Genomic DNA, 70,474 nt, shown 5'->3' with positions numbered 1-70,474 from the left:
AAAGAAAGGAAGAGCGTGGAAAGTGGAGGGATCGATGGGGAGCGGGCAGGGCATGGGGGGAGAGGGAGAGAGAACAGCAGGGCAGGAGCCGAGTCTCCCGGCAAGTGAGCCCGAGCGGTGGTCCCGTAAGAGGTTAGAAGGTCTTGGACCCAAAGAAGTAAGAACAATGACCCTGACCTTCCCGAAAGTACAGCACCCCTCACCCCACCCCAGAAGAGAGGCAGTCCTAAGAGCCCCACCTCTGCTTCTTACCAGCCACAGGGCCTTGGGCAAGGCACTTAACTACCCAGCCTCAGCCCCCTCCTCATGTCCTCACTGCAGGGTTGTCAGGTAGGCACGGATACTACGGTCTCGCCTCCTGGATTCTCCCCAGCTCTGGACATTCGGTCTCCTCATCAGGACTTGCAATCTCATCCTGGGTTCAGAAACTCCAGACCCGTCTGTCCCTTCCCAGCCAGATACAAACGTTAGAGGTGGACCTAGCCCAGCATCCTCTCGGGTACCGTCAGCATCCCTAGGTTCCTTTTGAGCCCACTGCCCCTCCCCCCCCCAAGCCAAGAGGACCCCAAGACCTGGAACTTTTTTCTTCCTCTTCTACTTTCCACCCCCAAACCTAACCTTCCCTACTTAAAACTGTTCCAGGCTCTACCCCTTCCCTGAGAGCCCAATAATCTATTAGGTGGTACCAGACACCAAGGAGTTAATCGGGAAACGAATCAGTTCTAAGGGGGGGGGTCTACCATGCCATTGTGCCCCGTCCCCATTGCAGTCACCCACGTGGAGAGAAGAATAGCCACCCAAGTGGTCACCATAAGAACCTTGATTTCACTGGAATTCTTACAAGGCCGTAGGTCGCTCAGACCGCATCCCCCCGCCACCCCACCCCCCGCCAACATACCCCCTCGATTTAGTGAGAAGGAAACGGAGGCATTGAAGAGTAAAAGGATGTGGGCAAGCAGCACAGTTGGGGTCTGTGGTCTTTCTGATCTGCAGCCCCTAGGAGACCAGACACAGAGCGGTCCCTCCCCGCCACCCAGCCTCTCCAGCGCACAGCAAGCTCCTATTCCCCAGGCCAGCCAGGGCAGGGGTCTGGTCATCAGAGGCCCCTTGACAGGGAGGAGGGAGCAAAGCAAAGCCTCTGGCATCCGATTCTCATACCAGCTTCACCATTTACCTCCTGTGTAACATCAACAGTACCCTCTCCTCCCCAGCCTCAGTTTCCCCATCTGAAAACGGGCGCAATGTGGTCCTAACAACTTTCCTAAAGCTGTTGGGAGAATTCCATTCAATGAGATCATGGATGGAGGAGCTCTCTGTGACCGCAAAGTGATAGGAAAAAAATACCTCTTTTTTGTATTGGCTCGCTTAATGATTCTAACTGGGAAATTAACACACAACAAGGGCCGCATCTTGGTGGTGACCAGACATGAAAGCCTCCAGCCTAGACATCGGTCTTTGGGGATGGTAAAGATAGACACGCTTCCCACAACAATCAATCACTGGAATAATCCCCTCTCAAGGCGTGGGTGCCAGCTTTGACCTCTGAAGGGTAATTTTTTCCCCCGAGATGTAGGAGTTAACTGCCCTGACACATGAGAACAGAAGTCACTTGCTTTGGCTGCAGGGTGAGGGGAGCGGCATTGCTGCACCTATGTGCTCCAATAGCATGTGGTCTCCGACAAGTCCCCGCTATGCCCCTTTTTGACCACAGTTCCTTCCAGGAAAGGAGGTTTCAACTACCAAACTTCGCAGGTACATACCAACTCCTGATTGGCCGGTCTAGCCCAGTGCCTGGCACAGAATAGGTCAAAAACGTTTGTGGAGTCAATGCAAGAATAGCGAATTTGGGGTCTTCCCACACCTTTGACTCATAAGTTTTCAATCTACCCAAAAGCCCCTGCATTGCAGAGATATGCCTGGGGCCAACGAGTCCCGCTATGGGAAAAGTGCTGGTCAAGGGCAAAGGTAAGGGCGCGCTTTCAGACTTGCTGTCCTGGGAGAGTCCCGGGCAGTAAACAGATGACCCTGACCTCCAACGCCCACCCCCGCCCCACACAAGCACCCGGTCAGAGCCGTCCAGCTCTGACGCGGGCTCCTTTGCAAATAGATGCCGTTTCCATGGGAACTGAAACCCCTGGGGTTTTTTTCCCTCTAAGACACTGTAATTTCCAGCACAGTCTATGCAATATCGTAACCTCGTGGCGAGCTGCTCCTCCGTGTGTGTGTGTATCCCGAGCAGGGCAGCTGAGCTGACCCGGAGAGGTCACGACAAGCCTCCCCCCTCCACCACACAAGAAGGGCCTCCGGTGGCCCTGGTCCCCAGCCCCCGCTCACCTCCCCAAGAGGCTCACAGAGCAGGCAAAGCCAGAGATGAGTCCTTGAACCTTCCCGAGGGAGGCCTGGCCGTGGTGGGGGGTTGGGGGGGGGGAGCGCTGAGGGGGACTCATTTCCAGTAAAAAGTGGGAGGGAAGCAAAAGGTCTCAGTCTGGCAGCCTGGGCCCCAGCAATGGGTAACAGATGATTTCTGGCTGCAGGGGGAGGGGAGGTTGTGCTCTCAGCGGTTGGATCATCAGCTTCTATTGTCTGAGCCTCTGAGGAAACAGCACGGAAGCAAAAGCAGAGCGGAGAGGGGGACTTGGGGCGCTGGGGGGGCGGGAGTGATTGGTGGACGAAGGGGTGGTGAACTTAAAACGCAGGATGAGAAGAGGGTGAAGGGGCTGCCCTTCCCGGAAGACCCTCTGCTCTCTGTCCCTTATCCCATTCAGGCTCAGGGCCTGGGGAGGCAGGTCCTTCCCCAGTCGAGCCCTGAGAACACAGCCTTGGCCGCAGCCTGCGGGAGGCCCAGAGCCAAAGGACCCCGCTGAGCCTGCTCGGATTCCCCTGGCGGCCGTGGCCCTGTCTTCTTACATCCGCAAGGGCAACAGGGAAAGATCTCTCTTCGGGCCCCCGGGGTAGAAGGGCCCAGGCCCTCGGGGGCCCCAGGAAGGGAGTGTGAGCCGGGGTTGGAGTCTAGATGCCTTTGAACTAGGCTCTTGACCTCACTCTCACTCAGGGCACCGTCGTCAGCAAATGGGGCACGACAATAACGCTCACTCTCTCCTCTTCCAAGGCTGTGTTGTGGGCGAGGTGAGGAAACCGGTGTGAAAGTGCTCGGCGCCCGGAGCCCTTGTTCCTGTTGTTATTATTACCTGTGCGGAGAGTTCCACCCCACCCGGTTTAACCCCAGGCTCCACACTGCCAACCCCTTCCTGCGGAGCCCCCAGCCCCAAGCCAGGGCGCTCAGGCCCTGTTCCCCAATTACGCGACAGGGTCCACCAGGGAGGCTTCAGACCCGGCCAGCAGGAGCGGGAGAGGAACGCTGCAAGGGAAACAGGGTGCGGCTGGCCATGTCCTGTCCTCAGATTGGCGGCTGCTTTCGGGGGACCCCGTGGCTGGGGAGCCAAGCGGTGGGGGGCCTGGTGGCCCCTGACCCCAGCCCTCACCCTCCTGCCCTCGGCCATCAGCACTTGCTGAGGCCGTGCCAGCTCAGGCCACCTCCCCCCTGCACCGTGCAGCCAGCAACAGCAGTCAAACCACTGACCTGATTTTCTGCAAAAGGGAAAAGATAATAGGGCACTTCCACGTGGGCGGCACACACACACACACACACACACACACACACACAGTGGAAACTTTCTCTGTCCCCTTGACAGGAACCCAGCCCTGAGAGAGAGAGAGAGGCTGAGGCATCCGTGCTGGGAGCTTCCTGGGGTACAAAGCTAGGTGTTTACCTGCGGTGGGAGGCCTGAGTTTCCGGAGCCCTCCTGCCAGGGGACAGTGCCTCTAAAGCGATCTGAGTCTCTGTGAGGCATCTGCTTTCCCACAAGGGTGATAAGCTCCCGCAGGGTAGGGCCGTGGACCAGGCCCCTGCAGACCCCCCAGCTCTGGCACTGCACTGGGCACCCACAGAGGGATTCATAAGAGCTTCAACCCCCCTCCCCAAAGGACCAGAGAGGTCCTGGGTGGAAATGTTTGCTAAATAAACAAATGTCTCTCATTCCTGCACTTTCTCTAAACCCCGGGGTCCCACGGGCCTCAAAAATATCTTGGGGCCAGATTCCGCCATCTGTAAGGGTTGAGGTCTCCTCACAGTAAGTTCTCACGGATGGGTAACTGTCTTATTATCAATCACCCACAAAGGCAGCCACCTTCCTCTGGGCCTGGGACAGCACCCAGAGGAGCAGCGGAGGGGATGAACTCAGCACTGGCCACCCACCAACACGTGGTGTTAGAGACGCACAGCATCAGAGCAGCAGGGACACCGGAGGTCACAGGCCAGCTCCTTAGGGACATGCCTAAGGCCTGGAGAGTCCTTAGCCCCCACTCCCAGTTACCCACCCTCACTACTCAAGCTGCTGGTCCTGAACCAGCAGCGCCAGCCGCAGCCGGGAGCTTATAAGAAATGCAGATGCTCAGGCCCCAGAGCTTCAGACTCAGGATCTGCCTTTTGACAAGATCCCTAGCTGATTCCTCAGCTCAGGCCTAGGCCTCCTAGGAGCTACGTTCTGCCCAGAGCTGCAGAGCCGTGGCCAAGAGAGGCTGAGGCCAGCCCACCTGAGTCACCACTGCTTTCCTCTCCCAACCAAGAGAGTCAGATGAGGCTGACGTGGTTATAACCTCAGAGGGTCCCAGCTGCCCGTGTGAAAGGTGGGCAGGATGCAACAGCCCCCTCCTGGGCGTGGAGAAGCTGCAGGCCCTCTCCTGCCTCTCACCCCACCTCCTTCCACCTTCTAGACTTTGCCCTTCTTAAATCAAAGGGCAGTGGTGGGCAGTGGGCCACATGCAAGGTCTCATCTGGTCTGACCTAGACTTTTAAGGCCTTCTAGCTCACCCACTCTCTAGCAGCTGATGGTCACAAAGGTTCCAGTTCTGCCTGCCCGTGACCCTTGGCTTGTGTCCCTTGGTTAGCCCTATTCCAGACCCCAGATTAGAGCCCAAACTTGGGCCTCCGCTCCCGGCAGGCAATCAGCACTCCAGCTGAGCCCTAGCCGGCTTCAGGGAGGAGAGCTGTGTTGGTAAGAAGGCAGTTTGGCTGAACCGGAAAGCCATTAACAGCTATCAACACCTCTAGCGTGTGAATATCATTGATTCATTTATTGCTATAACATCCTAGTGCAAATTAACTGCTGGCTCTTTTTCAATTGGCTGGCAGAGAGTGGGATGGGACATCTGGACTGTCAAGTTTTGATAGAGGAAGCTGGCCTCAGGAAGGAGAAAGCACAGGTCCAGCTCGTTTCCACCCCTCCCGTCCTACTCCAGCTGGCCCCTTGGCTTGTCTCAGTCCCACTCCGTCCTAGGGCAATGATGCAGGAGGAGTCTCCACCCCAGAGGTCTGCACCTGTGGGTGAAATTACCAGTTTCCTGTTTTCTCCAGTCTCCTGGCCTGGGATTCTGAGGGTTCTGTGGAAAGGGGGGTTGCCTCCATCTACCTATGGGTCACCCGTCTTTTTGAGGGGCTCAATATGTGTCAGTCATATGCTAACTGCGTAACCATTAGGTCATTCAGTTCATTAGGTCAACTCACAACACTGTGAGTTGGTACTGTTATTATTCCCATTTTACAGTCAATGAAACTGAGACCGGAAGAGGTTAATAATGTGCCCAAGGTCACCCAGCTAATAAGCGGCTGAGCCACAATTAGAACCAAGATCTGTCCATCTCTCCCACCAGCTGCCAGGTCCAGAGAGGTGAGGCCGTGAGTCTGTCTGCTCTTCCTCCGAGACCAGAGGAAGGAGGCGGGGGCTCTAACACCTCCCTCCTCGTGGACTCTGGACGAACACTGGCAAAATGAGCTTTCATCCTGAAGGCTCCCTCCTACCGTCTCTCCTCCTGGAGAAAGTTAACAGAGGGAAAGGGAGATGGCAAGCCAGACTGTGTAGCACGGGCTGGTGACCTGGATTCCTGGCCCTTTTCTGGACCCAGTGGCTGTGCCAGCATTGGCCTGGGGCCCAAGGATGCCTGAGCCCCCTGCATTCTCATTCTCGGCCTGTCACTCCGTCTAGGATGGTCACTCCCCGGGGCCCACATGCCTCTGGCGCTCCCTCGGGCCTGATGTGACACTGGCCAGCGTGGCACAGACCCCGGGGCAGGTGGAGGAGCCAGCTGGGCCTAGGAAGGGGCCAGGGCTCCCCCCAACCAGGGTGGGCACAGGACGAGAAGGAACAGGGGCGACCTCTCCAGACTGAGCTGTCAGCACCACCAAATAGCTGATCCTCTCCCCCTCCCCTGACCTGTGCCAATCCCAATATTTAAGAAACTAATATTTACTGGATGTGTGGTTATCACAGTTGACCATGAGTGGTAGGTGCTGTTATTCCACATCACTTCGAGGAAACTGAGGCCCAGAGAGGTTTACCCACGCACTCAAAGTCCCGCAGCGGGGTTGTGGGGCGGTTACTGGAGCTAAGGGGCAAGCCCAGGCCTCTCTGCTCCCCCCCTCCCTCTGGCCTGATACCAGGACCACAGTCCTTTAAAAGTGAGCCTGACTTGATTCCAGAGATCAGAAGCAGATTCTCCGTGCTCCCAAGTCCTCCGGACCCTTGACTGTGGTCAGTGTCACCCTGAAGGCTGGAGGATCTCATCGCAGGGCAAGGGCAGCTGGGAAGTTGTGTCCCACATAAAAAGCAGGCTGCCAGCTACCTTAGTATCCTTCCTCTGCTCAAAAACTTCTCAAGGCTGCCCACCGTCTGCTCAATGACACACACTTCCCATACAAGCCCTCCTCCATCCATTGACCCCCCAATTACCTACCCAGTCTCAGCGCCCCCGCGGCTTCCTACCACTCCTCTTGTTTCAGCTAAACTGGACAGTTCTGTGTTGCCCCGATGAGACCTGTGTTTCCCTCTCCCTCCACCTTTGCACGTGCCCTTTCTTCCCCCTGAAGCCCCCCTCCCAGACATTGTCACCTGTTTAGAATCCCATGTCTCCTTTGTGACCCATTACAGATGCCGCTTCCTCCCAGTACCCTTTTCATTTGAACTTGTCCCCTTCACAGGGTTTATAGTTCTCTAAAGAACATCTCATTCCCCCAGTCGACTATGAGCTCCTGAGTGCAGAGTCCTGTCTTGTTCCTCCGTGTGTCTCTCATGGCGCCGGCTCGGGGCAGGTGGCTAGCAGGCCTGCTGGAACGGAATCACCAGAGCATCTCTCTGAGACAGGTCTTGCACCTAGAGCGCTGGGGTGGCTCAAAAGAGCCTCGGATTTCCTGGGGTGTGGGGTTTTCTTAAGCAAGGCTCTACCCATCTCCCGAGCTGCTTAGAGGTACCAGCTCTGTCACCAGGAATCAGGAGAAATCTGGGAATAGTGAGCAAAGCCAAGGAATGTCCCACCCATGGCATCTGGAGCCACTTCCTTCCTGGAAGGAGAAGAAAGGAGAAAGGGGAGACCCAACCTTGCCCTCCAGGGAGGGTGTGAAAAGCTGGGCTCCAGGTGGGCAGACCTGTGGGAAAGGAGGCTGCCTGGTGACAATCAGGGGCCCTGGGGGACCCCTTCTCCCCTTCTCCTCTGCTCCTTCCAGCCTCTCCTCTGTGAGCCCCAGACTTCTGTCGCCCACCCCTTTTCTCTCTCCTTCCTCTCCTCCTCCTCCCCCATCTCTCACTCCTTTACCACCATGAGCAACACTCCCCTGGACTCCACTGCAGAAAGACCACGCGTGACGCTGAATTTCTGCCCCTTATCTTGCCATTCCAGGCCTTCCTAGTGGGTGTCAATGCCTCTCCACCCCTTCCTGCCGCCGACTCTCCCTCTCCCTGAGCTTCCCCACTTCTTGACTCTGTTCCTGTGATTCCCTCAGCCCACAATGACCTTCCTGCCCTGCTCTCTCCATCTCACCCTGTACAAGTCCTGCCTCTCTTCCAAGGCACTGCCCGACCCACCCCACCCCCCCAGTCAGAATACATCCCTCCCTTTCCTAGGCTCCCACCACGCTTTCACCTCCCAGCCAGCGCTTACTATACTCTGCCCTGGATAGAAATAGTATTATTACAATAAAAGTAATAAAAGTCTTTGTTTACCACGTCCTCTTCCCCTTCCATAGTATAGAGTTGACCCTGGGAAGTGGATCCCCACTGGGGGAATTTCTTTCCCAGCCTCCATGGCACTAAGATGGGGCCATGCGATGAGTTCTCACCAATAGAATGTGAGCAGAAGAGGCACTTAAGAAGCTGGTGAGCCTTCTCCACTCTCTCGTCCCCATCCACTGCTTGGATGCCAATGGCCAAAACGATCCTGGAAGCCACATATTAAAAAGGGCAAAGCTGTCAGCAGCCTGGTCTCTGGATGAGCACCACTGCCAATCCGGCATTTCCTAAGACCATTACAAGAACAAGAAACAAATTTCTATCATCTCTAACCCATTATACATTCTGGGCTATTTGTTACACCAGTTAGCGTATCCTGACCAATACAAGTAGCTGCCAATTTACTGAGCACTTACAATATGCCAGGAAAAATATTAAGTGCTTTTACATCCATTATCTCAGTTAATACTCACAGCACTTCTAGGAGGGAGATACTGTTAAGTTCCCATTTTATAGATGAGAAAACTGAGGCTTAGAAAGGTTAAGGAACTTGACCAAAGTTCTCCAGTCAATAAGCTGCATTGTCACTGGAACCAGAGTGCAGAGCCACCGATGGTGAGTTTGGTACACGTCTGATATCCTGCCCTCGATTACTGTCACTGGGAAGGTCCAAGTGGTGTTATGGTCACACCTTTTCCCCCTGCAGAGACAAGGATCTGACCCACACCAGATATTTTTTAATGTGATTGCTTTGTAGCTCCCATCTTCTGAAACTGCTAGGTCCTACAGAGAGTGGAGGGCATGTCACAGATGTCACTCGGATCATCCCAGAAGCCCCGCCGGGTGGGTATTTTGCTGATCTGGAAACAGACTGTGGGAAGCTAAGGGACCTGCCCAAGTAGCCCAGGGAAGAAGGAGCGAGGTCTGTTGAGCCCTCACCTCCGTCCTCCATCCCAGGCCTCCGCCTTGTTGGGTCCTTTCTGACCGGAAAGGCAGCGGCGGCGTGGGGTTGGGGGCTTCCAGCGGGACTGCCGTGAGGGTGCAGAAGCGCATGCGTGCAGTGCGTGCATCAATGTTCCTCCGCTTTCCATCGCTCAGTCTGGTTTTCACTTCTTCAGGGAAGGACGTGGAGTATGACAGAAGAGTGGCAGGAGAGAGAATTCCTCAGGCTGAGGGAATAAAAGATCAGAAAACATCAGAGTCCATAGGAACTATAGGTGTCATAGCCAACCCACTGGCTTCACCCAGGAGGAAAGGGGCCCAAAGAAACAAACTTGCTCAGTGAGTTGGGGTTAAAACCTGCACTTCTAAAGCCCCCACCAGTGCTCTTTGCACCAACCCCTCTGCCCCAAATCAGGGAAGAGCCAGAGCACCCACTGTTACATGGCTCAGCTCAGGGGTCACCTCCTCCAGGCAGCATTCCTTGGCATCTCTGCAACTCCCCTGCACCTCAGTGGTTTACTCACCCACTAGACTGGGAGAGGGCAGAAACGATTCTGCCTTTGGCACTGGTGCCTTCCCTGACCTCAGGAGACCTGGCACATGGTAGGCACTCGATAAATATCTGTGGAACTCAATATCCAAATGAGTGCATGGATAAACCACATGATTATACACAATAATGGCCTCACACCCTCACAGTGCTTTCATTTATCAAGCCATATAGTCTCAGTGGAACCCCGTAAGACCCCTATGACAAGAAGAGTAGCATCAAGTATACGCACACATGTGCACGTACACACACACAAACCAGCACGTGCAGCTCCAACCTGTGTATGTGTGTAAGTGTATAGAGACTCACAGACCCATCCCCTTCCTGGCCAGCAAGGAGGATGCCGTGACATGCCATTTCCTGTTTTATCTACAGAGACAGAGGCCTCCCCGACCCCGAGACACACACACACACACACACACACACACACACACACACACCTGGTCCTTCGCAAGTGTAGGGCCAGTTTTCCTTTTTAGCTGGGGGTTAGCAAAAGAAAGCCAGCTGTCCACAAGGGGGCATCCAGAGACCATCGACTCCTTGTACTACTTACTTGGCCTCAGAGAGAAGAGAAGATCCACAGGAAAAACAGAGGAGCCTGGCTGGGGTCTCGTGCAGGAGCCCAGAAGAGATGGTCAACCACTGGAGTAACAGGACGGAGAGATGGAAACAGAGGCTCAGTCACTAAATAATAGAAACGCTGATAATGGTTGCTCTTTTTTTTAATTTTTTTTATTATTTATTATTTATTTTTGGCTGTGTTGGGTCTTCGTTTCTGTGCGAGGGCTTTCTCCAGTTGCGGCAAGTGGGGGCCACTCTTCATCGCGGTGCGCGGGCCTCTCACTATCGCGGCCTCTCCTGTTGTGGAGCACAGGCTCCAGACGCGCAGGCTCAGTAGTTGTGGCTCACGGGCCCAGTCGCTCCGTGGCATGTGGGATCTTCCCAGACCAGGGCTCGAACCTGTGTCCCCTGCATTGGCAGGCAGATTCTCAACCACTGCACCACCAGGGAAGCCCATAATGGTTGCTCTTAATACTTATTCAAGGTTTGCCGGATCAATGTTTGCACTGTCCCATGTGCTGTAATCACTTAACCTGTAATAACTCATTTCATCTGCATCTCACCTCACAAGGTGCAATATTACTATAGTTCCTGTTTTATAGATGATAAAAACAAATGACTCAGAAAGATTAAGTAACAAAGTCAGAATTCGAACTCAGGACCTGTTGGCCATCACGGACTCTGATAACCGCTCTCTCTGCTCCCTTGGCACTGGCAGGACTTCAGACTTCCTACTTCTAACCCAGTACTCCTCACTGGACCCCTCTCTCTGAGCTCTTTCTGGTAGTTTTCGAAGGGCCTGGAAGCTGATTTCATAGGCATGAATAACTTGTTGCCCTGAAGCTACCCCCTCATACGCTCTAAACTGTCGATGTTGAGTTGGCATAGCTCCTTTGAAAGAAATAAAGCAATTCCTAGCAACACTCATAAAGCCGTTCCTCCCCCTTGGACCCAATCATCTCATTCCTGGGAATTTATTCCAAGGAAATAATTCAAACGGAAGCCAAGTGTTATCTGCATAAATACATGCACTGGAGTCTTTCTTTAAAGGTCAAAAACTGGGAACCAGACTGGGGAAGTGGTTTAGTAAACTGGGACGTCCACACAATGGGCAATCAGGCCTGGAAAACCGCAGCTGTATGACTGTGATGGGAACGGGGAAAAGGCTTTTACTATACAATGCGTCACGATCGTGCTACCCCCCGAACTAGCTAATTCAACAAATCATGCTTATCGGAGAGGGAGAGAGAGGGAGAAATCTCTGTTCCTGTTCAAAATAGATTCTTAGCCTCCACTGCCCCCAGAGAAACGGAAGAGAAGCTGAAATACAACACCAACATCAAATTAAACAGTTCTTGGCTTTGGAGTTTCCAAGGCCCCAGCTCCTGACAATCTACAGGATTTTTCTGAGGGCAATTTTCATGATTGGTTATTGGTGACTTTCACCTTTCACACTGTACTGTGATGCAATTCTTCATATTAAATTCTGTAAAGATAACTGATGTGGGTTTTGTTTTCTGACGGGACACTGATGGACACATACACAGTCCGTGGACCCTGAAGGATGATATCTCTCCCACATTGATAAGGAAAAAAGAGAACTTCAAAATTAGAGCGCACACCGTGATTTCAACCTATGTGAATATATGTATTAGGATCTTGACAGGTATGGCTGGCCTTTTCCAAATTAAACTAAGTGTTCGTTACCTATTGCTGCAAACTATCCTGCAGCTTAAGTGCTGAAGATCAGGAATCCAGGTGCAGCTTAGCCGAGTCCTCTATTTCAGGGTCCCTCGCAGGCGACAATCAAGGTGCTGTCCGGGGTTGCAGTCATCTCAAGGCTCCACTGGGGAGGGGTCCACTTCCAAACTCATCCACGTGGCTGTTGGCAGGATCCAGTTCCTGGTGGGTTGCTGGACTGAAGGCCTCGATTTCCTTGCAGCCTGTTGGCCGGAAGCCGCCCTCAGTTCCTTGGCACACGGGCCTCTCCGTTGAGCAGCACCATCGTGGCAGCTGGCTTCGTCAAAGCAAATGAGAGAGTCGTGAGAGTGAGTGTGAGCAAGATGGAAGGCACAGTCTTCAGTGGCCCAATCTCAAGACTGTCATCCTCTCACTTTTGCCATATTCTATGCATTAATAACAAGTCCCTGGGTCCAACCCACCCTCAGAAGGAGGGGACCATACAGGACATGTGGTATGCCTACCACATACTTCAACATTTATAGCATTTTCTCAATAACAAAAACAGTATTTTCGGGCTTCCCTGGTGGTGCAGTAGTTAAGAATCCGCCTGCCAACGCAGGGGACACGGGTTCGAGCCCTGGCCCGGGAAGATCCCACATGCTGCGGAGCAACTAAGCCCGTGCACCACACAACTACTGAGCCTGCGCTCTAGAGCCCGTGAGCCACAGCTACTGAAGCCCGCATGCTTAGAGCCCGTGCTTTGCAACAAGAGAAGCCACCGCAGTGAGAGGCCCGCTCACCGCAACGAAGAGTAGCCCCCGCTCTCCGCAACTAGAGAAAACCCGCGCACAGCAATGAAGAAACAATGCAGCCAAAAATAAATAAATAAAATAAATAAATTTTTAAAAAAACCAAACAGTATTTTCAAACATTACTTGTCTGATATGGAGATTTTCTAAATCTGTCTGTGAACTCCCATCTCTCGCCAGCCACAGTCCCCCTGTCCCCTGCCTCCATGGAAGGAATATCCACGGCCTCAGACTTAGCAGAAAGCCCCCCCCCAACCCCCGCAGAGTGACCTTGGAGGAAAGAGGGCAGCTGTGGGAAGACAGGGGCAACTAAGCACTTCCAGAAGCCAGAGGAGTCAAAGGAGGGCAGCAACCCAGGGCTCCACCTTCGAAAAAGGCTCAGATGGTCCCTGCCCCGAGCGCATTCTCAGTGCTTTTATTTTCCATTCTCACTACTTTTTTTTTTTTTTCATTCTCATTGTTTTTTTTCTTAACCAGCCCAACAAGGCTTGGCCAGAAGTGACCTCATCTACTCTCTCCAGGCTCAACTCACCTCTTTCTTCCCAGCTCTCAACACTCCAAGCACACCAGCCTCTTCTCTGGTCTCGGGCCAGACTCTCCCCCTCCTCACTGCCTTTGCTTGTGTTCTTTCCTCTCCAGCCTCCCCATCCTGCCCCCAAACCTCACCTGCTTAACTCCTACTGAGCCTTCAGCCTCAGCTGGACATACCTCCTCTCAGAGGCCTTGCCTGAGTCTCCAGACTAGGCCACTTCCCCTCCCTGGAGATTTCTGATTCAGACCAGGGATAGTATTTACAAGCCCCGGGCAATTTTTTAAATAATGCACTTTGGGAGACCCTGCCCACCCCTGTCACAGGCTCTCGCCGAGCTCTTCCTCCTCCAGTCTCACTCGGCACACCTGGAACGGGTTAGTTAGTTCCTTAGGGCCAGGTACACATCTGTCTTGTTGGAGCTCAGAGGGGCTGAGTAGTGAAGGGAGAGGCAGATTGGAAGGAGGTGAACTTGAACTGCTAGTGTAAAGGGGGCGTGGAGTGAATGAGCACGTTGCTTCTGATATGGGCAGGAGAGGGGCTCAGCCTGGTTCTGAGAGCGGCAGGCACTGCAGGACATCTAGGTTCCACTAGGAACATCAGGGTGCTAGGGGAGAGGTAGGATCCAGGAGCAGGAGAGATCTTCCAGAGGTCCTGCAGAAAACCAGGATCTCTGAACTCCTTCGGGTACAGTGTGGGTTGCCCACAGACCCACTCTTTGGGATTGCAACCGGGAGCCCGAGATTTAAAGTTGCTAGATTTAGCAAATAAACATGTAAATGCCTATTAAATTTGAATTTCAGATAAGCAACAAATAATTTGTTAGAATAGGTATGTCCCAAATAGGACACGGGCATCGTGTGTTTCATCTGGCAACGCTGCCAAGGTATGAATTGAGTCTAAGGCACCAAGGCTGGGGTCCTTGATTGTTCCAAGGGATTTCTGGAGAAAAGAACAAATCCTAGGGCTCTAAACAGGCCAGGCCCCAACCATATGGCTCAGAAAATGGCAGCAGTCAATCACTACTATAACAGTTCCACATTGGAATCAACCTAAATATCCTTCAAGAGGAGTGTATTAGTTTCGTAGGGCTGCTGTAACAAATACCACCAACTGGGTGGTTTAAAATAACAGAAATTCATTGTCTCACAATTCTGGAAGCTAGAAATCCAAAGTCAGGGTGTCAGCAAGGCCAGGCTTCCTCTGAGAGTCTGGGTAGAATCCTTCCTTGCCTCTTCCTTGCTTCCAGTGGTGGCCATCAGTCCTTGGTGTTCCTTGGCTTATGGCCACATCACACCAGTCTCTGCCTCTTTCACCATGTGGCATTCTCCCTGTGTCTCTGTCTCTCATCTTCTTGTAAGAACACCAGTCTTGTTGGATGAGGACCTGCCCTAATGAAGTATGATCTCATCTGAACTCATCAGTTGCAAAGATCCTATTTCCAAACAAGGTCACGCCATGGTTACCAGGAATCAGTGTTTCTACATATCTTTTTGGGGGACACAATTCAACCCATAACTGGGGAAATGGATGAATTAGGAATAAATTATGGAAGAATGTTCATTATGGATCTTTTATTTATTTTTTTTTAAACATCTTTATTGAAGTATAATTGCTTCACAATGGTGTGTTAGTTTCTGCTTTATAACAAAGTGAATCAGCTACAGATATACACACGTTCCCATATCTCCTCCCTCCCGCATCTCCCTCCCTCCCACCCTCCCCATCCCACCCCCCCAGGCGGTCACAAAGCACCACGCTGATCTCCCTGTGCTATGCGGCTGCTTCCCACTAGCTATCCATTTTACATTTGGTAGTGTATAAAAAAAAAAAAAAAAAAGCAAGGTGCAAGAAAAAAAACATACATAGCATGATCCCCTTTTTGATCTTTTTTTTTTTTTTTTGGCCACACTGCACGGCTTGCGGGATCTTAGTTCCCTGACCAGGGATCAAACCCATGCCCCCTGCAGTGGAAGCACAGAGTCCTAATCACTGGACTGCCAGGCAATCCCCTCCCTTTTTTGATCTTAAAAACAGAATTTATATATGAGCCTTTATGAGTGATTTTTACTTTTCATTTATTCAGTCAACAAATATTTACTAAGCTCTCACCAGGGATATAGCAGGTATCCCTGCTAGGAACTCGGGCAGGTCCCATCCCTGCCCTCCTAGAGCCTACAATTAAGTATGCAGCTCGCTGGAAGGATGCCCATTGTTTCTATTTCCAACTGACCTTGGAAGGAGAAAGGGAAATATTTTTAAATTTATCTTTTCTGTATTGCTTGAAGTTTTGTAAAAAGCATGTTATTAATTTGTAACTTTTTAAAATTGTTTAACCTTTTTTTTAATCCTGAAGGCCAGCCCTTTGGAAGCTTCTTTGTATGTCTTCCTGAGCACAGTGGCCCTGACACAGCTGTGTAAGTAGTGAGACCACCATGTGCCAAAGGCTGTTGGACCAACCAGCCAGGCTTTCCCTGAGTGTGGGTAAGTGCAAATTAGTAGGAACGTTGTACACAATCCAATCGCTCACTTATTAAAATTTTATTGAACTTGTAATTATATATTTACATATGTGTTTATTTGATGTCTGTCTCTCCTGCTAGATTCTGAACTTCGAGATAGTGGGGCCGTGTTGGTTTTGTCCAACATTGTATAACCAGCCTCCAGCACAGCATTCAACACAAATCAGCTACTCAGTAAAAGGGTGCTGAATGAATGAAAGACTGTCAAGCCTTGGGTTGGCTCCTATCCATCGTCTAGTCTAATCCACTTATTTTATAACTGATAAAATTGAAACCCAGAAAAGTCAATCCACAGAGCAAGTTAGCCGTAGCCAACCCCAGAAGAGCCTTATCGTTCCCAATCCAGACTCTCACCTTAAAAAAACAATAATAACGTGATACACATTTTATAGTGAGATGAAAAGACATATAGCCAATTAAGCACAGAGAAGTACTGTCTAATAATAATCAAAATTGTAAACCATTCTTTTCATCCAACTGTGCCTTTTCCCACTGATGCTAAGTATTCAACAGATGTTGGGGTTTGTGGGTGCTAGTTAATCACACCCCTCACTTTTCCAAGTTCTGATCCAATTAAGAAATAGTCACAGGAGACAAGTAGGGATAAAAAATGTCAGCTTTATTGCTGGTCCAGATGGGTTGGAGGATGTGGCTTAGACCCAAGGCCCAAATGGGCTTCCTTTCGTTCTCTCCTGATTTGACCTTACCCACCCACTCACAGCAGAGCAGCTGGACCATTGAAGTCCTCCCGAGAAGGGGCTGGGCCTGCCCTGGTGTTCATTGCCTGGAGGAGGTAGGAGCAGAGAACACACGCTGCTTGTAGTTCGATCAGTTCTAGACAGAGAGCCAGGAATGGGCTGAGCAAGGCACACTTGATACCTTTTCCCAATGCTGCCAACCCAAGAGGTCACTCCTCCCCTCCCAGTGAGGAACAGGAAGTGGGTGCCAAGAAAGTCAAAAAAGTTTCATCCCAGAACTTCCAAGAGAATGTCAGTTCCTGTTTTATGGGCTGATAGGAGAACGCAGAGAGGAGAAAATTGTCCCCCTTAATGACAGCCTTCAATTCACTCAATACCTTTTCATAGAATCTAAAAATCTCTGTGTTCCAGGAAGCACCCTTAAGGTTAAAGGTTGTGTCAATTGAAGGTGAATTTGCTGGAAAAAAAAAACACAAATAAACAAACAAAACAGGAAATTAAACAATTGGTAACTTAAACTAAGAAGGGATCTGTTTTTCTTAATCAACAGGAAATGCAGAGGCAGGCAGTCCTGGATCTGTGTGAAGCTCCAGGACCAGGGCTCCTTCTGTCTTTCTGTCGCACCATCTTTACCAAGTGGCCTTTGCCCTCACATTCACAGGATTTCTTCTCCATCTCCAATCATTCTATCTACATCCCAGGTGGGAGGAAGGGTTAAGGCCAAAGGGACAGCTAAGTCTGTCCCTTTTATCAGGAAAATAATAGCTTTTCTGGAAACTCCATTCAGAACATGTGTGTTTTCATCTCATTGGCTAGAACCGTGTCACTTGCCCCACTTCTCTGCAAGGGCCTTTGATTTAATTTCTAACTTGGCAAAATTGCATTCTTTCAAATAAAGGAAGACTAAGAATGAATATTAGATAGCAGAATGACCTGCCAGAAAGGTCACAAAACAATGCTGAAAGAAAACATAGAAAATATTGTCAAAGAATTGCTTTTTTAAAAAGATCTAAATGGGTTGGGTTTGTGTGTGTGTGTGTGCGCGCACGTGTGTGTGTGCACGTGTGTGTGTGTATATTTCATTTTTTATTTTTTGGCAAACATTCAAGAAAGAGATTATTCCCTGTGCAGATACTTTCAGAGCATAAAAAGATAGAAAATTTAGTTCATTTTACAGAGCTGGCATAACCCTGATACTAACAAAGAGAAAACACACACTAAATAAACAAATTAATTAACTAATTAATTAAAACTACATACCAAGCTAACTTGCAAGCTGACAAAAATCCCATGTTTCCCCCCCCTCTTGGTTTCTCCCTTGCTTTATTGAAGCACATCCTCAAATGACTTCCTAAGAAAGAGTATGTGGGAAGTAAACTCTCTTAGTCCTTCTGTGTCTACAAATGTCTTTGATCTGCCCTGGTACCTAATGGACAGTTTAGCTGGGTATTGAATTCTAAACTGAAAGTCATTTTCCCTCAGAATTTTGAAGATATTGTTCCACTGTCTTTTGGCATCCATCACTGCTGTTGAGAAATCTGGTGCCTTTCTGGTTTTCATTCCTTTGTAGGTGACTTTTTTCTCTCTCTGGAAACTTTTAGAGAACATCTTCTCATGTTCCTAGGTATTCTGAAATTTCAAAATCTTGTTTGTTCTCTATGCTGGGGACTAGAGGAGATCTATTGATCTGAAGACTTGAGTTTTTTTGGTCTGGGAAATTCTGTTCAATTATTTATTTGAATATTCTCTCCTGCTTTCTCTCTTCTACCTAAAATACTTATTGATCAATCCTAGACCTCCAGCACTTTTTTGTGTCTTATTTTTTCTCTAATGAAATTCTGTTTCTTTCTCTTTCTGCTTTATTTTCTGACAGATTACCTTGACCTTAACTTTCCATCTTTCCACTGAATTTTAGCTATATTTTTTATGTCCAGGGACTTTTTTGTTCTCTAATTGTTCCTTTTTCATAGCACTACTCATGTTTCATAGATATAGTGTCTTCTTGAATTCTCTTTTTAAGTTCTCTTCTACCTATAAATTGTTTCTGTTTTCTTGGAGGTCTCTTTTTCAGTTTGTTTATCTTAGTTCTTTCTACTTCGTATTTCAGGTTTCCTCAAATAACTTCTGGCTTATGGTTGCCCATTCATAGTTAAGAATGAAGCAGTAGAAAAGTTTCCTGAAAGCTTTGGATACACAGATAAGAGGAACTGAATGGCAGGCTTTGTTTCAGAGTGAGCTGGTCTTCGTGTTTGGGGACTTCTAAATGTCAGCCTGCAATGTGCTTTACTCTAGGATACCACCTTAAAACCAGCTCTCCTAGTCTTCCTCAGACAGTTTCATTTCTTTAAAGAAGACCCTCCCTTTTAGTGGGGAGGAGGAATATGGGGAAGGGAGGGGCAGAGCTGAGCACTCTGCATACCTGGCTGAGTATTCTGCGTACGAGGGGCAGAGAAATTTTTTGTCCCATTTATAGACTTTCAATTAGATCCCCATTTTCAGCCACATACCCACTTCCCACCCTCCATTGCACCCAGCATGTCCACATCTCAAGCTTCTTCAGGCTTCCATGGGTGTGTCAGCTCCCATCTTGGCTGCAGATCCTGCCATGTGCATCCAGCCTGCAGCATCTCCATCCTTCTTCCTCAGTCACGACTCTTCCATCAAACCACTCATCTAGAAATTTGTTGAGACTTCTCTTGTCCACAGAAGCCCTCCCCCCAACTCTTTTCTTTGGAAAGACTTATATGTTTATTATTTATTTCTGAGACATTTCTGAGAAGGAGGAGATAAACACATGTGCATTTGGTTGGCCATCACAAACTGGAAGTCCCACCTGCCTTGTAATGGGGGGTGGTGGGGGGTGGGCATGGGACTGGGTTCTCTTTTGCAATTTTACATTTTTACATTTTTACAATTTTACTGAGCAGAGTGCGAAGTCTTTCTAAGAGATGACACATTTACAAGAAATTCAAAAATATGCACAGAGATGCAAGGAAAACTATTTTTTATTACATAACACATTTGAGTGTGTTGATTAAAATATATTTTAAATATGAAACTAAAATCAGACATGTCCCTAAAGCATCTCCTCAGAATCTTAAACATTTCATAGAATATACTCAAGAAACCACTGGCCTAGTAAAAAGAGCATGGAATTGGGAGTCAAATAAACCTGATTCAGATCCTGGCTCAACCATCTGTTCTCTCCAAATGTTACTTCACTCATCGGTACCTACCTCCTTACATTACTGGGAGAATTGAATGAGACAGTATACATGCAACGTACCTGGCAGAGAACCTGGTGATTAGTAGGTGCTCAGTAAATGCTGATGACTATTCTTTCTCCCCACTTCATACTGAGCTTCTCACCATGCTCCACTTTGTTCTACACTATTTCCACCTCCCTCCTTCTCTACCTCTTTGAGCGCCTGCTCAGTCTTTAATGTTCAGATCACACATTCCCACATTTCAAAGTCTTCTCCCACCCTCCAGAAGGTTCACGGTTCTTTATTTTGTGCCCCCACCCAACCCTAGCACGTGTTCACACCTCCGTTGTAGTTCTAATCTCTCTGCGACAGAGAGAGCTGTGTGCACATCTGTCCCTCTGCTGGAGAAGGATTCCCCAAAGGCAGCATCCTGATCTTGTTCCTAAGTTTCCCCCCAGCACCCACTGTGGTAGCTGACACAGAGTAGGCACTCAATAAATGTTGGAATCTAATTGAATTGCAACAAACTAACCTCAATTAGGGACAGCCTGAAACAACTGCCAGGCTGAGATACAAAAACCAAGCCGTGACCCAGAAAGACAGATTCTAACTTGTCCATGACGCAGACACCTTGTTCCTTTCCTGTAGGAGTTTCTGAGCTGTTGTCATCATGACCTCCGCCCCTAGTCCTGCCCCTGTGCCAAACACAAGTAAACACGTTCAACTCCAGGAGACAGAACTTTGGTTTGGCTCGGCCCTTTCCGCACCCCAGGAGACAGAGTCAGGAGGACCAGACAGAGCTCACCTGGATTTATGGGAACCCACTGGGTGGGGATAGGATTTTTTTATCCTCCAGAGTGACATGTTTAGCTCTGGGGCTGGGCTGGGGCAGGATGCTTTCTCTGTTATTCTCCTTTGCCTTCTTGGGAAGCACATGACAGAAGAAAACATTTGGGGTCCTGGCCTCTCCCCTCTTCCTCCCTCTGCCTTCACCTCTGACACAGGCAGGGTCAGGCCATGAATCAAGCAAAACCTCTGTTTGGTGTCATATCTCTTATGACACTATCTGTAAGCGGGACCCTGTTCTGGGGTCTCACACAGACTACCTATATTGGGGGTCACTGGTGTCATGAAGAATGAAAAGTCCCTGTCCTCCAGGAACCCCTAGTCTAATGAGGGGTGGGGTAGGGAGATACAGTATAGTCCCAGCCCTGGAGTTGCTCCCCAGCTGATGCGGTCACACCCACACTAGGGAATACCCAGTCCAGAGTGGGGGACTGCGCAGGCACAAACAAGCATCATCCAAAGTTGAATAGATACAGCCCCAGTCATGGCACCTACTGTGTACCAAGCATTTGACATGTGTATCATGTACATGGTCATACCCCAGGGGTGCGGTCTCAAAGCTGTGCTATCATCAAAGGTGGCAACCAAACATTTACAATTTCAAAATAACTCGGTTTGTTGACTTGAAATGCCTGAACCCGAACAAAAGGGCTTCATAGATCACAGCGATGCTTCTTCAGTCGTCTTGCTCCCATCCGCTCTTCTCCCTCATACACTGCAGCTGCTCCCAAACCTCCCTCCTCGCTTAGTCTTGCCCCTGCTCCTTCTTCCTCTCTCTATCCTGCCAACTCTATAGCACATTTGCCTAAGGATTTTTCTGACAAATCAGCCCCTTCCTTAGAGGCCAACGGAGGCAAAGAAACTGAGTCAGCCAAGCCAGAATTTTCTCCAACGGGCAGGGAGAAGGGAATGCCTGGGAAAGAACACTCATACACTAATAATTTCCATCCTGTCATATATATATATATTGGTTGACACAATTGTCCTTATTCTATAGATGAAAAAACTGAGTTTAGCAAGTAACACGTGACCAATGGCATGCCATTGATCCATGGGGGAAGAGGGACTTGAACCCACGCCTTCTGGCTTCTGTGCAAGGGGACATGTGGTCCCTGAAAAAGACAAATATCAATTAGCAGGGTGCCCAGAGTGAAGGAGTCGGGTGACTCATGACTTTGTGGAAAGCATCTCCAGGGTGAGGCAAATTTTTCTTCAGTACCTCAGGATACGTATGTGTCTGTGCATCTGGGGAGTCGGTGAGGTGACCGCAGGGAGTTCCCCTCAGCCATGGTCCACTGCCCACACTTCCCAGTGTGGGAGGACATTCCACAAGGAGCTCCTCATCCCGGGGAGGTTCAGGGAGCACTGTGAGGATGGCTCCAACGCTAAGGAAGATACAGAGGGTCAGAGTGGGCCCGGGGGCTCCTGGGGGCCAGCCTGGAAGCATAATTCACTCACGGGCGTCTTGTTACAGAACGTGAAGGTTCTGTCTTCAGCAACACCAGGCTGGTGTAGCAGAGAATTTTGCCAATTTTACAATTGAGAAAACTGAGACCCAAAGAAGTTACACCGCCAGGCTGACACCCAGACCTTCTGACTCATTCCACAACCTGCAGCCACCCCGGCTGCTGGGGAGGGGTAGACACACCTGGACCCCACTCCCACGCCCCCAACCCACCCCAAAATGGTGCCTCAGATGGCCTTTGACACCTCCCTCTTTTCTTTCTGGAGCCCCCAAGTGACTCTGGACATGGGCTCCTCGGGATAGACCCAGGGAGCTTGTCCAGCTGGCTCTTTCCTAGGCTGTGCGAATGGAGGGATGCCAGCAATGACCACACTGTGGGGTGCGGATTTGAACACTGGGCAGGGGCCCGCTGGGGACCTCTTCCTGTTCTGCCACAAGCCTACACCCAGGGCGGTCTTCCTCCACTGCCCAGGAGGAGGTGGGAACATATCACAGGGTATAGAACCCTGGTGGGGGGAAGGGGAGAGGACAGGAGGACAGAGGGCCCTGAACAGTTGGGGCGCTCACCCCTCTCCTCCATGCCCAGCCCCCTTTAACTGGATTACCGTTGTCTTATTTGTCTACACTGACTGTCAAGCTTCCATTTGAAGAAAGGGTCCGGCATCCTCCCTTCTTTCTTAGGAATATCTTTGTACAGGGTTTGTTTGCAAGCATTTTCTGTTGTGTGTGTTTAAATCGGGACTTCCCTCTCCATTCAGGAGGTTCCTAGGTGGCGGATGAAGATGGGCCAGGGGAGTTGTCTCACCTTCACTGCTCCTGGGTTCCGCCGCTCTTGACCCCAGAAGTATTGAAAATATGGCTTCTCCTTGAGGCCTCCGCCACTGGACACCTCTCCCTGCTCAGTATCTGAAACTTCTGAACTCCTCTGTCTTTTAACCGCCGTGGTTCAACCCTGCCCGATTCAGATGCTACTACCAAGAGTTATTTCCCCAGTTCTTCTAGAAGGAAGTCTGTGTGAGATATCTCTGAGGTCCTCAAAGACATCGGCTGCCCCCGTGCCCTCGGACCTTCCCACAGCTGCTTGAGCATCCCTGGGTTCCAGGAGGGATTTTGCTTCACCTGCACATCGGTTCTATGTCAAATGTAGAAGATGCCACTGAGTGATGCTTGTTGGCAGTTAACTGCCTTTTCTCTTCTCTTGTCGCCTCTGCACAGCTGTTAAACTCCACCGCCTCTTTTAAGCTCCACTGATTCTGGCTGCGGAATGCCTGGAAGAAGGACCTTGGTCCTGGTCTTCTTTGAAGAAAGAACTCAGCAAAGAGATCAAGATTGTGAAATTGAGACAGTGTTTATTAGTAGCAAAGTACACATGGAAGAGCACACAGGTGAACTTTGAGTGAGCTGCTCACAATAGGGGTGGCTTAAGTTGCTCATACGGGTTTTCTGGGTTGTCTCTGGCTAATCATCTTGCTTGTGCCCATATTTGTTCTGACTCAGAGTCCTTCCTGGTGTGCACGTGCATCTCTCAGCCACGTGCATCTTCCAGCACGAAGGTTTCTGGGAGGTTGGCAGGACATATTATGGGCTGGTGATTCCTTCCTCCTTTTGTCCCTCCCCTGGACTGAGGACCCCTTCTGCACAGGTGTCAGGCTGGGCTTTCACTTACTCAGGACCCGATGCTCCTGCTGGTATCTTGTGTCAGCAGGAGACCAGTTGCAACTGCTCAGCCTGAGGCCTATCTATCTCCTATCCCACCAGGACACTTCATCCAAAGACCGAGAGTACTAGGGGAAGCAGGTGTTCTAGTCCCCCATGCACCCTGCCCTGTGACCTGAGCACTTTGGGTGGACACCCAAAGGTAGTGAGGCCAGAGCAAGGATTTGAGGCTGTTCAGTTCACAGCTCACATTGAAGAATCCTACCGTGGAAGGAAGGCAGGGGGCTGGATTGGATGACCTTGGGCCCTCAGTGCTGAAGATCAGTGGTGGGGCTGCTCCCAGAGCCCCAGGTGCTGGTCAGCAGAGTCTCTTTTCCCTCCGACCTTCCAGGAAGACGTTCTTCCCCTCCTTGTGCAGGTCTGTTGACTGGTCTGGGAAGCAAACCCATGAGGCAAAGGAGGGAGCCAGAGGCAAGGAAGCCAGTAGGAAAACCAGCCCGAGATCAGAGGCCTGAACTCCACGTGTCCCCACCATCCCCATAAATCCAGACCCCAACGCCAGCCACAGCAGGGAGTGGGGCCTGGGGCTTTATGAATGAAATGAGTGGAGAAGCACCTCGAAGCCAGCAAATGCACCCCGCAGCCTGAGGCCTGAGCCCTACCAGAACCACAGACAGTCCTCGGCACCAGGAGGACGGACAGATGGGGAGACAGAGCTGCGGCCCCACAAACCCACCCCCGCCACTCACCACGCCATACATCAGTAGGGTTCCTCAGAGCCTCGTGGGGGGCCTGCGGGTGGCAGGGAGTTACCTGGCAACCAGGACTCTGGGAGGGAACGTTCCTCAAGGCCCCAGTTTCAAGACAAAGAAACAGCCCTGCCCTTAGGGAGCTCCATTCCAAGGGGGAGACCCAGGCCTTACTTGGGGTGTAGCAGGGGTTGGGTCAGGCTCGCTCACTGAGACACCTCAGGGCTCCACCACGACTCCCTCCCCCAGGGCAGGGCGAGGCTGAGGGTGGAGGGTGGAGACTCCGTGAATAAGCAGGGTTCCCAAGGGCTGCGCTTCCAAGAAAAGTGACTCAGAGGCAGCGAGAGAGGAGAAGCCCTCACCTGGCCCAGTGGGCTCAGCTGCCCGAGCACCTGGGAGACTCCTGTGCCTTCGCACACCCTCAGGCACAACTACTCCCAGAAAAGGGTCTTTGGAGACAGGCCCCTGTGCAGCTCAGGGAAGATTCTCAGGGCCAAGAGTCCTGTAAATGCTGGTAGGGTCGGGAGGAGACCTTAATGAACTCCTCTCCCAGAGCCCTGACTTCTTTCTGCCCGGAGCTCAAACGAGCTCAAACAGCGTTTGCAGGAAAACACCCACTGCAGGTGCCTGGTCTCCCCCGGGCATGCGCCTTGGACATGTGCCAGCTGACTCTCCTGCGCACTTGGCACTTCACCCTGGCTGGTCTGCCTCCAGCCTGTCCTCCAAGACAGGCAATGAGCTGCCTGAAGGCAGAGCCCAACCTGGCTCCGGCTCCCCAGGGCACTTTGCTCAGAGCACACTCACGATGGGTGTTTACAAGTGTTGAAAAACCTACTAGGTACAGTATTTCTTAAGGCCGGTCATGTGCCCGCATCTCCACCACCACCACCCTAAAGCTTGCACCCTCTCGGACCTGCCACGACCTCGGAACTAGTCTTCCAGCTTCCTCTGTTGACCACCAGTCCCATCCTTCAGCCATACCACAGCCAAAGGACCTTTCAAAACAGTGTCATCATGCTTCTTCAAACACTGTTGTTCCCACTGCTCTTGGGATGGATCTAAAATATCTAACCTGGTCTGCAAGGGCTGGGGCCTGGTTACCTCTCCAGCCTCGTCATTGTAAGCCCCATTCTTTGTGTACCAGCTGCACTGATTGTCTCTGGCTCTTCAAGTGGACTACTATCACTTCTACCTCAGGACCTTTGCACTTACCATTCCCTCCACCTGCCAGCTTTTTCTCTCTGCCTTCACACCCTTTGCCTGCCTAATTCCTATTGTCTTTGGACGTCAGATTAATTGTCTCCTTCTTGGAGAAGCCCTCCCTGATCTCCCAGAAGCAGGTTCCCCATTACATACTCTCAAAGCAACCACAGCATTTCCTTCATTGCATCTTTCACCATTTGTAATTATACATATGCATGGTTCTTTCATCAATGTCTATTCCCCTCCTGCCCCAAAGTCTGTCAGCAGCATATAGACCACTGCCCAGCCCCAGCTGAGGGACACACCTGACCTAGAAATGTTCTGCACCCCGGTGGGCTGAAATTTGGAAAGTACCTGACCCAAGAGGTGAGCCCCACCCTGTGCCAAAGGTGTGCGGAGGAGGAACAGGAGTGGGGAGAGGCATGCATTCTCACCAAAAGGGAAAGGGAAAGCTGAGGAATATTTAGAGAGGGAGATAAGGTGGCCAAAAGGAAATGAGCTCCTGGGAGCTGTTGGCTTGAGGCAGGGCAGTTTAGAATGAAGGTTGCAGATCAAAGCCACAGGAAGTGGGCTGGTTTTTTTCAGTAACGGAAGAATCAGATCAAAGCCACACTTTCCTGTCTGGGTGGGGTAGGCAATTCATTCACTTATTCATCCGGATTCGTACGTTATCATAGGTCATTCAACAAATATTGATGGAGCACCTTTCTCTGTGCCAGGCCCTGTGCTATGCCCTGAGGCTACAGTGATGAGTGCAAGTGGATTGGACCCCTATTCTCCTGAATTTACAAGCATCTTGCTTAGTGTCCAGACCAGTTTTTAAGTGGCAAGATTGCAGTCCATTTAGTGAGTCACTGCCAGTATTTTTAGAAATGAAATACAGAATGGAATGGAATGGGATGGGATGCAATGGGAGGGAATGGAATGGGATGGGATGCAATGGAAAATATCACTGTATCCCACATAATAGGAAGAAAAGGAAAAACACTGTTTCAGTTGTATATGTATTACGTGAACTGGATAGCAGCATAAAATGTATTTCTTACCATTGGTCATGATCAAAAAGGTTTGAGAAATACCAGTCTAAAATAAATATTATTTACATAATTCCATAAGCCCATAACTAAAGTCTGTGATAGGGAGCACGCAGGGACAGAGTGCTATGGAGAATGGAATGGTACAAACCCCATCTGGTCGGGGCTGGAGAAGGGTGGTCAGGGAAGTCTTCCCTGGGGAGAAGATGCTTGAGGGAGGAGGAGGGGGAAGGGGTGAAGGAGGAGGAGGGGGAGAAGCTGTTAAATAGGCCTATCTTGAGAGGCCCAGCATGGGGCAGAGACAGGCAGAGAGAACTATGTGGGCCATCTGGGAGGAAGGAGCATGGAAACTTTAAGGGAAGGAGAGAAGAGGCCTGCAGTTTGGAGAGCAGAGAGGAGGATGGCATGACTTGAGGATGGAGAGGCAGGAAGGAGTCTTGTGGGGCTTGTTGGAGAGTTTGGCTTCTGAAAGGCAACAAGGAGCCACTGATGGGTTTAGTCATTCTTGTATTCAACAGCAGCTTGCCAGGTCATCCCTTGACCTGGCTGTCGTGGTTCTGGAGACACAAAGGTGAAAGCACCTGCAAGCCACTTCCAGGCCAGTTGGGGGTCAAGACAGGTAGGAAGTGGTCAAGACAGACTCTCATCCCAGTTGAGCAAACTGGTATCTTGGGCTGGGTTCCCCCGTGGCAGACTCTACAACAAGAATGTGCATGCCAGGGACTTCCCCAGCGGTCCAGTGGTTAAGACTTAGCACTTCCACTGCAGGGGGCGCAGGTTCAATCCCTGGTTGGGGAACTAAGATCCCACACGCTGCTCAGTGCGGCCAAAAAAAAAAAAAAAGAATGTGCATACCATGCACCCCAGTGTTCACTGCAGCACTATTTACAATAGCCAAGACATGGAAGCAACTTAAATGTCCAATGACAGAGGAATGGATAAAGAAGGTGTGGTACATATATACAAGGAAATATTACTCAGCCATAAGAAAGAACAAAATAGTGCCATTTGCAGCAACATGGATGGATTTAGAGATTATCATACTAAGTGAAGTAAGTCAGACAGAGAAAGACAAATATGATATCGCTCATGTGGAATCTACTTTTTTTTTAATGATACAAATGGACTTATTTATAAAACAGAAACAGACTCACAGATTTTGAAAACAGACTTATGGTGACCAAAGGGGAAACATGGGGTGGGGAGGGGATAAATTAGAAGCTTGGGATTAACATACACACACTACTAATATAAAATAGATAACCAAAAAGGACCTACTGTATAACACAGGGAACTCTACTCAGTATTCTGTAATAACCTATATGGGAAAAGAATCTGAAGAAGAATGAATACATATATATGTATAACTGAATCACTTTGCTGCACACCTGAAACTAACGCAACATTGTAAATCATCTGTACTCCAATTAAAAAAAAAAAAGAGGGCTTCCCTGGTGGCGCAGTGGTTGAGAATCTGCCTGCCAATGCAGGGGACACGGGTTCGAGCCCTGGTCTGGGAGGATCCCGCATGCCGCGGAGCAGCTGGGCCCGTGAGCCACAGCTACTGAGCCTGCGCGTCTGGAGCCTGTGCTCCGCAGCAAGAGAGGCCGCGATAGTGAGAGGCCCGCGCACCGTGATGAAGAGTGGCCCCCACTTGCCACAACTGGAGAAAGCCCTCGCACAGAAATGAAGACCCAACACAGCTAAAATAAATAAATAAATAAATTTATAAAAAAAAAAAAAAAAAAGAATGAGCATGCCAGTCACTTACTTGGGGGGTGAGCCCAGGGAACACTGGTAGGAAAATGGAAAAGTGACACAGAGAAGGGTAGGAGCCAATAGAGCGGGGTTGATGAGCGCCTCCCACCGGGGACCTCCAGGAGACCGCAAGGAACAGAGCTTCCTAAGGGAGAAGAGCTGTGGTTTCCATCATCTAGGTCTCATCTTTCACTGGCTGAGCCTGCTCCTGGGGACACTCCTGGCCTGTCTCTTGCACAGGCCGGGCCTGCTTCCACTGCAGAGAAAGCCATCTGGAAGAGCTACAGGGTTGCAATGCCAAGGGGATATGGACAGGGCACTTACCGTTTCTGCCAAAATCAACCTGTACTGTGTCCAGAGCGTTCTGTGGTCCCTTAACTCATCTGCATTTGATTTAGGGTGATGACCTCGAAATCTCTAACTCCAGTTTTCACTTTTCGTCTGGCCTCCAAACCCTTAAATCAGCCAACCATCAGCCACACCTCTCCCTTTGGATGTCCCACGAGCACCTCAAGTCATCAGATCCTAAACTTAATTCATGTGACTCTCCACCCCCACCAGCAAACCTCCACCTCCAGTTTCCCTATTGGTATGAATGGAATCCCAATTACCCAGTCACCCAAGCCAGAAACCAACTCCCTCTTCCCACTGCCTACAACCAGCTGATCACAGCCCCTCAATCCCATCACCCCTTGGTCTTCTCCATCACTCCCAGCCTGAGGGTTCCCCACTGCTTTAACCCAGATCCACACATTGGCACCCTGGCTGCCTTTCCCAGCCCCCATCAGGCCATCCCTGATGCAGCCCAGTCAAACCTTCCAAAAGACAGATCTGGCTGGGTTTGTCCCCTGATCGAAATCCTTGATGCCTCCCCAGCTGCCCTGAGGACGAAGTCAAACACCTCTGGGTGGTAGAAAGGCTTTTCCATCCCCTCCTAGCCAACCTAACATCCCACGCCATCATGACTACCATCCCACCACATACGCTCCAACTATTCTAAATTATTCCTAATCCCCTTGACACAAATCCATTCCTTTGCTAAATCCACTCTCTAAACTCAACATCCTCTGCCTTGTCCATCTGGCAAATAATCCTTTCAGTCTCAGCTCAACTCTGCCTCCTCTGGAAAGCCCACCCTGATTCCCCCCACGCTCCCACCGTATCTTAAACGTCCTCCTTCAGAGCAAGGACGTCATGAAATTGTGAAATTGTTGTTTAACCGCAGATCTGCCTCCCCTGTGAGAACTCTTTGAGGGCAAGGCATTATTTCATCTTTGTTTTCCCCAGCAACTAGCACGCAGACTGCTCCCAGAAAACCCTCCATAAATATTGACCAACCAATGAAGTGACCAGGCTCAGGTGACACTGCTGGACAGTGGCCGAGCTGAGATGGGAAGCTGGACTCTTTCCCACCCTCATGTCAACACAGGTGACACTGACCTGTTTAAGACGAGAATGCACAAAGTGGCCCTTCATCTCCCTGCACGGCGCTGAACCTTGTCAGCAGGACTCGGAGTTGTCAGGACAGTGGGGACAGTTTGCACTGAGCCATCCACACTCTCTCAGGACCAGAGGCAGGGTCAGACCTATAGACAGGCTTTGAACCTGGGCAGAGCAAGGGGTTTCTATCTCACTGGGCACTACAGACAGTCTTGACTTCAGGGCCACTGGGCTCTACCCACATGGGCCAAATGGCCAGTGAGCATCGGGGCCAGTGATCTGCTGTCTGGTGGGTGACTCTGGACAAGTCGCTTCCCCTTCGAGGACATCAGTTTCCCCACCTGTAAAATGGCAACTTGAACCAGGTCCGTTCCGGCTCAAAAATACTATGATTTTGGGAATTCCCTGGCAGTGCAGTGGTTAGGACGCTGCGCTTTTACTGCCGAGGGCGTGGGTTCAATCTCTGGTCAGGAAACTAGGTTCCCACAAGCCACATGGTGCGGCCAAAAAAAAAAAAAGTCAAAAAAAAAAATACACAATGATCTTGACTGCAATCCCCCCAAGAAACAAGACTGAGGGCCAAACCAGGGACTAGTGACACGATGTAGAAGAACACAGTGTTTGGGGACGACTGCCCGCTGCCCAGCCTCTGCCCTCGGTACCCGTTGCCCTAAGTGAGTCCCTTTACCTTCCGCAGTTTCCTCATCTGTAAAAGAGAATAACGGCAGCCACTCTGTGAGGCTGCTGTAAGGAGAAATGCCCTGAACGACGTTAACGTGCCTGCTGCACTACTTGACCCCTGGTTGATGCCATAATCGATGCGGTTTCTGTGCCCTGGTACTAGAAGACGCCTGTGGGTGCAGAGCCCGAGACCAGCTCACCTCCTCCCCTCCCTGCCTCACCCCCAATCCCATCTGTGGCTTCCCTCACCGCCAAGCTCAGCTCCTCGCCGGAGGCTGGCAGAGTCCCCAGGTGGCCAGGTGAGCGTGGTCAACCAGAGACGTGACCACCCAAGATCCCAGACCAGAGTGGCAGGGCCTGGATCCACACTGAGGTCTGGAGGGTCCGAGCCCAGAACTCCTGTCACAAAACAGCAGACCCCTGTGTGACACAGGCCCACTGGCTCACTGCCCACCCACTGTCCAGCCACTCTCCCTCTGTCCCCAGGTGACCCCACCGCATTCCTGTGGTTTGGAGTTTGCTGGTGTGATGGCAACCGAAGTCTTGGCCCCCTCCCACCAGCAAATGGGGAGGGGTCTCCAGGGGCCAAATTCTTTTTCAAATGAGATTTCCGTGGTTTCCTCAGCTGAGGCGTCTGCGGAGCAGAGAACAAACAATGTGGAATTAAATTTCTCTGTGGAATTAAACAGGCCCCGCAAGTGAAGATCTAAGCGTCTCTTTGGGCGTGGAGCCGACTTCGCCCGGTGCCAGGCTGCACTCCCACTGCCTTCCAGCCCCAGTGGTTGAGCAATCCCAGCTCCCGAGGCCATGCACCCCTTCCCCCACCAGCAGCCTCTCCACCCCATGTGACCTCAGAATTGTCACCAGAGAAGGGCTCCAGCTTTTAATGGATTCAGCTGAGACCCACCCCCGACCGGAGACATCTGGAAACCCCGAAACAGGGGCACCCTCCTGGGACGGGTCCCCACCAGCTGTGTCTGATGCCGCCACCACCACTGGGCGGGATTTCGGGATCAGCTTGCAAAGACTAGGGGAGGAGGCGAGACTGGCTGTCTCCCTGCGTCCCCAGGGCCCCAGCAGCGTATTCTAGATGGACAGACCCCAAAAGTCACAGAGGAGAAAAGAAAAAAGGGGCAGAACCACCAGCTGACTTTCCCCAATCCCCAGCCCGATACCATCTTAGACCCTGGCCAGAAAGGCCACTGTACATGGGGTCTGTCCATCCAAAAGAATATTATTCTGCCACTACTTCAGGCGTGAAGTACTGATTCATGCAACAACACGGATGAAACTTGAAATCATTGTGCTAATTGAAAGAAGCCAGTCACAAAAGACCACAGGGTGTATGATTCCATTTATATCAAATATCCAGACTAGGTAAATCCATAGAGACAGAGCACAGATTAGTGGCTGCCAGGGCCTGGGGGAGGGAGGACTAGGGAGTGGCTGCTTAATGGGTCTGGAAGTTTCCTTTTGGGGTGATGAAAATATTCTGAAACTAGATAGAGGAGGTGGTTGCACAACATTGTGAATGTATCAAATGTCACTTAGGGTAAACTTTATATGTATTTTAACACACTAAAGGGAGACAAGCAAGACCCTTGCCCCGTGTCCCCAGCTGTAGAGCAATCCTGCTCTGGCCGCCCCAGGGGAAGGAGGAGTCAGAAGGTCCTAGTGGATGTTCCCACCGGAGCCGTGGCCTCCCTTCTAGACCATACATGGCACACCAAGGACGATCACGTTCCAGCCTGAACAGTCCTCAGATTCTCCAGGTTCCTTTTCCTAAAGGCAAACCACACCCTGGGCCCCAGGGCCAGGCAAGGGACAGCTGTTTGCAGGGAGAGTGAATGGTATTTAGGTCATCTGGCCTGGGCTCTCCACCCCTCCTGGTGCCGGATGGAACCAGGAATGACAAGAGGGGTCAGACCACAGGCCAGGGACTGGGACCCAAGGGCCAGCCCTCCCTGGGCAGCTACCTGCTGGCACAGAATTCTAAATCATCAGAATTACGAATTTGGCCCTGGCCTTCAAGGTCATTATGAAGGTATATATGTCAAGATAGATGGGTAGACCATATTTGATTAACAGTTCGTAAGCTTGACTTTTGGCTTTGGAATATTTAGACTTGTGGTATTCGTCTGTATTTGTCTTCTGTTGCTGCATAACAAATGACCACAGACTGAGTGGCAAAAACACCCATTTATTAAACTCACAGCTCTGCGGTGAGAAGTCTGGGTGAGTTCAACTGGGTTCTCTGCTCCCACAAGGCCAAAATCAAGGTGGGTTCTTATCGGGAGGTTCTGGGGAAGAATCCACTCCCAGACTTGTTCAGATGGTTGGCAGAATCCAGTTCCGTGTGGTTGTAAGACTGAGGGTCCCATTTCCCTGCTGGCTGTCAGCTGAGAGTTGCTCTTGACTGAAATCCTTCTCGTGCTTTCAATCTCTCTAGCGTCCTATTCTGCTACCAGAGAGGAGAAAATGCTCTTCTTCTTATAAAGGGCTCATCTGATTAGGTCAGACCCATCTAATTAATCTCCATATTTTAAGGCCAACTGACTTGGGACTTTAACGATATCTGCAAAATTCCTTCATAGAGTACCTAGATTTGTTTTTTGTTTTTTTTGTTGTTGTTGTTGTTGTTGTTTTTAATTTATTCTTTTTGGCTGTGTTGGGTCTTCATTTCTGTGCGAGGGCTTTCTCTAGTTGCGGCAAGCGGGGGCCACTCTTCATCGCGGTGCGCGGGCCTCTCACTGTCGCGGCCTCTCTTATTGGGAGCACAGGCTCCAGACGCACAGGCTCAGTACTTGTGGCTCACGGGCCTAGTTGCTCCGCGGCATGTGGGATCTTCCCAGACCAGGGCTCGAACCCGTGTCCCCTGCATTGGCAGGCAGATTCTCAACCACTGCGCCACCAGGGAAGCCCTGTTTTTTGTTTTCTTAATATTTATTTATTTATTTATTTGGCTGCGTTGGGTCTTCGTTGCTGTGCGCGGGCTTTCTCTAGCTGCGACGAGCATGGGCTACTCTTTGTTGCCATGTGTGGGTTTCTCATTGCGGTGGCTCCTCTTTGTTGCAGAGCACAGGCTCTAGGCACACGGCCTGCAATAGTTGTGGCACGTGGGCTCAGCAGTTGGGGCTCGCGGGCTCTAGAGCACAGGCTCAGTAGTTGTGGCACACGGGCTTAGTTGCTCCAGGGCATGTGGGATCTTCCCGGACCAGGGCTAGAACCCGTGTCCCCTACATTAGCAGGTGGATTCTTAACCACTGCACCACCAGGGAAGTCCCCCTAGATTTGTTTTTGATTGAGTAACCAGAGGATGGGGTCTTAGGATGGGGGCATCTTCAGAATTCTGCCTACCACTGCCTCCTTTTGAAATCTTCCCCCCAGGCCTTGAAACTGTTAGTGGGAGCCTGTTCCAGCCAAGCATGTCCAGCTCTTTCTACCTCAGGATTTAACTCATGGGAACTTTGCTTAACCTAGAGCAAGCGTGGTCGACATCTGTGATACAAATGCCACCCTTTCTCCTTCAAGGACTTGATGAAATGCCACCTCCTCCATGAAGTCCTCAGACTGAAACCCAGGCCGAATTAATCTCCCCCGGACAGCACTTTGCTGGTACCTCTCCTCTATGGCACATCCCAGCCTGCCTTAGGGTACGGCTGAGAGCTCTGAGTCCTCTCCAGACAAGGAGCCACCTGGGCAGGGGCCACTGGACATTGGACACTGTGCCAGGCCCAGCAGGGACCCAGAGACATTAATCAAAAGCCATCCCTGCCTTGGAGGATCCCTCACAGTCCAGCAGGGCCAACGAACCTAGTGTGCCCATCACTGTACATACCTTCCAAACACCCTGTGATGCACATACATTTACAAGTGAGGAAACTGAGGCTCAGAAACATTAATCAATTTTCCCAGAGTCACGTGGTCCATCTATGGGAGAAATTGGGTGTCCAGCTCCAGAGACTAAACCTGTAACTCCCACACTAAAAAATCTTAAAGAATTTGGGAATTCCCTGGCGGTCCAGTGGTTAGGACTCAGTGCTTTCACTGCCGAGGGCCCGGGTTCAATCCCTGGTGGGGGAACTAAGATCCCATAAGCCACGTGGCATGGCCAAAAAAAAAATCTTAAAGAATTCAAACCCCCTGACTTCTCATCTGGGGTCAGACACTGTTACTCGGGCTGTCACCTGCTGTACCCACTCCAGTGTTTCCACGGCTTCACATCTAAAGATGTCTTTCTCACACAGGTGCAATGGGCATAGGCTCTTCTCATAGTTCTTCAGGAACTCAAGCCCCTGACAGCCCACTGTGGTAAGGGCCTTGCCACCCTCCCCTGGGTCCTCCACATCCGGCCACCGGACAGGGGAAGAGAGTGAGCCAAGGTGGAGTTTTCAGAGGTCAGACCAGGACGTGGCATGGTTTACATTTCTTCAGCCACATTCCACCGGCCAGAACTCAGCCCATGATTCTGTCTGACTGCAGGGGAGACTGGGAAATGTAGTCTTACTATGTGCCCAGGAGGGAAAGGAATTGAATTTGAAGAACAGACACAGGGGTGTTGCCATGAATGCCACACGCTTTGGCCACATGTGGCTCCAGGGGTGTTGTATGCAAAGGGCTGCCTGGTGTCGTCAGTGACAACAGAACTAAGCTCAAGAAGTGAAGACAGGGGTGCCTAGCGAAGCTCCGGAGGCGGCGGCCACAGACCCAGCAGTGTGCAGAATTATAAGGCTGTCTGCTGAGATTTGAAGAATGGCAACAAAAGAAAGTATCAGCATCTTTTATAACATTTCTTTTTTTTTTTTAAATAAATTTATTTATTTATTTATTTTTGGCTGTGTTGGGTGTTCGCTTCTGTGCGAGGGCTTTCTCCAGTTGCGGCGAGCGGGGGCCACTCTTCATCGCGGTGCGGTGCGCGGGCCTATCACCGTCGCGGCCTCTCCCGTTGCGGAGCACAGGCTCCAGACGCGCAGGCTCAGCAGTTGTGGCTCACGGGCTTAGTCGCTCCGCGGCATGTAGGATCCTCCCAGACCAGGGCTCGAACCCGTGTCTCCTGCATTGGCAGGCGGACTCCCAACCACTGCGCCACCAGGGAAGCCCAGTATCAGCATCTTTAGTTCAACATCCCTGGCTGTGGGATATGTAGATTCACTTTTACCTGAGAATCCTCTGCAGGAACCATTTTAAAATGCTTGGAACTATATGTTGAATAATTATACAAAGTTCCAGATTGCAACATGGGGATCCCTCATAGCTCATGAGGTCCTTTATTACTTGCTCTGTTTACCTGGATTTTTGTTTCAATTTATACCTTACATGAAAAAGTACAAAATTCAAAAGGATAAACCAGAAACGTGGGAAAATTAGTGGAAATATTTTAAAGTACTTCTCTTTAATCACTTTTGTATCCAGCTTCTTTGATTTGTGGAACCTATTATTTTACAGAGTATTTCAATATTCCTTATGATTGGGAAACAATGCCACGATGGTACATGCTTTTGGCAAGATGCTTTGGCTGTGCAGTGATTGCGGATACCTGGCACTATTTCCTGCATAGGCTCTTAAACCACAAAAGAATACATAAGCATATTCATAAAATTTGTCATGAGTTTCAGGCTCCATTTGGAATGGAAGCTGAATATGCACATCCTCTGGAAACCCTAATTCTTGGAACTGGATATATCATTGGAATCATGCTTTTATGTGATCCTGTTATTCTTCTTTGGGCCTGGGTGACCGTTCATTTGACAGAAACTGTTGATGTCCGTAGTGGTTACGACATTCCTCTCAACCCTTTAAATCTCATTCCTTTCTATGCTGGTTCTCAGCAACACGATTTCCACCACGTGAACTTCATTGGAAACTATGCTTCGACATTTACATGGTGGGATAGACTTTTTGGAACAGACTCTCAATTTATTGCCTACAATGAGAAGGTGAAGAAGGTTGAGAAAAAGACTGAATAAACATCTCACATAAATCTTCCTGAAGTTACACATTTCCTGAATTGAAGCTCGTAGCTAACATTGCTTCTGGGGAGTGGAAATAAACATGTGTCTTGGTTGCTAAGTGATAAAAAGAACATTAACAACTTTTAATTATCTCCCTAGTGGGAACTTTTATATGTTTAAGTACAGTTTCCCTGAGGAAGCTTTAAAGGCCATGTTGCTAACCTTACAAAAAGGATTTAAGTAATGGAAGGAATATTAATGTACGTCTTTTCCCCAAGTTGTACCATAAGCCTGAAGCTGAAATTGGTCTTCAAACCTTCTAAATATATAGTGGCCATTTCAAGAACTCTTAGTAGTATTGAACTTTAAACACTTTTTTGGAATTTGCTTAAAGATCAAATGCCATGGGTTGAACCACACCAATCTGTATAGTGTGAGTGAATCCTGACTCTGAAATAGCCAGCACCGGGAATTTCTACTCTTATCTGGAGCTGACCAGTTTGGGGTGATTCTCTATCTCTGAGAAGTCCTTTTTGATTGCAGTGTACTACTCTTATCTATAAATTAAGGCATTTCTGAATTGATGAAAGACTGTTTTAGTCTAAAGGTTTTCAGGTTACTTGAATTTTTTAAACACTGAGCTTTATTTCTGCTATTTACCCTTTCTTTTTTGTATACCAAGTTTTCATTATACTTAAAGCTGTATCTTGAAACTCTGTGTACTGACTTGCTGTATTTGCACTTGGAGCTATTGAAATAAACGTGATTTTGTTTGAAAAAAAAAAAAAAAGGAGAAGTGAAGACAGGGCGGGCACACCGGCAGGGGCCGGGGAGTTGTGAGAGCACAGAGTGTCCTCTTAGTCACCCACTAGGCTCAGCAGGAGGCCTTGCTCATCCGATGAGCTCACCTTGGGCCTAGGGCTATGCAAGATCACCAGCAGCACCCCCCATCCTCCCCCGAGCTGGCCAGGGCCCCCTTCTCCAGGCCAGGCCCTGGACAGATGGTCCAGCAGCTTTGGCCATAGCTGCTCTGGCCAGGGGTAACGCACAGGCGCTGATGTCCCTATGAGTAACCACACTCCTCCCCTCCCCCCAGCTGGGCAGGGCCAAGGGTCACAGTGCTGAGTCCCCAGCCTGTCTGTGACTGGATACAGGTGGCTGATTTTCTTTTCAGATTTAACCCTGAGGTATAAAAATCACCAAATTATGTCCCAAAGCCAAGGACAAATTATTTGGTCCAGAGAAGTCACATGACTTAGCCCTGGTCAGAGTGACGCAGACTCTGTCTGTCATGAGGGAGGAAGGGGTGGGAAAGGAAAAGAGTGTTCTAAGAGAAAGCATGTGCACACCTGCGCTGGGGCCCACCCAGTGTACTCCCCAGAGAGCAGAGTAGAGGAGATGCCAAGGTCCCAGCCCTGGGTCCCAGGAGAACAGGTATCCCTGAGGCCACAGGACCCGGTGCGGTGGGAATGGGGCTGCAGTAACCACCCCGCATTGCCTCCACATGTCTCTGTGCGGGTTGGGGGAGGGCCCCGGAAGGCAAGGACCTGAGTCTCAGTCTGATTCTCTCACCACTTGCAATGGGTCCTTAAGCAACGCCCCACCCTTCCCGGCCTGAACCTCAGCTGACCCATCGGTCCAGGGAGATCTGACCACATCCCCCACAGGTAACACAGAATGATCCATCTTCTTCCAGGGGGAAGAAAATTTTAGAATTCAACATATATGTGTCCACGTGTTTTTCTATTTAAAAGTAAGAAAGGAATTTAGCTCTACTAATATTTAACATAAAAATTGACCCAGGCACCCCAACTCAGTCTGTTTTGGTCAGTCGTGTCCTCCACATTAGTCAATATCTGGAAGGAGGTGCAGTCGCTCCATCAGGCAGAGAACTTGAGGAGGGCACCCCCACTCTATCGCTCAACTTCCAACCTATGGGAACATGTTGCCATTTACATATGCCCAGTTCAGTGGAATTCACAGATTGCAATGTCTGATTCAAACTAAATTAACCTGCCTTAGAAAAGGACAAGTGGCCCAAAAAGATTTCTGCCAAGAAACGGCAAGAAAGTAGACACACTTCCCCTGATCCTAGGCCACGATTTCATCTGACATTTCAGGAAGGAAAAGCAAGGGTTGCGTGTTGAGTGCTCCAGCGGAGATTTCCAAAAGTGAAATCTTTTTTCATGAGGATAAGGGTGAAGTTTAAACAGTCGTTAAGGAAGTAATTTTTTTGGAAGGACTATAGTATGAGAGGGAATTTAGAGATAACGTTGAAAAGTGTTCCTATTGTTTATATGATTTTATTGCTGAAAACCTTGTGTGTTCCCAAGATCTTTCATATCTACCCTTCAAAGAGAACAAAAAGGAATTTTTAACTTGTTTAAAAACCTTCCAAATGAAGAGTTTGAGTGAGTGTAAAATCCATTTGGTGAAAGTATTAAAATGCAACACATTCCAATTTCTTTGCAGGAAGAACTGATTGACATGAGAGAAGATGGAAATTTGAAAGTCAATTGTGAACAGAACCTTTGCATAATTGGTGGATGGCAATGAAAACTGAAAAATGAATGTCATGGTTTAATGAGCAGAGCCCACAATGCACCTCATCCGTCTGGATCTAGATATTTTCACGAGGCCTCCTTTTCAGCTGTGACAGCCTTTCAAACTGAATATTGAAATAAACCGTACTTAGTACCAGACATTCAAGTCACTGTGTGAAACCAGGATCTTCAAAAGTAAAGAAGGATATTCAATGGTGTCGCTCTCGCTATGAGAGCAAAAAGGGATTTTAGGCCATTATGAAATGAAATGCCATAAAAATTTCTTTAAAACGGTTTTTATTTATTACCTCTTTCATTTCTAGTTATATAGTTTTATAATGTGCGCAAAATAATAATATACATAGTGTCTAGTTTATTCATATATTATAGTGTACCTAATATTTTATAATAGATATACTTTTGTAATGTACATGCTATTGTATATTTACGTATATAGTTCATGTTTATGATTTATTAGGTTCTATGTATATGATTTATAAACAAATAGGTATCAGGGACGCCTGCTTAACATTTTGTACTGATGATGTATGAACAATACAGTTTGAGTTCAGGGTGACGGCAATGCCCAAGGGGCCCCTCCAGCTCTGGCACTGGGGGCCACATGGAGAACACTCTACTCTGAGTGGGGACATTCATAACAGAGACGTCCCTAGATTGGGCCTCACCTGGCATACAGGTGGAGGCTCAGGCATGCACATTTTATAGCTAAGGAGTCACAAGTACAAAAGAGTAAGGCATGAGGAAGGCTTCACCTCGCAAGGGCAGCCCCATCATAAAGACCAAAATCCCCTCCCCAGGGATAAGAAGGACCACAGTCTTCCCCTTCTCACCCCTCCCACTGCAGCAGAAGGAAAACAAGACTTCCCTTCTGCTCAGGGGCTCTGAGAGGGTAACTGTCTTTCCTGGAGCATCACAGCAAATTGGCAATGGAAACTAAGTGTAAATGCAAGCATCCAGAGTGCTAGGTATGGCCTTTTACCTGCTCTGCTCTCTCTGGGCCTTGACGCAGAGCCTGGTGCTTAGTTACCAAAGTTCTCACTCTTGTCTCTGTTGGGAAGCCCTTCCTGCTATTCATTTCAGTCTTGCATGCTGCAAATAAAGCCTAGAATGTTCAGGAGGTTAACCAGTTCAGTTTTCTGCCCCATTGTAGCAAAGAATATCCCTCTCCAATCTTTGGCATCTGTCTTAACACCAGAGAAGAGAGTCCCAGAGAAAAGTAAGGTCGGCACCTCTGCTACCCTCTCAAGGGGTTCAGCAACTCCCTGAAGCAAGACGATCTTTCTCTGGCACAAAGGTGTTCACATCGCTCCCTCCCTGCTCCTGCTCTGCTTAAAAACATCCCTGTAGGGCTTTCCTGGTGGCGCAGTGGTTGAGAATCTGCCTGCCAATGCAGGGGACACGGGTTCGAGCCCTGGTCTGGGAAGATCTCACATGCCGCGGAGCAGCTGGGCCCGTGAGCCACAACTACTGAGCCTGCGCGTCTGGAGCCTGTGTTCCTCAACCAGAGAGGCCGCGATAGTGAGAGGCCTGCGCACCGTGATGAAGAGTGGCCCCCGCTTGCCACAACTGGAGAAAGCCCTCGCACAGAAACGAAGACCCAACACAGCCAAAAATAAATAAATAAATAAATAAATAAATTTTAAACAGCATCCCTGTATCTCCATCGCCCACAGCAGAAAAGCCAGGCTGCTTAGGCTGACCTTCATGCCCTTGACCCCCTAGGTGAGCCCAACTGCATCACTCACCAGCAAGAAACAGAAACCACACTAGCTAATTTAAGCAGAAAGGAATTTCATGCAGGTAATTCTATGCTGACAAAATCATCAGAAGGGCTAAAGGAACAGGCTGCACCGGCAGGAATGGCTCCCAGAAAAACATGGGACGCACCTTGCGAAACACCTCCTCTGACACCGTCAGGAAGGTAAAAAATCAGGAGCCGCCCAGGGTCTGTTGGCTTCAAGAAGCATCCCCTAACTGATTCAGGGGTCAGGAGACCATTTCAGCAACAACTTCTCCATACCCACAAAACTGGACACTGGATGCTAGAAGCCAGCCGCCCCCCAAAATCAGTGTCTCCACAACCAGGCTGAGCAACAAGCCATGTTCCCAAGTCCGTTCGATTGACAGAAACTGTTGCCTAATCAGAACTCTAGCCGCAACAGAGTCTGAGGAACACAGTGGTCAGGGTCCAGCTTCTCCAGCTAGGAAGGCTCACTAGGAGAAGAGGGGTGGAGTCGATGCTATATACACACTGTCTTTTCCAGATTCTTCTCCCAGCATCCTTCCCACCCTCACCCTGAGTTCCAGCTACAGGAGAACACTCCAATGGTCCTGGGAGCACCCCAGGCTACCTTCTCACCTCTCTGACTTTGCCCAGGTGGGTCACCATACCCTCCACTTTTAAATGTGCTCTGAGTCTGAGATGCTTTCTCTGGTTCCAGGAGACAGGGGTTACCATAGCCCAAAGCTGTCCAACAGAAATGTAATCTACATGTAATTTTAAACTTTCTAGTAGCCACGTGTTGAATAATGACCACCCCCAAAGTATCAAGTCTTAACTCCTGAAACTTTCTAATGTTACCTTATTTGGAAAAAGGATCTTTGCAGATGTAATTAAGTTAAGGATTTCATGGTAAGATTACCCTGGATTATCTAGGGGAGCCCTAAATGCCATCATATGGTCTTCATAAGACAGAGGTAAAAGATAACACAGACAGGGGAGAAAGCAAAGTAAAGACAAAGCAGAGGGACTTCCCTGGTGGCACAGTGGTTGGGAATCCGCCTACCAATGCAGGGGACACAGGTTCGAGCCCTGGTCCGGGAAGATCCCACATGCTGCGGAGCAGCTAAGCCCGTGCGCCACAACTACTGAGCCTGTGCTCTGGAGCCCGTGTGCCACAACTACTGAGCCTGCGTGCTGCAACTACTGAAGCCCACGTGCCTAGAGTCTGTGCTCTGCAACAAGAGAAACTACTTCAGTGAGCAGCCTGCGCACCGCAGCGAAGAGCGGCCCCCGCTCTCCGCAACTGGAGAAAGCCCGCGCGCAGCAACGAAGACCCAACAGATCCAAAAATAAATAAATAAAATAAATTTATAAAAAAAAAAAAAAAAAAAGACAAGGCAGAGATTGGAGCAACGTGGCCACAAGCCCAGGAATTCCAGGGCAGCCACCAGAAGGTGGAAGAGGCAAGGGACAGATTCTTCCCAACAACCCAGTTTCAGGTTTCTAAGCTCCAGCCTGCAAATGAATATATTTTTGATGTTTTAAACCACCAGGTTTGTGGCAATTTGCTATAGCAGCCTCAGGAAACTAATGAAACACATCTCAAATAGTGAAAAGAAGCAGGTGAAATTAATTTTAATAGTATATTTTATTTAACCCAATATCTATAAAATATTATCAACATGTTATCAATATAAAAGCATCAATGAGATATTTACATCCTTTTTTTCATACTAAGTCTTTGAAATCCGAATCATGTTTCACGCCTATGACACGTTTCAATTTGGACCAGCCACATCAAAAGGGCTGAATAGCCACATGTGACTAATGGCTACCAGAGAGGACCAAGCATTTCCCCTCCTTTGTAGGATTTGGGGAGCACCAGCCTGGGATTTGGGGACTTATTTGCCTATGAGTCATCGTCTCCCATAGACAGCATGCTCCTTGGGAGCAGGAACCTTGTCCCATTCATCTTGGTATCCCAGTGCCTAAACATAAGAACATTCAATGAATGTATTTTGAATGAATGTGTAACAGATTCTCTACAAGAAAAAAAGCCCTGTCAGAAACTACATTTTTTGTTTTTTTGTTTGATTTTCCCTCTTCCTTAGTGAGAGGAGTTCAGGATCCCTCAAAATATAGGCTTGGAATCCCTTCTCTTGGAAGGGTAGATGTAGACCAAGTTGCCCCCAGCAGCCAGGAAAATGCTATATGTTGAAGTTGGAAAGAAATGCTGTGAATAGGCCTGTGTCTATTAAAGAAGTTGAATCTGTAATTAATAATCTTCCAGAACTGAAAGCACAAGGCCCCAATGGGTTTACTGGTGAATTCTACCAAACTTTTAAGGAAGAAATTACCCAATTCTCTACAATCTCTTTCAGAAGCTAGAAACAGAGAGAATACTCTAACTCATTCTATGAGGCCAACATCACTCGAATACCACAACCAGACAAAGACATTACAAGAAAACCACAGATCAATGTCTCTCATAAGCATCGATGCAAACATCTTCAACAAAATATTAGCAAATTGAGTCCAACAGTGTATAAAAAATTATACAACACAACCAAGTGGGATGTATCCCAGGTATGCAAGATTGGTTCAATATTCAAAACTCAATTAATGTACTCCATCACATCAACAAGCAAAAGAGGGGGGAAAATCACACGCTCCTATCCATAGATGTAGAAAGAAATTCTGTCCCACCCCTTGGGAGGCTGATCATGTCAAGAGGAGGTGGGGGGAAGGTAGGGGGAGCAGAGGGAGGTGGGGGATGAGGCAGAGGCAGGGGGGCTGAGTGGGCAGGGTCTGTGAGGTGGCTGAGACTGGAATCAGTGTTCCTGGGACTGGCTTAAGGTGAAGGAAGCAGCCAAATGTGAACCAAAAGAGTCAAACCCGCCAAGAAAGACTGTAACCCTCAAGCACAGGGTCATAAGCCTGGGGATCCCAGACCTGAAGAACTGCAAAAACTGGCCTCGGTGTCAGCCCCCAGGAAGGCAGCCAGGGCCAACACCAGGACCGCTCCAGTCCTGGCCCGACACTTTGACCCCCCGTAACCTGCCGCTTCCACCTGAGAATCTCAGCAGCTGGCTGCCCATGAATAAGGCTGCTGTGGGCAGTGCACCCTGTTTTGCAGCTGCATCCACCCCGAGGGAGGGGCACCATTTTCTTCATTCAGAGACACAACTGCTCACCAGGCTATGGGCCAGCTGGGCTGCGTGAACACCCAGAGACGCCTTTCAATGCCACCGTCAAGAGGGATCACCTTTCACAACTTTGCACCGTTGTACTCCCTCGCCTCCCACGACACAAGCTCATCATGCCTCCATGAAGCCACAGAACATCAAAAACTTTAAGGTCAGAAGCCCTTCCACTGAGCATTATGGGGGCACTGGGCAGCCCACCCATCCCTGAGATTAGCCACTTCGGAGATCACCATGAGTCCCTGGCCTGGAGACTTTGCTGGCTTCCTAGCTTCAGACCAACCTGCCCAGTTGGGGCTCAGCTCTACCAGCAGCGGCCCTCCCCCACAATGGCTGGATGTCCCCTCACAATACTCTGGGACCCCTGGCACAGAACAGGGAGGGACTGGAGCCAGGGAGAGGGAATGCCTGGACTTTTGGACTGCCTGCCATCGCTCCCACATGGAACTTCCACAATACCGTGCAGAGGGATAGTCCATGAGTGAATGAGTGAAGCCCAGCAAGGCTTTGAGCCCCTTCTCAAAGCCCTCTAGACACTCAGAACCTCCTCCCCTTGAGTTAGAAGCCTATTCCCAGGCTAAGAAGAAAAGACAGTATCTGTGCCCCGCCTGAGTTCCAACGGGCCCCTACGCGGTGCCTGCCACAGTGACCCAGCCCAGAGAGCACAGGGGGGGGGCCTTTGGGAAGGGTCTCCTGTCCCCTGGCATCCTGCTCCCCCAAGGCCAAGGCTTCACTCTCTGCTAGCCCTGCCAACCCCCGGTTCCTCCCCTGGCTGGCACTGGGTGAAGGGAATGCCTACAGTACACCTCGGTCCTAAGAAGCCCTGTCCAAGCAGGGGTTCCCCGGAGCACGTGGTTCCCAGGGAGGGGATGGGCAGCAGGAAGCTTGGGAACCCCCCACACACACACCCTGCCCCAGCGCCCACCAGGGCCAGGCCGCCCCCCAATGCTTCCCTTCCCCTGCCCGTGCCAGCCCCACCTGAGCGGTGCAGACCTGCGGGTGGGGCCTGCCGGCTGTCAGGCCAAGTGTAGGGCCTGGGAGGGAGGACAGAGGGCGGGGCTGGCCGGCTACTCTTAAGGCGGAGCTGGAGGTGAACTGCACCTCCCCTTACTCCTCACCTGGGCTCTGACAGCCTCTCTCCGTCCCAGCAGCCAGGAGTGAACGCAGGAGTGTCTTGCCTGCCCGGGACACCAGGTAGGTGCCTTTATTCTTTAAGGAGAAGAGAGGGAGGCTCAGCTTCTCCACCTCTCCTGGGGCTCGGAGTGAAGGTGGAGAGAAATGGGGGAGAGGCTGGGCATGAACGGAAGATGGTCTCAGGACCACAGACCCGAGTTCTGCACTTTGGGAGAACTTAATCTGTAGCCCTCAGTGTACAGAAGAGAGAACCGTGGTCCAGGGAGGGGAAGAGGCTTGCCCAGGGGGCCCCCGAGGCTTGGGAAGGGAATGGACCCAGAACCCAGCCTCCTGCCTCCCAGCCCGGAGTCCCTGGGGCCTGGCCGTGAGCTGAGCCCCCGTGCTGGGCCCTTCAGAGGCCACCAGGAATCCAGGGAGTGGCGGCATGGCCTGCGCTGGTCCTGCGGGTCCCTGCCTGCTGTCCCAGGGTCTGCTTCACTGGGTCTGGGTGGAGAGCATGGGACAATCAAAGCCACTCTTCGAGCAAGGGGGTGGGGTGGGGAATTGGGCTACTGGGACAAGGTGCTTTGGGGAGAGATTCAGCCTTCCCCCTCTGCTGCCCTCTCCCTCCATTGACCTGGGCTTGTAGAAGGGAAAGAGTAAGTCAGGAGAAGAAGCCGGCAATGAAATGGACGAGGGGATTTGCCCAGGAATCAGGGTCCCCCTGCCTCCAGCGCCCTTGGGAACAAAGAAAGAGATTCCCGTGCAGTGAGTGGGCGGGTCCTATAAAAAGGGGCCCTCCCTACCCACTACAGCCCGCCTATATACATACACACAGCACTGAGCCCAGGGACCTTCCCTTCACCTTTAGAGCAGGAAGGAAAGAGCTAGAGAAGTGTGCTGGTGGGGACAGGAGAGGGAAGGTGTCCAGGAATAAAGGAGTGAGACCAGCCCTGGGAGGTCCAGTGGTGCTTCAGGGAGTGTTAAAAGTGAGAAGAGTTTGAAGAAGATTCCAAGGGGCTGCTTGCCCTTTGCTCAATCCCAGGCCTGTCCCACTGGGTTCCGGAATCCCAGAATGGGCAGAGAGAGGTGAAAGGGATCTTAAATCTATGAAGCAGTGGCATAGAGTGTGGGACTTGGAGCCAAGACCACCTGGGTTCAAATCCCAGTTCCACTACTGGGTTCTGTGGGTTGTATGACCCCAGGCAAATCCCTTAACCTCTCCAGCCCCACAGGAAGAGTACCTTTTTCAAAGGAACCATTGAGAAAATGAAATGAGTACGTTTTAAGTGTCTGTTATGATCACATTCCCATTATACAGATGGGACAACTGAGGCCCAGAGAGGAACGGACACTTGCCCAGCGTGGAACAAAAGCAGTTTCCAAATCAGTAGGCAGACATACTGGGTCCGGGTCCTGGTCCTGGGGGAGGACCCAGGTCCCCAGTGTGCTCCCCAAGGACCGTAACCTCAGGCTCCTCTTTGAGGCCCAGCCAAAAACCCTGCAGGGTGTGCTGAGATCCTGCCCCAACAAACCCAGGCCACTTGGAGCCAAAGCTCCATGTCCTCAGCTGCCCCCAGAAAGAAGCTCGGAGGCCCATTCCCTTCCACTGCCATTTATAGACACGCTTCCCGAGCCTGGGATGCGCCCGCCCCCTCCAGGGCCTGGCCAAGGAGAAGTCTGGCAACAGGGCTGGCAGGAGCCGTGGGGGAGAAGAGGGTTCTGGCTTTTCTCATTAACTTACTGTGCGAACTTGGGGCAACTCACACCCCCTCTCTGGACCTCAGGTGTTCCTCGGCATTTGAACTCTATGTGGTATAAGGAGCTAAGAGTCTAAAGTCCACAGCCTGCGTTTGAATCCCAGCTCTACCACTTTTCTGGACATGTGGCCGATACAGATTTCTTAACCTCTCTGAATCTCAGTATCTTTATCTGTAAAATGGGCTGGTAATAGGGATGCAGTACTTCCTAGGGTTATGAGAGGATTAAAAAGAGTTACCATAGGGAAAATCAGTGCCTGGTACATGGTGAGAGCTCAAAAAAATGGGAGCTATTATTATTTATTATTATGAAGGTATTATATTCTATTGATATATAAGCCCTTATTTCCAAGTAATATTTAGAATTGTCCAACTGGTTTCACAAGCAAGACCTTGCTGCTTCCACACCACCCTCCAGGAGGGGACAAAGCAGGAATTCTTATTCCCATCTCACAAATGAGGAAACTGAGGGTCAGAGTTACACCTTAAGGAACTGTTTGAGCTGGAATTCGAATCTGAATCTTCAGACTCGAGAGTTCGCATTCATTTCATTTGCCCCAGGCTGGTCGCAATGCCTTTTCCAACACTAGGGTCTGACTCTAAAGCAGGATGTGGTGGAGGCATCTTGTTCATTGCAGCTCTACTTACAATAGCCAGGACATGGAAGCAACCTAAGTGTCCATCAATGGATGAATGGATAAAGAAGATGTGGCACATATATACAATGGAATATTACTCAGCCATAAACAGAAACAAAATTGAGTTATTTGTAGTGAGGTGGATGGACCTAGAATCTGTCATACAGAGTGAAGTAAGTCAGAAAGAGAAAAACAAATACCGTATGCTAACACATATATATGGAATCTAAGGGAAAAAAAAAAAAAGGTCATGAAGAACCTAGGGGTAAGATGGGAATAAAGACACAGACCTACTAGAGAATGGACTTGAGGATATGGGGAGGGGGAAGGGTAAGCTGTGATAAAGTGAGAGTGGCATGGACATATATACACTACCAAACGTAAAATAGATATCTAGTGGGATGCAGCCGCATAGCACAGGGAGATCAGCTCGGTGCTTTGTGACCACCTAGAGGGGTGGGATAGGGAGGGCGGGAGGGAGGGAGATGCAAGAGGGAAGAGATATGGGAACATACGTATATGTATAACTGATCCACTTTGTTATAAAGCAGAAACTAACACACCGTTGTAAAGCAATTATACTCCAATAAAGATGTTAAAAAATAAAAAAATTTAAAAAAAGAAGAAGAGAGAAGAGGCGTTGGAGGATACCTTGGTCGGGGTGGGAGGTTGGGGCCAGTGAGGCTCAGAGCAGGCAGTGGTAGCACAACCAGCATATCCCAGCTCCTTACAGTTTTCTTGGCAGCCTCTGTTCCAGAACCTCTTACTTCCTCTAAGAAACCACTAACATGTGGCATTAAGGCTAGACAAGGGGAAGAACTTCTCACATAAGGGAAATGAGGAAGTTGAGACATCTTTTACCAGATGAGCCCCCAGGGAGTGAATATCATCTGATGATGTCACTCCTCAGATCAAAACTGTTCTGTGGCTCACCATTGCCCTCGGGGTTGAGTCAGCACTACTGAGCCCAGCCTGCCAGGCTCTGCAGGGTCTGGCCAGACTGCCTTCCCCACCCCAACTTCCCCTCCATCCACCCTAGGTTCTCTCTGTTTCCCAGATGCTCAATATCTCCCCTGTCCATCAGGCCTCTGAATACACCTGCCTCCTCACCCCTACCTGGCTCACCCAGCCAGCTCCTGCTTTTCCTTCTTGTCTCCCTTTATGTTTCCCTTCCTCCAGGAAGTCCTCCCTGACCTCCCCCACTAGTGCCTACAGAGTCCCCTCTGCCTCCCCACCTCCCCTCCTCCCCGATGGCACTGTTTATGATTGTTCACCTGCTTACCTGTCTGTTTCACCAACTGGCCCACATGGAGCAGCAGCTAAGTGCAGGGGCCCTGACATCACGCAGTCTGGGGTCCAGTCCTGCTCTGACACCTGTTGGCCTGATGACCCTTGGGCAAGTTACTTACCTCTCTGTATCTCAGTTCTCCCATTATAAAATGGAATAATAATAGCATCTACTAATAGGGTTGTTATGAGGATTTTTAAAGGTTTTATGTGTAAATACTAGGGCATAAGTGCATAGTAATTACTCAGTAAATATTAGCTAGTATGTATTTAATAAATAAGGCTGAGACATAGTAAGTAGCCAACAAACGTCTATTGAAGCTATTTTATTTAATCATCACTTGCATAATGTTTATTATGTGCTAGGCATATTCTAAACATATTACAAATATTAGCTCATTTTATAGATAAGGAAACTGAGGCACAGAGAAGTTAATTAACTTGCCCAACGTTGCACAGCTAGTAAGTGGTGGAGCCAGGATGCAAACCTGGGGCAGACTGGCTCCAGCAGCCATGCTTTTAAATGAGTGAATAAATATGCCTTTGTTTGGGGGGAAGGGAGCCCGGGGCTTCATCTACAGAATTTACTCAGTTCCCACCCTCGCCCCCACCTCTGCTTCTTTCAGGTCCCAAGAGCTCCTGATTGGCAAGTGACATCTGTGGGATGTGAGGCTGGTTGGAAGCCGGAGGTAAACTGCCAGGTCACTACCCCCACTATGTCCCAGGTGATGTCCAGCCCCCTGCTGGCAGGAGGCCCCGCAGTCGGCTTGGCTCCCTGTGAGGAACCCAGGAGGGCCCTGCACCCAGCACCCAGCCCCGGCCTGCCGCCCCAGTGTCTTTACTACACCACAGAAGGCTGGGGAGCTCAGGCCCTGATGGCCCCCATGCCCAGCAAGGAGCCCCCCAGCAGGCTCCAGCAGGCCCCACAGGCTGGAGCCAAAGCCAGCTGCCTCCCGCAGTCCCCTGGGGAGCAGGCCTCGGGAGCCCTGGAGGACCTTGACTCCTACATTGACTTCTCGCTGGAGAGCCTCAACCAGATGATTCTGGAACTGGACCCCACCTTCCAGCTGCTCCCTCCAGGGCCTGGTGGCCCCTGGGCTGAGCCCACCCAGAGCACTACCTCGAGGAGAAAGAAAGAAGAGCCTGAAGCTTTGGGTAAGGAACTGGGGCACAGTGCCAGGAGGAGGGCTTGGGGACCAGACCTCATGAGGAAGGAGTTTTCTATCAAATCAGAGGAGCAGGGGACAGTGTCCTACTGAGGAGTGCTGTGCAGCTCTAAACAAGTTACTTGACCTCCCTGTTTTCTCTGCTCTACAAAAGAGATAAATATAAGTAGCCCTCACTGTCCAATTCTACTTGGTTCTTGAGTTTGGAAAGTGATGGATACCTGTTTTATGTAATTTTTCAGAGAATTTAAATAAGCTAATATGGATAAGCATATTATACAATGCCATGCATATAAATAAGAGCTTGATAAATGTGGTGTCCCTGAATCTCACTGTTCTATGGTGTCTCTCTTAGGTCCTAACCTGGCACCCTGAAATTTTTATAGGAATAGTATTTTCACCTTACTAATAACAATAAATGTAAATAACTTCAAGTATAGATAATAGTAAATACAGTAAATAATTGGGATGTGATGAATTTTTGAGTGTTTATTACTTTTGTTTTTAATATGTTATTTCATTGTAAGTTTGTGTAGTTTAATCTTTAGTAATGGTTTAGCCATTACTAAAGATTAAACTACACAAACTTACAATGTTCATATAATTTAGCAACCAACTGGAAAAAATCTTGAAAATTTAACAATCAGCTTTCATGAGCTGGTTCAAGCCAACTCCAGGATACCACCACGTCCAAGCGTATCCAGAAATCTCTGCATCTGGCTTCAGTTTCCCAAAGAGTTTCAAGTACACTTTGAGGATGAGGGTCACGGAGCAGCAGCCCCATTAGACAGGCTGGAAGACTGAGGCCTCCAGGGGTTTAACCAGCGTGGGTTAGAGGGTGTGGTGAGGATGAGAGATGGGATCCAGGAGAATTTCTACTTATTGAGCATTTATCATTCTATCCAGGCACTGTGCTGAGCTCTTAATAATTGAATCTTTGATCTTCCCAATCCACCTCCATGAGACGAATATTTTATCCCCATTTTACAAACAAAAGGACTGAGGTTGATGGACTTGAGGAAGGAGGCAGTCTAGCCTAATCACTGGAATCAGGCAAACCTTACACAAGCTGTTTACTTCACTTCTTTGCGTCTCAGATTCTTCATCTGTAAAATAGAGATGAGTTTGCACTTCAAAGGGTGTTGCAGGGATTGAAAAAATAACATTTGATGGGTGTTTATCACAAATCCTGGGACACCGTAGGGCATGATAAATGGTGGCTGTTTGTAGTCAACATTGGGGTTGCGACTAAGACCAGCCCCAGGACAGGTTCAGGCTCTGGGGTGGAGGTCAGCCCGGCACACATGTCCTCTGGCATCCGGGCTCCTGGTCTCCAGCCGGCCTTCTGCCCCTCCCACCGAGCATTGCCTGACAGGCCTATTAAAAGAACCACCTCCATCCCTCAAGAGTCTTCCTGCTTCTTAAGGCCAGTCGTGGGCATGTCTCTGCAGGAAAGGTGGCTTGGGACTAATTATCACTGGCCGGAGCAAGCCCAGGACTTTAACGCTCATGCCCCAGGGCAGGGCTTCCACACACTCAAGGCCAGCTGGGGCAGGACCAACCTCTGGAGGGCGTGCGCTTGTACAGGGTAAGGGTGTTGATAACAGGGCCCTTCCTCCAAGGGACCGATGGGCAGTTGTCTGCGTTCTCAGATGCCCTGGGCACAACCTGCCAACGTGAGGATGTGTCCACCAGACTCTGGGCAGCAGGGGGTGCCAGAGAGCAGCGGTGGTCAGAGGGTCCTGATGGAGCCACCTAGCTCTGCCCTCGCTCCTTCTGATGGAATTTTTAAAAATCCTCTCCTCCAACCTCTGCCTGGACACCTGTGATGCCTGGGAGCTCACTACCTCCTCGGACAACCAGCAGGTCAGCTCCCCGTTAGAAAGTTCTCTGCCATCGCTAAGAATAGCGAGATCCTGCATGTCACTGTGGTGGTTGCACCTTGCTCCCCAAACCCTCCCCTCAGACCACTGCTACTGGTGACAAAGCTCTCCCAGCCCATGGCACCGCAGTGAGTTTTCATCCAGCCAGACGTATCCAGTATGTAGAACTCCTCTGTTTGCACTCTCATCCATCCTACTTTTGGGGTGTTAAGTGGAAGACGTTCTATAATTGTGATGCTAGCAGACGTTCACTGCTTCTCTTTGTCCTAACTTGGCAAAAGCAAAAATTAAACATCGGCGATCTAGTGTCGATCCCTCCCATAAAAATGTCCAGATAGATTTTTGTAACACGTAATTCCAGCATCTACCCTGTGAAGGAAATACTGGGAACCTCATTTACAGATGAGAAGACTGAGGCTCAAGGAGAGGAAGCGATGGCCACAGTCACACAGCTAGTGAGTGGTAGGTCAGCTCAAAGCCCGGGCCTCTGGGCTCCAAAGTCCACGTTCTTGCCTTTCTCTCTTCCTTGGAGCTAGTTTCCTGCCCTCCAGGGCTTTAGGGAGGCTCCACCGCCCTAGTGCTCCCAAACCTTCATCCAGCTCCCTGCCTCTGCCTCTTGCTTACCTTCCTTCAGATTTACCCTGGGGGGGAGGGGGAGGAGGTACCAGTCCCACAGGGAACATGGCTTCTGGAAGCAAATACCATATCCCTTCCTTTATCCTCTCCGCCACCCCTCCCCATCTTTGGAACAGGGCCCCGCATTTTATTTTCCAGAATTTCTGCCAGGCAAGGCGGTTTGCCAATCCCAAGTGAAGGGTGTTTAATAACCGTCTCTCCAACCCTCCACCCACCTGGCCTGGTGCCAGGCGCCTGCATCCACCCAGCACTGCTCAGACTTGCCCCACGGGCCTGTAAACAGCCGCTGCTCCCAGGTGATAGGCCCTCCACCTGCCCAGCCCCATCCACCCCGGGGGCAGCAGCGGGAGTGACTCACAGCTCTAGGATCCCCTCCCTCCCTTCCGGCCGCCTCCACTTGCCTGGCCCCCAAGCAAGGCCTTTCTTTGGTAGGTGTTTGGATGACCCTGTGAGTAGGACCCAGAGCTTCGCCAGGCCGAGAGACGCCCCCCCTCCAAAGCAGCCAGGCACCTTCTCACGGTCAAGGTCTTGGGAAAGGGTCCTGAGGAGTCCCTCCCCGTGGAAGAGCCCACCCCGCCCCCAAACAGAGCACAGGAGCAGGGCTCAGTTTCTTCAACCTTTCTGAGCCTTGATTTCTCATCTGTTACATGGAATTAAGAATGTTTCCTACTTCGATCGAGTCATGAGGTTTAAAAGAACTAACACGGGTAACGTGTCTGTAGCAGTGCTGGTGCACAGCACTCAGTAAATACCAGCCTTCATTAAAAACGGTGCAATAAATGTGAGCTCCACCGCCACATTTCTCCAAGCCTCAGTTTCCTCCTCTGTAAAAGCAACGCCTGCTGGCACTGGGCATAAAGGCTCTTGTGAGGCTTGAGAGGATTATGGGTATAAACACTATAAAATCCTATTTTAAAAAAAAACCAAAAAGTTGTGCTTGCCAACCTCACAGAAGAATCCACCCCATTCCAAGACTTCTTCTCTTTCAGATCCCACAATACATTGTGCCAGATATTCTACTCTTGCCCTCAGCAGTGAGACCCCCACCTTAGCCAGAGAGTATTAGCCATCTGGCCAATACTGCCCCCCAGAAGCAGGAAGGCAGGAGATGCTCCTCGAAGCCCACCATGGACCAGGCTCCAGGCCCCAGGCTCCAGGCTCCATTCATCAGTGTATTTCATCCTCACCGCAACCCTGGAAAGGTGGTTTTAGATCCCCATTTTACAGATGAGGAAACTGAGGCTCAGAGCAGTTAGGAAAATTACCTGATGCTTCTTGGCGGGAAAGTGGCAAAGCCAAGACTCACACCCAGGTTTGTCGACAAAGCCAGGCCTGTTCCTCTACCTGCTGGGACAGCATGCCAGCGCCCCTCATCTGATGCAATCTTCCACCCCCACCTGGCCCACGCAGGCTCAGACAGAGGCAGTAGCCATGAGCAGGGCCAGAAGGTCCTCCCCAGGAGCGGGCTGGGGCAGGCAGGGACTCCACAGTCACGCTGGGTGGGGGGATGGTGCGTGTGCCAGAGCCCAAGGGGGTGGGAGGCTGGCAGACAGGAGCTGAGGGTGCAATTTCCCACTGACTCTGCCCCAGATTCCATCCTGGGAAGCCAGAGGCAGGACTCACAGCCCTCCAGAGGGAGAAGCTGGGTAACCCCCATCTTCCACCACCTTTCCTAGAACAGCACCGAGGACAGCTCCCCTCCCCCCAAGTCAGGAGGAGAGGTGCCCATCCTCACCATGGGAGAACCACAGGGCGCCCCACTCTAGGAAGAAACAAGGTCTCAGAACAAGAGTCCTAGATGCCCCCACTGGGGAATGGAAAGAGCATCAGAGTGAGTCAGCAGCCTGGGGTGCTAAGAGGCCCACAGCTCAGTAAGGCGGCATGCCCTGCCCCCAGAGAGTTCTCGCTCTAAAGCTAACCCTAAAGCGAACTCCTCAACCTCCAAGGTGCACCCAGATCGCCAGGAATCTCGCTAAAATGCAGATTCTGATTCAGCAGGCCTGGGGTGAAGCCAGAGATTCTGCATAACTTCTCAGCTCGCAGGTGAAGTGGTGCCGCTGGGCTGGGGACCACAGCGGCGCGGCCCAGTGCACACTGGAATCAGCTGAGGAGCTAAGCCACCCTGAGGCCTGGGCCCACCCCCAGAGGTTCTGGTCTAATTGGCACCGGATGGAGCCTGGGCTTTAGGACCTTTAAAAGCTCATCGGGTGATTCTAGCATGCAACCAAAGCTTGAGAACCCCTGCCTGCATTGCAGGCACAGACACAGACACAGCTTTCACAGGCCTGAGTGATAGGGGCGTCCGAAGATGTGACTGGTGCAGTCATTTCAGCCTGGGGAGTGGAACCCACACGAAGGAGAGGATCTCCCAGTTTTAAAGGACTTACTATGTGCCAGATGCAGTGCTGTGCCGCCTACATTCATCTCAGTTCATCCTTACTGTAACACTAAGAGGCTGGGTATAGCTGCCCCATTCTACGGGCGTGGAAACTGAGGCTCTAGGTGGTGAAGTCATTTGGCCAAGCTCTCTCAGAGAGTAAGTGGCAGAGCCAGATCTGAAACCCAGGTCTGTCTACCTCCAGGACCCGTGTTCATGGCACTGCCTCTCTCCACCCAAGGGAAGATGTCACAGAGAGGGTGACTTTGAAACTGGGCCCTGAAGGTGGAGCTGAATGCTGATCCTGATTCCAACAAACTTCTCTCCGGGCTTCAACTTCCTCATCTGTATAAGAAAGGGGAGGGACTTCCCTGGCAGTCCAGTAGTTAAAACTCCACGCTTCCACTACAGGGGGCACGGGTTCTACCCCTGGTCAGGGAACTAAGATCCCGCATGCCACGCAGCTTGGCCAAAAAATTAAAAAAAAAATATATATATATATATATATACACACACATATGTGTATATATATATATGTGTGTGTGTATATATATATATACATATATATACGTGTGTATATATATGTATAAAGAAAGGGGAGACCAGATGGTCCTGAGGACCCTTCCAGCATCCTTGTTCTGCGAGTACAGTCTCCCCGGTTTCACCAATGCTCTGTTTCTCTCCCCAAAGATATAAAGTACATCGAGGTGACCTCGACCAGATCAAGGTGCCACGACGGCCCCCAGAGCTGCTCCAGCCCATCTGTCACCCCACCCTTCGGCTCCCCTGGCCGTGGCGCCCTTCTCCTTTCCAGAGACATCCCCCAAGAGACTCGGAGCAGCAGTGAGAGCCTCATCTTCTCCGGGAGCCAGGGCAGGGGGCACCAGCGCCCCTCTCCCCCCTCGGGAGCCCCCTCCCCTCATCCCCCACCCTCTCCCAGCATCTCCATCCCTGGAATGGGAAACAAGGCCTCAGGCCGCCATGGCTTGGGCTCCCCACTGGTGGCTTCCCCAGCCTTGGAGAAGGGGCTGGGGGGCAGGGTCTCCATGCTGTCAGCCAGCCCAGCATCTGATGTCAGTTACGTGTTTGGAAGGTAGGTCACTCCCACTGCGGCTTCTGACGTTGCCTCCACAACTCACACACACACACACACACACGCATCCTAAAATCACAGAGGGACACCCTACTCTTCTGAGCAAAATCTGGGCACGTACCAAAAATAAAAGTGAATGTTCTTTTTTATGCCATCACAGCCATTTGGCTCTCAAGCTTTTCTCAAGCATTTAGAATATGATTCAATATACAAAAATCTTGACTTCTACCTACCTCTCGGGAAAAGAACCACTTCATTAATGAGGCTCACCTGTACCCTTTCCAGCCTTCCTACAGCCCATCTGTAGGAAGGTTTTTTTTTAAAAAAAAAAAAAAAACCCAAACACAGGATGTAAACAGAATCAGGGGGTCTGGGATGAACCATCCAGGAAAGAAAAACCTCCTTCGTCTTTGTTCCTGGCAAAATCTAGCAGGAAGGAGACAAACCTGCCTGGGCATTATTTACAATCGCCCCAGCCCAATTCTCTGCAGGCCTCAGAGCAGAGCCACACGCATACCCATCCTGCCCAGGAAGACCAAACCCCAGGACCTCTGTCCCCCATACCAACTCCAAAGCCACTGTGCCAAGGCAGTCCCTGGCAAGGAGACTGGGATTCCACAGCCATGCCCGCTGGCACAGGCCTCTGAGCTCAGGGAGAAGCCTGGCTGGATGCAGAGCTGGCCTCCTTCTCTTCCTCCAGCTGGGGAATTCCATCTGCATGGGCCATGGACATGGTCCAGCTCAGGTCCAGCCTGTGTGCAGGATTCTTGGGAGTGCTGGGGGGCTGGTGTGACAACTCAGTTGGACCTGCCTAGCTGGGAAGGCAGAGCAAATAGAGTCCAGCCTAAGCCCATGTGACCTGCAGGGGGCCAGCCCATTGACTACTTTAATTGACCACAGACCCTGCAATGCAGGTACACTCCTGTATCCTTCAGCATCCCTTGGGGATCAAGTGGGCATACCCTTTGCTCAGGGCTATGGGGGGTGGGTGGAGTACTACTCTGACCAAAGCCGTGGGTACCTAGATCACTAAATTCCAGAGCCTAGCTCTGGCCCCCAAGTGTCCACCCCCACCCGCTAAAACTCTGCCTGTCTTGTGCTCTCCCCTTGCCACAGCCAGTCCTTCCTCCGCTCCAGCATCTCCAGCCATCAGTCATCTTCGAGATCCTTGGAAAGCCCAGCCAGCTCTTCCTCCAGCCTCCACAGCCTTGGCCCGGTGTCCTTGTATACGAGAGCCAGTGACCTCCAGGTCCCCAGCAACCCCACCCCAAGCATGGGCCAGCCCAGAGCAACCCATTCCTCACCACTGGCCAAGGAACATGCCAGCAGCTGTCCCCCATCCATCACCAACTCCATGGTGGACATACCTATCGTGCTGATCAACAGCTGCCCAGAACCAGGATCTCCCCTGTCACAGAGGACCCCAGGACACCAGGACTTTGTCTGCCCTGGGGCTACTTCTTCCAGCAACCCCTGTCCAGCCACCAGGAGCCACAGCCAGACCCTGCCAGATGCCCCTCTCACCACATCCCCAGAGGGTAAGTTGTAAACCAATCAGCACCTCACACTTTATAAGGTTTGGCTAATGGGGAATAGACAAAGCACCAGTGCATTTGCTTCTGCAACAGCAGGTCAACACATTGATTAAGTATCTACTGTGTGCCCAGCACTGTGCCACATAGTAGGGACACAGTCTAGAAAGAGAGAAAAAAACCAAAGGATCACTGTAGAGTAGGATAAACACAGAGGTAAAGAGATGTTCTAAGTCTTATGGGGCTACAGAGGAAGGAGTGAGACTTTTCATCTGGGAACTGAAAAGGCTGGAAAGTGGATCAGAGAAGTCCACGGCCAGAGCAGGAGAGGAAGGGCAGACCCAGCAGAAGGAACAGCCAGGCCACAGTCACGAAGGTGTGGAAGCACGTGGCGTGCTTAGGAAATGACTGGAATGTTGGGTGCGGGATGAGGTCATTGGGAGTAATTTGGGGCCAGATTGGGAAAGACCTTGAACGCCAAGCAAAAGAGTGCACTTTACCCTTTAGGCAATAGGGGACCGTCAGAGACTCTCAAACTGGAGAGCGATGGGGTCAGAGACACACGTTCAATCGATCACTCTGGCAGCTGCGTGGCAGATGGATTGCAGGGCCTGGCTTGGCAGGGAGAGCAGTTTTTCTTTGGTTCTGTTTGGGTTTTCATCACAAAGTGGTCCAGGGCAGGCCAGAGGGTGGAGGAGAGAAGACAGAGCCAGGAGACCCTCGGGATATGGAAGCAGCAGGCTCGATGACTAACCCAAGAGAGGGAGAAGGAGAGTCAGTCCTAACGCTGACATTGGTGGATGACGAACACAGCCAGGGGGTGGACAGGGTAACGGGAGACAATGCATTCCAGTTCAGACAGCTAAAAACCACAAAACAGCAAACACCCTGCTTCCCGTAGTCTGTGACTACAGGCGTCCAAAAAGAACAAAGCCAACCAGAGCCCAAAGCAGTAAACACAGAGGCTAAGCCTCAGCACCCCCAGGGTGTTTCTCTCCAAGGAGCAGAGCCCACGGCTCCCTCGTGGCTCAGCCACGAGGCTCCCGGGGCTCTCAGTCCTCACTGGGCCACAGACATCAAGGCACTCCTGGGGGGTGTGAAATGTTCACTCTACCCCGCTGCTAGCTCCCACCCAGGAAGCCACGTCGGTGCAAGCAAGAGAAAATGAGGTGACGAGTGTGCCTTTGAAGCTGCTCTGATCTGTTCCTAGGACAAATCATTTGCAGATCTCAGTACATTTTTTATAATGAGTTACTCTCAGCTGGCCACGACACACCTTTTCAAGATGCCGAAACTGAGAACCACGGCTCTCTGCCTTTGGGACCCAGGAAAATGGGCATTTTAGCATCTCAAAGAGCACATTTACTTAGCCTAAAGGGATTTTGCCCCTTTAGGCATCTGGAGATACAATGGAGTAGGGGTAGCGGAGGGTGGGTTGAATTGGACTGCTGGGCGGAGGAGGGGGGAGGGTCTCTCAGCTCCCCTCTCTCCAGCCTACAGGGTCCCCCTCCTCTGTCCGTCTCCAGGTCCTGCCAGGGACATGCAGCCCACCATGAAGTTTGTGATGGACACATCTAAATACTGGTTTAAGCCAAGCATCACCCGAGAGCAAGGTAAAGGGAAGCCCTGTTTTAGGGAATGAGTGACCCAGGAATCAGGTCCAGGTCCTGGCACCCCACATGGGGCAGATGGGGCCCTGGGTCCATGTAGAGGAGGGAACGGCAAATGGCAGGTCCAGGGAAGGGGGGTGTCCCGTGAGCCCCGTGACCTGAGGAAATAATGACTGCAGCAGGAATGCTGGAGATTAGACAATAGAAAGGACTTCCTGGGAACCAAAGGTGATTCCGTACCATCTGCTCTGTGAAGACCCAATGGGGCTGAGGCACAGAGGGTGTCTGGGTTCCGTGGTGACTGTCTCTGACCCAAGGATTGTTTCAGCCATGGAGCTGCTGAGGAAGGAAGAGCCGGGGGCTTTCATCGTGAGGGACAGTTCTTCATACCGAGGCTCCTTCGGTCTTGCCCTGAAGGTGCAGGAGGCCCCTGCACCTGCCCAGAACCGATCAGGTAGGCACCTGTCTCTGTCCTCACTCAAGACCTCTAGGAGGCCACAGGGTGTGGTGGGTTCCAATCCCGGCTCTGCCCCTGGCTTGTGGGGTGACCTTGGGCCAGTCCCATGATGACTCCTGGGAGGAGGGCCTACCTCAGCCCCCTCCCCGCTGCCCCCCAGCGCTGAGGCTCCCCGAGTCCCCAGATTCCCTGCTCTACCTTCATGGTGGGAAGAGGAGGATGGTCCCAGCCCCCACTCCAGGCTGCTCTCTCCTGGGTGTCCACCTCTGTCCAGACCAGATTTCTTGTGAGGGAACCTAATGTAGTAATAACACGTGTGCTAGCTTAACCCCACATACAACACTCATCGATGGGGCACCCACCCTGCCCCAGGCACTGTGCAAGGCACGGGGAGACCTCATTGGGGAGAGAGATAGAAACACAGCATTACATTACAAGGTACCTGGGTCACAGCCCCTCACCTAAGGCCCAGGACTGACAGTAGCTCTCACACAACAAATGGGTGAGGTAACAGACACTCCCAGAGGGAGTTAATGACCCCCCAGAGCAAGCAAGTGATAGAGCAAGAGGATAAAAACCCCGTATCCACATTCTCTACACCACGCCTCTCTGTTTAAATAAGAAAGTGACCTCTGGGCAGCGTTAGTTATCAAGGAAGCCTTGCCAATGAGCGCAAAGAAAGCAGGAAGCTGCAGGCTGGTGAAGAGGCAGGGGGCGTGGTCCCCCTTCCAGGGCCAGCCTGGCGCCAGCAGGGACCATCTGGTGGAGAATAATAGCACCTGGGAGGGGGGGTGGGTAGGGGGAGAGGGAAACCAGGCCAAAGAGTTGTGATTTGATCTAAACAGCGCCGGCAGCCATCCCTGATGGCTGTTGAAACCAAAAGAAAGGTCTCCTGAAAAAAGAATTACTGGACACAGAAGCCTTTGAGCAAAGGTGTGGGCACCTCCTTCGTGGGAGGCCTTGAGGATAGGATTCCTACCTGCTGCCCCACCCAGAGGCAGGGGGATGGACAAGTTAACCTCTGGATGGGCCCCGAGGAGGAGGCGGGTCAGGAAATGAGTTGCACTCCCATCCACATGCTTCCTCTGTCCAGGCGAGGATGGCAGCGACCTCATCCGCCACTTCCTCATCGAGTCTTCTGCCAAAGGGGTGCATCTCAAGGGAGCCGATGAGGAGCCCCACTTCGGTGAGCCGAGCATCTCCAGCCCCCAGGCCCCTGGGGTCGGGGCGGGTGGCCTGGGGAAGGCCTCCTTATGCCGGGCTCCTGTTTCCTTGCAGGGAGCCTCTCTGCCTTCGTGTGCCAGCATTCCATCATGGCCCTGGCCCTGCCCTGCAAGCTCATCATCCCGAAGAAAGGTGGGCTGGGGCCCCAGACCTGTTTGTTCTCAGTAGAAAGGCTCCTGGTGGTCACTTCTCACCTTATTTAGGGATAATTTTAGGGTCATAGTTAAAAGTGCACACTCCAGGGGAATTCCCTGGCGGTCCAGTGGTGAGGACTCAGCGCTTTCACTGCCGAGGGCTCGGGTTCAATCCCTGGTCAGGGAACAAAGATCCTGCAAGCTGGCCCACGCCACCCAAAAAAAAAAGAAAAAAAGTGCATGCTCTGGAGTCCGTCCACATCACTTCCTGGCTGTGAGAATTTGAGAAGGTCAACCTCTCTGAGCCTCCATTTCCTCATCTATGAAATGAGCACGGTCTCCATCACACCTACTTCTAGGACTGGTGTGGGGATGCAGAGAGAAAGCTCAGGCAAGGCTCTTGGCACAGTGCCTGGCGCAGAGTAGATTCTGAGAAAGAGTAGCTCCTTCCTCAAGAGGATGAAAGGAGCATAAATCTGCCCGTTCGGCGAGGTTTGGTTTTTACTTCCGGGTCCAGCATTTACTGGGTACCCTCTCCTTCATTCACAGCTCGCTCCAACCCTGTGAAGTAGGCATTGCCGTTATCCCCATTTCACTGCTAAGAAAAGGAAGGTTCGAATTTGAACCGAAGTCTCTCTTACTGTCTTGTTCCAAGGTGTTCAGGGAACTAACAGAGAGCAAGGACACGGCTGTATCATGAAAATAAAGGAAGAGAATTATGAGAACAAATAAATGATCAATGGGTGAAATTTGGGAAATAAAGAAAGAAAGAGAGAGAGAGAGGGAGGGAGGGAGGAAGGAAGGAAGGAGGGAAGGAAGGAGGGAAGGAAGGAAGGAAGGAAGGGAGGGAGGGAGGGAAGGAGGGAAGGGAGGAAAGGAAGGTTCAAGGCATTAAGTAACTTGCCCAAAGGCACAGAGTCAGACCTCCAACCCAGATCAGGAAGCCGCATCCAAAGCTTACAGCCCAATGCACCCCCAGACGCACCCACACCTCAGGGTGTGCAGGAGAGCCGCTAGGGGGGTTCTGGGAGAGGAGTCAAGGCCAGGGGAGCCCCTGGTGTGGTGATGGCGAGAGCCTCCCTGCTTTCTGCAAAAATGGCCTGGGTTTCCGGTGGGGTCCCAAAGAATGAGGAGGTCAGGGGCCTCTGAGGCCAGGTCACTGCCACATTCTAGGGGCTGGAGGAGGGAGAAGGGCAGGAGGGATCAAAAGGCTTGCCAGCCAGGCGTTTGGGGAGCCCGGGGTGGCTGTTTGCCTCATTACAGGAATCACACCTGGTTTCTCAGCCAAGTCACTTCCCGAAGGTGTGGGCGGAGGTGGAAGAGGTTCAAAGGGCTGAACGAGGCCTGTTCCAGGAGGGGGGTCCACTGACTGCACCCCCGCCCCCTGGGGGCCTGTTCCATTGCTTTGGCTCAGAACTGGGAGGTGGAGACGGGGCCTCAGACCCCTCTGCAGACGGCCGGGCCTCCTGCCTGAAGAAATCTGCGGGTGAGTGGTATGGGGCAGGGGGAGGCTCCGGGCGTGGCAGTGCCCACCACCCGCAGGGCACCTCCCAGCCCTGCGCACACACGCACACGCAGGTCCACACGTGTTTCCCATTGCAGCTTTGTTTCTTCATCTTTAACAAGGTGCCACATTCCTCCCCCTCCCTGTGAACCAGGAGATGAGAGGCTGCAGGCAGTGGGCCAGGAGGAAGAGGGGCAGGAGAGGAGGGGCACAGTGAGGCTTACACCCCCTCCTGCACACACGGGTTCGGGAGGGGCACACAGATGTGCTGGGGTCTCTCTGGGTCTGAAGGACCTGCCCTGGAGGTGGGATTCTCTGTGGAGTGTCAGGTCCGAGTCCTAGGGGCTTCTACAGGGGAAGGATCGCTCCTCCTCACGTCCAATGGCCAGGCACGGGTCAGCACTCGTCTGAGTGGCAGCTCCTACTCTGTGCCCTGAGCACGATGGCCCCCTCCCCATTCCTGTCTCCTCTTCGTTCTCTCTGCAAGGAACCAGGGCCCCAGGGGGAGGGTGGGGAGGGGTGGAGGCAGCACCAGCCGTGGGACAGAGGAAGGCTTGACTGGACGCCCCTACATACGGGGCAACATCCCTTCCTTTGCCCCCTGCTGGAAGGCCAGGGGCCAGAGCAATGCAAACAACAGACGACCCCAAAGTCCCCTGGGGTTGACCGCAAATTTCAGTGGCCCATACACTCCCTGCCCACCTGTCCGGTGGCTCAAAGAGGAGCCCTGCTAGATTTCCAAAAAAGGAAGGCACTCCAATCCCCTGGCTCTGGGCAGAGGGCCAACCAGGGCCTGGGTGACCTCCACCCCCCCCAGTGGATTCTGGCAGGGCTCCAATGCGGTATCTGCACCCCCCAGGTTGCCATGCCCTGTACCTGAGCTCCGTGAGCGTGGAGACCCTGAGCGGAGCCCTGGCTGTGCAAAAGGCCATCTCAACCACATTGGAGAGGGATGTCCTCCCCACACCCACCGTGGTCCACTTCAAAGTCACCGAGCAGGGCATCACCCTGACTGACATCCAGAGGAAGTAAGGGGCTTCCCTTGCCCTGGGGCTGTAGGGCTGGGCAGGGTAAGCTGGAGGAGATGGCTGAGATGGCTGTGGAGCAGTAATGGAGATGGAGTTCAGACTCCTGGACCCAGCAGGGTCATTGACGTGCTGAGTGACTCCAGGCAAGTTCCCTGCCTTCTCTGGGCCTCAGTCCAATGACCTCTTGCCAAAGTCCCGCTTCATCATGACCGATGGATTTGGAATTAACCAATAGTCATTGGGCACTGATTAAATCTGTATCCACTGATGGAACATCTCCTGTAGGCCAGACTCTGGCTGACCAATGAGATCACTCCTTCCCAGGCTCAGGGATTCAGTCTAGCAGGATCCTGGTCCTGGGCTGGAGGAATAAGAGATGACCAGATGCTGGGAGTTCCCTGGTGGTCCAGTGGTTGGGACTCCGCACTTCCACTGCCGAGGGCCCCGGTTCAATCCCTGGTGGGGGAACTAAGATCCCACAAGCCGCGTGGCACAGCCAAAAAAAAAAAAAAGAGAGAGATGACCAGATGTAATTCCTATCTTCATTAAATGACATGATAGGCAGTAGGGGTGGAGCAGGGTGGTAGAAAACCCCAACACGTAGGACAGAAGGCAGATGCACTTCATGAAAGGAGAGAAGTGCAAACACGTGCCCCGGGCCCAGCGGTGGGAAAGGTCATGGCAGCCTGTCAGGGGTCATCAAACTGAGAGCTTCTTGGAGGACAGGGAGCTGGAGATGGTGGAGGCGGGGCAGGACACTGGGACGGGCTCTCACCAGCTCCCCTTCTCTCCCGGCCTCTTCCCAGGGTGTTTTTCCGGCGCCATTACCCCTTCGCCACCCTCCGCTTCTGTGGCATGGACCCCAAGCAACGGAAGTAAGTTCAAGTCTGGGCCAAACTAAATAGACCATCCAGGTCCTAGCTGCCCACTGACTCTGGGATTCGGATCCCAGACAGAGCCTGTGAACCTCAAGGGGTCAGGAGCAACAGAATGAGGGGAGGGGGACATGGTGGGAGTGGGGACACAACTGGCCATTATCTCCCGAAGCTCAGCCAGACTCCTGTGAAATGGAGCAAAGAATTGGTACTCAGGACTGTCATGTTCCTTTCCCACAGGTGGCAGAAATACTGCAAGCCCTCCCGGTAAGGCCTTCCTCTCCACTCAGTCGCCATGAGAGGTCTCCCTCGGGGAGGCCTGGACCCAACATGGGGAGGGAGTGCGGGAAGGAAGGAGGCCCCGCCCCGATCTTAAGAGACCATGGGTTTGATGGGGGACAGCACAGGCCCTGGCCCTCGGGGAGCCACCAGCTTGATGTCTTATGTGGGAGGCGCAGGCTTCAGTCTGTAAGGATGCCTCAGGCTGATGGTCAAGACACACCTTCCCCCTCAGGAAGCTTCGACTCTGATGGGGGGTACACAGGTCGTGTCCTCAGGCGCCCCCATTCCAAAGGAGGGAAACCCAGATCTTAAACTCAGGGATCTCTCAGTCTGACAGGGGAGGCTGCCGTCATAATGAGGTGCTGGGCTGGGGAAGGGCAGGGAGGAAAGCTGCTGCCAGCCTGGTACCTCCCTGGGTCCCACCCCTCACTCAGGCTCTCCTCTCCCATCAGGATCTTTGGGTTTGTGGCCAAGAGCCAGACCGAGTCCCAGGAGAATGTGTGCCACCTCTTCGCGGAGTATGACACTGTCCAGCCAGCCTCGCAGGTCATCAGCCTAGTGGGTGCTCTGCTGCAGGACCCAGAAAGGATGTAGGGGAGGGAGCGTCCTGTGTGTCTTCCTAGGCATCCCAGTGGGCTTGCTCAGGATGCCCCCTCCACCCTGAGCAAGAGGCCTCTTACCACCCTGATGGACCAATCCCCTGGACTGGAGGAGAGCGGTACCAAGTTGAAACCCTTGAACTCAGTATGACCTTCAGCGGTGACCTTCATCCAGACCCACCCCCCCAACCCGGGCCTCAGTTTCTTTAACCTTAAAGGAAGCCAACAGACAGGATGAGCTGTTCTTCTCAGACGTCTGTGGGCATCTTAACAAGCTCCCTGTGATCCTGAAGCACACCCACATCTGAGGACCCCCCACAGGAAAATAACCTCTGAAGTCCTCCTGGACGCTCCCGACACAGTAGCCTGAGCTAGAGACCCGTGACCCCTGCTTCATGGCAAACGCAGGTACGGGGTCGGGACTCCTGAGCCCTGGCCCGAGGCTGGCCTGAGAGCAGATGGGTTGCCAGCATTGAGGACCAAAGGAGGGATGGACTGACTCTCTTTCCCTCCATATTGTTCCTTTCCCCATTTCCCTGACAGCTTATTGAGCTCCTATTCCCAGGGCAAAGCTAGATCCACCTGCCCTGGATTCTTCAGCCAACATGGCCCTGGTTGTTAGGCAGGTTAACAAGTGTAAACTTGCCCCCATGGTCAGAGATGACCCAGCTGTCCTCATGATCTTGATGTCTAATCCCTTCCATTGCAAATGAGCGTCAGCTCCATCTTTTCTTTCAGTTTCTCATAAGCGAGTGTCCCACAGCTGCCCTGGTGTTACTTGTGTCACTCACACCTGGGGGGTGGCGGCAGCTAGACCTCTGCTCACTCAAGCAGACACAGGAGCTGGCTCTCTCTGGTTCTGCCTCAGCCCCAGTCTTGTTGAGTCCTCTGTGCTCCAACAACACACACACACACACACACACACACACAGCCCTCTACAGTACTGTGGCGGCAACTGACCTCGTAACCACATGGGGGCAGCAGAGAGTCAAGAATGCAAACAGGCAGCCACCCCAAGAGGCTTGGAGAAGCTGGGTGGTCTTTCCCGCCCCACCCACACCGCCCTCAACCCTAACCCTAACCCATTAAGACCCCCAAGAATCTGGAATTACTTGTCTAGCAGACCTGGGGTCCTAAGGAAACCAAACTATGAGGGTAGAAGATAAGACTCAGAAAAGAAGCCCATTTTTGCTCCATGAGGGACCAGTGCCTGACCCCGCCCAGCTGGGGGCCCTGCCAGAGAATCATTATCTTTGGCCAAAGTTGGGCCTGAAGGGTTATTATTTCAACCCAGAAAACCAAACCGGACTGAAGCGGCCCTGGGCTGGCGGGACCGGCTGAGACCAGCCCACCCAGCCTGTGGTCAGGCACTGCCCCACCCTGGAGACTACAGAATCCAGACAAGGTTCTCAAGGTCACAGCGCCCAAGTTCTCAAGGTCACAGCCTGGGAACTGGCAGAGAGCACCCCCCCCCCCATATATCTATGGGTGCCTTGTAGCTCCCGTCATGGAAAATAAAGTGTCTGTCTTTGCACAAGAGTTGGTCCTACGGTATTCAGGGCTATCCCCTCAGCGATGGAAACCTGAACAGAAAAGGAGACCTGGCTGGGCAGGTGGCAGCTGTGTCTGAGAGAAGACCACGTGTGCCACAACCCTGGCCACGGCAGGACAGTCTCCACTGACTTCCACTTCATAACCGTCGCTTAAATCATTCTGTGTCCCCCACGTGTCCGACACACCCGTTATCCATCTTCACGACCCCTTTCCTGCCACTGTGCTAGGAAGACAGGAGGCCTGGGCTCTCCCGTGCGTGCCAGGGCTGAGGTGAGCACGTGTGACAGCCCTGCCAGCTTCCAGAGTCTCACTCGGGCTCCCTGAGGGAGAGCAGAGGCTGGTGAAATATAGGCGGCTCAAGAAAATTCCAGAAGAATCCTTGAACCCAGAGGAACCCCGAGCTACCAGCCCAGCCCTGGAGACCTGGGCAATGGCCCCATCATTCATCCTGCTTCTGCCTCCAGTCTTGGGGTAATGCCCCCCCAGACCTCTCCAGACCCGTCGCAGTTAGGGATTCAAGGTGGACAGGCCATGGAAAGCCTCGCCGAGTGGTTCAGGCGGGGGCTGCAGCGATGTCCCTTTCCTACAGAGCCTTGGGAAGGGGAGAGCTACTGCTTCTGTTCAGGCTGAGCTGTGTGACCCAGTGGCAAGGGCTGCTCTGGAGGAAGTGAAGAGACCCTCCCAATGCCCTTGAACCACCACTGAGAAGCCCCTGCCGCGCCTCCCACTGCCCAACTGCAGTTCCAGAGGGGGCTCCTCTCAGCCCCCCGCCCAGCCCCCTCCCTGGCCATGGACAGAGTCCACGGGAGGTAATGACCTCTACTGCATTTACATAGCTCATCTTTCCTCTAGGAAGGTTTCATAGAGAACTCGACTTGACTTTTGCTGATGGGCAGAGCCGCCAGCCCAGCAAGGGCAGAAGGGAAGAAGGACCTCCACCAAGGCAGGAGCTGGGAAGGGAGGGGTCTTTGCACCCATGCAGGGACACCCAGGGGTTTCCTCTCCAGGCCTTGCAGTCCTGGGTCTTAAGCCTCTCTCTCCCGTACCCACAATGTCATGTCTCCCGACTTTCCACCCTGCCCCATCCCCTTCTCATCCTTCTCTCTACACATAAGTACACCATCCCTCCCTCCCCTCCCCCTCCCAGTGTCTCTCTCCTTCCTCACCCTTCTTCTCATCATACCTTCTCCACCCACCCACCCCCAAACCCATCCTCTCCCCCTTTACAGAAAAACCTTCTCCTTACTCTTGTCCCATTTAATCCCCTCGCCCCTCTGTCCCCAGTGGCTAGACCCACAGCAAAGCCCAGCTGCTGCTGGAGTTGATGGGAAGGGAGGACAGCAGCCCACTGTGTCACCAACCATTTCTCAAAACCCAGATTCCCATGTCCTCTAACCCCTGCCTCCTCTCTGGCTACAGAGTGGACTCCCCAGAGGGCTGAAGCACCCTCACCCCTACCCCATCTGACCAGCCACCCCCCATACTCATCTCCCGCAGGTGGCTCACCTCTGCTTTCATCCTCAGCCCCTAACACCCTACCCCCACCCCCTACCCCTGTCCTAACTCTCATGCTATCCAATAGGCTGAGAGCTTGGAACAAGAGGGCAGGGCTGGGGGGCTAAAGGCCCCCAACCCAGAAGTCAGTACCTTGATTCATGCAGCAGTGTTTTCTGGCTGCATGCTTTGTTCATGTGAGCCAGGAAAATGGATAAATATAACAGTGTTATAATGGAGGTTTGTAAGTGTCATACAGAGCTGGCAGGAAGGGTACAGAGAAGATGAACTTTCCCCAGTTGGGGAGAAGGAGGGCAACGTTACCAAGGCAGTAACATTTGAGTTGGGTCTTCAAGGATAAATAGGAGTTTAACAGTAAAGAGGGGGGGAAACCCAACTTTTGCTAGGGGGCTCCTATATGCTAAGTGCAATGTGAAGTACATTATATATGTTTAATTCCTTTTTACAGATTAGAAAACTGAGGCTCAGAAGGTTAACTTCCCCACATTCACCCAGCTAGTAAATGGCAGAGAAAAAGAATTCCAAACTTGTGCCCATTCCACTGGCTCAGCACTCTCAGACAAGCAGATGGATGAATTTGTGCATGAAGCACATAGGTATGAAAAGAGTCCCTGTTCAGTGTGGCTGAAGCATATGGTACCCAAGGGAGTAGGTAAGAGAGGAAGCAAAGGAAAGAGGCAGGAGCTGGATCATTAAGAGCCTTGGGTGCTAAGCTGAGAATGTCCAAGGGATGAATACTTGGTGAATGAATGAATGAATGAATGAGGTTGGACTCAGGACCACTGTGTACAGTTGTGCAAGTTGCATGATGCACAATTGTACACGGCAACATGCTTGGACTTTATCCTGTAGGTAATGGGGAGACATCAGAGGCTTTTCAGACAGGGAGTAAGTAACCAGATTTGTGGGGACAGGAGAAAGGACCTGAGGCCTGGGCTGGGGAGGAGTGTGATGGGAAGAGGAGGCTGTGAAGACTTGGAGTTCAGGCCAGGAAAGGGATAGGGGCTCTCATCCTGAGGCAACATGGGACAGAAGCCTACTTGATCTGGGCCTGGGGCCTGGGTTCTCTCCGAGCTTGAAAGGACCGTGTGGGAAAGAACAGGACTGGGGTTCCCCCTTCCCCCTTGTATTAGTCTGCTCAGACTGCCATAACAAAATATCACAGACTGGGTGGTTTAAACAACAGACACTTATTCTCTCACAGTTCTGGAGCCTGGAGGTGTGAGATCAGGGTGCCAGCATGGTTGGGTTCTGGTGAGGACTCTCTTCTTGGCTTGCAGACGGCCACCTTCTTGCTGTGTGCACATATGGCCTTTCCTCAGTGCATTTTCCTCTTCTTATAAGGCTACCAATCCTATCAAATTAGGACCCCACCCTTATGGCCTCAGTTAACCTCCTAAATTATCTCCTAAGAGTCCTATCTCCAAATACAGTCACATTGGGGTCAGGCCTTCAACCTGTGAGTTTATGGGGACACAATTCAATCCATAGGGCCCTTCCATACAGGGCCCTGCCCCAGCCATGTTCCCCACCCCCATAATCCCCCCAGTCCCGGCCAGGCTGGGGCTCTCAGCCCCAGCAAAGCAGACCCTCTTCTTCTTGAGTCTGTGCCCTTGGAGACTCAAGAGTTACTCGTTTTGTAACTCTCTGTTTCCTGGAAGGTGTCTCAGCCTTCACCCCTTCCCAGTCAAATCTTGCCAGGGAGCAAGTGGAGCTTGGCTTGGAGCAGGCCTATGGGGCAGGAAGACAAGCCAGGAAGAGGGAACCAGAAAGAGAGAATAAGGAGGGGGAGGAAAAGGAACAATGACTCTCACTCACTCATTCACTTGGGTCACCAAATACCATGCTGAGCGCCCACATGAGCAATGCAGAATTAGGTGACCCCCGGTTGGCTAGGAGGTCGGGAGAGGCCTGCACGTGACCCAGGAGAGAGCTTCTCTCCTCCACAGCATTCAGATTGGGCACCCCGTGAATACCGAGATGGGATGTATTATCCTTTCCTTAGTTCAACCCAGTCCCATGCGCACGCACACACGCAACTTCTCTCTTCTGCATCAAGAATTAGAAGCCTGGTGGTCAGACAGATCTGGGTGGCAGGTCCCCTCTGCCATTGATTAGTTGCATGATTTAGGGCAAGCCACTTCCCTGGGCATTAAGCCTCAGTTTCCTCGATTGTAATATCTGCCTCACAAAATTAGAGACACACTGGGCGTGAACACACTTTGTAGCCTATGGAGTACCAATGTTCATTCTGAGAAGGCTAGCACTCCTATCGACCTCTCATTGAGCACCGAATACATGCCAAGTACCAGGCTGCTGGCACAGGAGCTCCACGAAGAAAGAGACTCGCATGTTCACTGCTGGATCCCCAGCACCT

The 70,474-nt window shown here is 51.3% G+C and overlaps 2 protein-coding genes across 5 annotated transcripts; both read left to right on the top strand.

Annotated features, from left to right (window-relative positions):
* Positions 1 to 35,538: 35,538 nt before the first annotated feature.
* LOC118887134 (methylsterol monooxygenase 1-like) lies at positions 35,539 to 36,355 on the top strand. The gene has a single exon (XM_036837729.1). It carries the CDS (start codon positions 35,867 to 35,869, stop codon positions 36,353 to 36,355), a length of 489 nt encoding a protein of 162 aa, XP_036693624.1. The 5' UTR covers positions 35,539 to 35,866.
* Positions 36,356 to 44,910: 8,555 nt separating this feature from the next.
* On the top strand, positions 44,911 to 69,322 carry TNS4 (tensin 4). 4 transcript variants are annotated; one of them, XR_005017880.1, is made up of 14 exons: positions 44,911 to 45,024; positions 49,255 to 49,783; positions 55,381 to 55,783; positions 56,900 to 57,321; positions 58,809 to 58,928; positions 59,254 to 59,379; positions 60,476 to 60,568; positions 60,661 to 60,738; positions 62,155 to 62,226; positions 63,104 to 63,272; positions 64,079 to 64,147; positions 64,388 to 64,414; positions 64,882 to 65,436; positions 68,546 to 69,322. XR_005017880.1 is itself a non-coding variant. In XM_036837626.1 (13 exons), the coding sequence occupies exons 2-13, from the start codon at positions 49,345 to 49,347 to the stop codon at positions 65,021 to 65,023; spliced, it is 2,127 nt and encodes a 708-aa protein (XP_036693521.1). In that variant the 5' UTR covers positions 44,911 to 45,024; positions 49,255 to 49,344; the 3' UTR covers positions 65,024 to 67,744. The 4 variants fall into 4 exon arrangements, 3 of the variants coding, with proteins under 3 accessions (XP_036693521.1, XP_036693520.1, XP_036693522.1); XM_036837626.1 differs by lacking the exon at positions 68,546 to 69,322 and having other exon boundaries at positions 58,842 to 58,928; positions 64,882 to 67,744; XM_036837625.1 differs by lacking the exon at positions 68,546 to 69,322 and having other exon boundaries at positions 64,882 to 67,744.
* The last annotated feature ends 1,152 nt before the right edge of the window (positions 69,323 to 70,474 follow it).

This window comes from Balaenoptera musculus, chromosome 20, assembly GCF_009873245.2.
Source record: "Balaenoptera musculus isolate JJ_BM4_2016_0621 chromosome 20, mBalMus1.pri.v3, whole genome shotgun sequence".
Taxonomy (NCBI): Eukaryota; Metazoa; Chordata; class Mammalia; order Artiodactyla; family Balaenopteridae; genus Balaenoptera; species Balaenoptera musculus.
The sequence above is the reverse complement of the archived record's forward strand: the minus strand, read 5'-3'. Positions and strand labels throughout refer to the sequence as shown.

What these genes read in the sequence shown, in the direction of transcription:
- LOC118887134 (XM_036837729.1), top strand. Translation starts at nt 35,867, where the DNA reads ATGCCACGATGGTACATGCTTTTGGCAAGATGCTTTGGCTGTGCAGTG.
- TNS4 (XM_036837625.1), top strand. Translation starts at nt 49,345, where the DNA reads ATGTCCCAGGTGATGTCCAGCCCCCTGCTGGCAGGAGGCCCCGCAGTC. An exon ending in CTGCCTGAAGAAATCTGCGG is followed by an intron (nt 62,227 to 63,103) that starts GTGAGTGGTATG and finishes TGCACCCCCCAG; the next exon opens with GTTGCCATGCCCTGTACCTG. An exon ending in ATGGACCCCAAGCAACGGAA is followed by an intron (nt 64,148 to 64,387) that starts GTAAGTTCAAGT and finishes CCTTTCCCACAG; the next exon opens with GTGGCAGAAATACTGCAAGC.